Raw genomic sequence first — 72089 nt, 5'->3', positions numbered from 1 at the left:
ATTGTCCAAAAACCGTTTTAAAGAACCGGGTCAGTGTGATCTTGACCTGACCGCAATATCATTAGGGGTCACCTGCTGGTCATAATAAACCTCCTAACAATTTTCATGATCCTAGGCTCAAGCATTCTCAAGTTATAATCCGAAGACCGTTTCACTGTTTTGCGTTATTGTGACCTTGACCTTTGACCGTCTAACCTCAAAGTCGAACTTGACCTGTATTTCATGATGTTACACCTGTGTACAAAATTTATCATCCTAGGCCAAATCGTTCACAAGTTATCATCCGGAAACCGTTTAACTGTGCAGGGTTACTGTGACCTTGACCTTTGACCTACTGACCTCAAAGTCGAACTTGACCTGTATTTCATAATGTTACACCTGTGTACCAAACTTTATCATCCTATGCTCAAGGTCTCAAGTTATCATCCGGAAACGGTTCAACTGTTCAGGGTCACTGTGACCTTGACCTTTGATCTACCGACCTCAAAGTCAAACGACCTGTATTTTATCATGTTACACCTGTGTTACAAAAGCTATGATCCTAGGCCAAAGCGTTCTCAAGTTATCATCCGGAAACCATTTAACTGTTCAGGGTCACTTGACCTTTGACCTACTGACCCCAAAGTCGAACTTGACCTGTATTTTCTGATGTTACACCTGTGTACCAAAAAATATTTAAATCGGTCAAGCTTTTCATGAGTTATCATCCGGAAACCATGAAAACCAACGGGCTGAAAGACAGACAAGCTTACTACCCAAAAACTTTGTTTTGTGGGGGTATAACAAAACATTTTCTTTAAAATTTCATGGAAAATATTACTTAAATATAACTATGTTAATTTGTAGACAACTTTTGCAAGCAAAATAAACCAGAAAACAATTATCTAAAATAAGATTAATTAATATTTAGTATGTTTTATGAGCACAACAAAACCAATGTGATAATAGTACTTTATCTCTTAAAGTAACAGAGCTTAGTCAATCACTGCTGTTCTCAAAATAAATTTAGTTTCCAAGTATATCCTGAATTTCTATCTTTAAAAGTTTTTTTTTTTTTATTCAAGTTCCCTTGTTCTTGTCTTTTCATATTTTCTGGTGTTTCTTTCTTACTTTTCAAGTATACTGGTTTTGTTGACCTTCCATTTTGTAGCTGCCTACTCCCAAGAAGTAAGCCTGTAAAACACAAATCGAACATTGTAAATTGATAAAAAGAGACTCTAACAAAAAAGACATGTTTTCATACTCAAAGTTTTCAGACAGCAGGCAAACTAAAACAAATAAATATAAAATTTCTATTACAAATTGGATATTATTCTGAACAATATGAAATATTTTCAGCTGTTTCAATACAGAGTTGGCCAAAGTTTTTCCTAAATAAGTCTATGTAAACCATATGACCAAAGGGCAGGGCCATATTTGACCCAAGGGGGATAATCTGAACTAACTTGGTAGAGGAACTTGTTTTTAACCGAAACAGAATGGCTAAGGCAATTTTGGGAGAGGGTCACCTAGAGATCATTTCCATAAAATATTTTTGAAATCCGGCTAACAATTTCTGACAAGAAATCATTTTCAAAGTTTTTCTTTTTCTACATGGAATTAAATTCTTTGGGCAATTTTTAAAGGACCATCCAATGATCATTCCTTGAAGTTTGGTGTAAATCTGCCCAGTGGTTCTGAAGAAGAAGATTTTTTACAAAATTGTTGACACACGACGGACATAAAGCGGTCACAAAAGCTCACCTTATCACTCTGTGACAGGTGAGCTAATAATTATTTAAATTTGCATAAATGTATAAAATTTTATGGTTTTGTCCAGAAATTTCATTCAGATATGATATCATGGATTTTCACGTCAAGAAAATGAAATGGAGACTTGTTCCTTGAGATTTGATTCTGTGCAATGACGCAACCACAACAATCTATCCACACAAACACTAATGATTTTACAGTATACAGTGCTTTTTGAATAATTGAAACTGCTTCCAATAACCATAACTATAAAGAAAAAGAAAGATGGAAATACATACCTTATGAACTGCATGCAAGTGGTTTCAGTCCGTCAACAAGCACACTGGAGCAGTTCAACAATACTCTGTATAATAGACCTTATCTATAACCCCAGTGTTCATTTTAGGCAAAAAGCATTCTGTGACCGAGATGCCTGAAAATAGTGAAAAGTGAGCAAATTAAGAAAACATGGACAACCAACTGTTTTTCCAATTTTTATGCGAATGAGATGACCCCATTTATATCGTTAATTGGCATGGCTGGGATATTTGTCAAAATAAAACTTTTTTAATACAAATAAAAATGTATAATGAAACAATGTAAATGCGGTAAAAAATTTCAGTTTTGAAAAAAATACGGTAATCAATGTATGGGTTTGTTTACACGACTGACCAGTCAGAACGGCCAAACATAACTTTATTCCAGTGAATTGTTTATTGGTATCTGATGGCCATGATTCATAAACGTATAATGTAAGTGGAGTATGAGTATGCGATGCGTGCAGTGTACAAAATTCAGATTTCAACTAGCCCGTTCTGGCAACCAAGCCCGACACCAATTTCACTTGCCTAAACTTAAGCACCATAAAATATCTAAAGTTTGCACCATAAATTAACCGGTTTCATACCCTCAAAATACTTCAAGAAATTCATCATATTGTTTAAGGCATGCTCGACTGCGGATTCCTAGGGGAACAGGAATCGAATGCATCGGAACAGTCTTCCAACAAGTAATGTGAGCGGCTTCGGTTTGCATTTGCAGATCTCAAATTTACCTTTTTTGACCATTTGCAAATTTTAGAAAGTAGCTTTTTTCCTTTCTTGCTAAATCTGAAAATCTACTTGCAAATTTATACTTTCAATTAAAAATGTTAAAATATCCTTAGAAATCATGCTAGAACATGAATACTGTTCGCAGGGTTTTCCTTCACATACAACTTTGTGCGTTAAATTTTAGCTCAAAATGACCCTCAAAGTAATTCGGAACGCATCATTGATGGCGCAACTTTACTACTGGCTAAATCTACAGCGATGCGAATTTTCTTACCCAATATTATTAGTAAGTACCTATTCAACTGTATGTACGAAGTAGTAAGGTAGACTGCGTTCTAGATTTAATTAACAGACAGACCTTTACAACTCTTTATTCAGTAAACCATTCAACAAATCAAAGCCTTGAGATGTCTGGTGGTTGCGGGTTTTGCTAGATTTATTTTCACTTTAAATGCCAATCTATAAATATACATATATAAGAAACAAATACTAACGTGCCTCATATCTAAGATAAACTCTGACCTTAGATGAACAGCTGGAAGTCAGTGATGTAACCACTGGCTGGAATACCTAATCATTGACAGATCTTATATAATCTAAATGGCCAGTGTGCATGGATAGAGGATGAATAAGAACTGCTTGATAATTGATAATTCATCCGCATTGTTCATGAATGGGACTACTTTGTGTAGCACATGAACATCCTTTGTATGTGATTTGGAATCAAATAAAGATGCTACATGATTGTCAGAAATACACTTAACTTTGGTAGCGGGATAAACCCGCAACCAAAAACGGCTAACCAACAAAAGATGACATGTTTTCTGTCATCTGCGAGGAAAACCCTGTCACTGCCTTGTCCTCAAATGAAACCAAAGCAAACATTAACAAAGAACGCAGCAATTTCGAATATTATTTGTATTCGCAATATAAATTGTGTGACATTTGTATACTCGCATTCTGTGAAATCGACTCACATTTAGCGAGTACAAAATTTGAGCCCTGTGATTTGTGAAATAACATCTTCTGCATGGTTGTGGTTCTGACTTACTCTTAATCTCTTGTTAAAAGCATTTATGGAACAATTTGAATTCTGAGTCTGACTAACTAATCGAGCATGCTATGATACAGTTTCAATAAAATCAATAAGCGTTCCTCAACCTGTACATTGTATGATGCATTCTTGAAAAAAAAAATTATTAATGGAGACCATATGAAATCACTATGATTTAGGCATTTAATTAGCATGTTTTTTTTTAAATCACATTAGGAAAACAATGGTAGCCTAGCCGGGGTTGTATCTGCGGCAAATCAGTATTTCGAGCTGAAATAATGTAGTCACAGGCTATTGAACTACCACTAATGTCGAACACTGTGCATTCACGGCAAAAGCATGTATACCTTGGACTCACTGACATATTTTTAAATTAGATGTGCGACATTACTGATTTAAATTATTTCTTGTAAAAAAGCTGATTAACAAGCTCAAATTTGTGTCGTCATGAAAAATAATGCAGTACATGCGAACCTGTGAGAACATGAAAACAACTTTAAAATCTGTATTTTTTTCTGTGTTATGTGCATGTTTTGCGTACATATATACATAAATGGGAACACTGCAAAACATTGAAGTGTCACACGTGCTGCCCCACCCGCAACTGTTAGTAACAGCTTCAGTTTCTTTTTTTGCATATTTCCTCATCAGTCCAAAATTAGCTAAAATATTTCAGCTGTCACGGATCTCTGAGCTGAAACAAATCTCGTATTGAAACTTAACCAAAAATCGTGGCAGATTTAATCTGTCATGTTAAAATTATTTAAAACTAAATGCTACGGACTCGCCTTTTACTTTAAAATACTTCTTGTCCATTTTTCTTTTGATCCGACATAAAATAAACCATACAACAAATTCTGAACACAAATTAGGCACACAAGTTTCAAATGGGTTCCACTGTCTGCTATATTTTGGCTGCCATTACAGTTGTGACTTTAAATTACCTGGGCAGGCTTCATTTTCGAAAACAATTCGGCTGAAAAGAATTGTTATTTATTGATCTGCTCAGTGAATTAAAAACCTTCTAATGTGTTACATGAACTTTGTTGAAAACAGTAATATTTATAATTCAATAAAATCCAAGAATATGCAAAATACTGCAGTATTGATCTTGATTTAGAAAAACAAAACAAAAAAGAAACATGCAATAAACTTTGCATGACATCATCAGTTTCTCACGATAGCTGGTGCAAGATGTTGTGGTTCAGAACTGGTTAGGTATCCAAATGGGGTTACACCGTTACTTAACGGACACAACCATCAGAAAATCTAAAAATAATATGAATTAAGGCACTGCCTAGCATAGGGATTTATCTTTTATATATCAACTTACGCAGAAATATTCAACACTCAAAAGAAAGTGAAACTTCGCTCTAAACAGTTTACATTTAGTGTCAACATACCTCCTACAGCGAATATCATACTTTGCAAAATTTACGGGAAGCCGTGACGGTGACGTCATTCACCGCGTTCTCGCACGTTAGCGTAAAAATCCAAAGAGAATTTCACGGAAAGTGTCCAAAGAGTTTTCAATTGAAAGACCTGAAAAAAATGCTCTGGATTTTTAAGGCGACCCGAACATATACTGACTAAAGGTTAGGGTTAGGTTAACCTAGACCTCTAAAACTATGCCTATACAAGAAAATATTTGGACTCTTTGGGCACCTCTTTGGACATTTTCCGTGAAATACTCTTTGGATTTTTAAGGCGATCGTTCTCACACTGGCTTTAGGATTTTATTGTTTGTTTGCACTCCATGCAGAAACTTGACGGCTTTTACACTTCCTTACTGTTTTAAAAGTGTTTTTCAGTTGCATGTACATTTTTCAGTCTGCGTTGTGTACATAAACCGTAACAGGAAAACATCGAAAAAATTGCCTCAATATATGCAGACAACAAAGACGAATAACTATATACGGACGTTACCGTCTCGGGGATTTTCATCCGCTATCATCAGCCATAAGTACACCAAAATCTGCAAGACGTCGATTCCTATATACACAGCACAGCTCATTGGCAACTTAATTACTGTGTATGCAGTGAGCCATAAGAAATAGTAATCTAAAGAGCCCATCTCGAATTTATAAATAAACTAGAAATGTGTCCATGGGACACAGATGCCCACACTACATGACAAAGGGAACATATCAACTTTGGGAAAACAGTATGTTGCTATTTAAAAAAAAATGCAAAAAATAACCATATATAATGTACATATAAACATATATGCTTTCTTGGGACGCGAAACCCCAGGTGCACAACTGCACATGCTGACCAACATTCTTGTAAACTTTGGTGACTCTAGGTCAAATACTTTTGGAGCTACGCGCGACACAACATTAAAATGACCAATTTTTAACTAAGTCAGGGGCCATAACTCCTACACGTCTGAATAAATCCGGACGCGAAACCCCAGGTGCACAACTACACATGCTGACCAACATTCCTGTAAAGTTTTGTGACTCTAGGTCAAATATTTTTGGAGCTAGGTGCGACACAACACTAAAATGACCAATTTTTACAACGTCAGGGGCCATACTCCTACACGACTGAATGAATCCGGACGCGAAACCCCAGATGCACAACTACACATGCTGACCAACATTCCTGTAAAGTTTTGTGACTCTACGTCAAATATTTTTGGAGCTAGGCGCGACACAACATTCTCGGAAGGACGGACGGAAGGATGGACGGACAAGCGCAAATCTATATGCCCCCACCCCACCCCCTCGTATAATACAGAATTTCTATCCTTTTACGGGTGGGGTATTTGTTTACATAGGGAAATTATTTACTCACGTTTCTAAAAATGTCAGCTGATACAACCATGCACATGCTGTACTGGAGTGCCGTCCATATTCTATATAAAAGTAGAATAATTCCATCAATCTGACAGTCAATGCGTTGATGGACGAAATGTTGTCTCTACTAATTGTGGACGACCAAATATTTGTGATCGAAAGATAGAAGTAAGACAAAAGCGTATGTGGCGAGTTTGAAAATGTCATTTACGCATTATACTTATAGAACAGAATCACAATAGCAAAACGATTTAGTATTTACTTTTAACGACCTGCATGTACATTTTATTTTTTCAGATATATTTTATGGAAGGACATTATCATTTGACGGAAACATCTCTTCTTCGGAGAAAGCGGCCACGAACATGTTTTATATTAAAATAAATATAATGTCTTACGTAAAGTAACTTTCAATTGTAATTATAAATAAACTCACTGTTTGACCCATGTTTTCTCCTGGTTTCATAAGCAAATACTCTAAATAATTCAAAGGTTTAAACAAGTCTTGATTTTTAAATAAAGAGTTCAAATCGACTCCGATAGGGTATTTTTTTCCATTCTGAATTTCCGAAATTACAACGAAGGTTTATATTTTGATATTGATTTTAGTTGTCGATTGATTGTCATGTATACCTCTTGCATATAAAATATGAGAAAAATATTTCTACCATAGACATTGATATTATTAAAGACTTACTGAAATTCAAAATGGCCCAATTTCCAGTCCACCCAAAGATTTTTAACTTAGATCTTGCAAACTAAAGCTGCAATTAACATTATTCATGTTATGTCTTTATTATGTTAAATTCAAAAACGTTCCAAATAATTCCTTTCCTTTACTATTACATGTTATATTCAAAATTTCCAAATAATTCATTTCTTTTACTAAAACATGTTATATTCAAAATTTCCAAACAATTCATTTCCTTTATTAAAACATGTTATATTCAAACATTTCAAATAATATTACAAACAATTGAATTTTATGTATGATATCATGTAATTAAATGTATGGATTAATATGGTAATGTAGTCATAGTAAACATAAACTTATATTAATTGTGTTTCTTTGAGATTTTATCTAGAGAAACTGGCTGAAACTTTCATTTATAATTCGGCAGTCCTAGTTGTTTTGCATACCTGCTATATGATGGCATACATAAACCTGTGATTTCTATATGCGTTCCCTGAGTCTGTTGTTATTACATTAACCTTTAAATGGGTTTAATCGTTTTCAGGAAAACATATTGAGCATCTGAAATAAACGTCGGAGCTAAAATGATTGTAGAACCCTTTGTCCAAATCAATGGCTGTCACATGGGCATGATGACATAATTTAATTGTTCTTGTTTTTTATTTACACAATACCATATATGAACTCGAATAAATAACAACTTTAGTTGTCTCTGCACGTTCGGATCCATTTTTTCTAGTAACCCTGATTTCAAAATTGCGGAATAAGTATTAGGAAAATAAAAACATAGAGCTTGATCTTTTGCTAGATTGATTTGAAAAATTTTGATCATAATGTGAGTCCACGGGAAAATCACACTTTGATGACATTTTCGCGAAGAGGATTTGCAATGTAGACTACTCACAGTTATAAACTAACACAGTTATGGTCAATAATATGGTAAAATAAAATGTATAGATCCGTGTGCTTGTGTTTAAGATATTTGACTATGATTAAAGAGATCCGCACATACATATTTTATAGGAAAATCACATTTTTGATAAGGAAACTATTTTCAGTGTAGGTTTTAAGGAAACTTCTCACAGTCGTTATTTAACGTATAGTTTATAATAATGGTGTAATAAAATATACACGTCCGTGTGCTTGTTTTTTAGGCATTTGTCAATGATAAAACTGACCCACTCATTACATGCTGATTTTGTGACATTATCTGGCTTTATTTAACGTGTCAAACTTTTTGATATCATATTAATCTCTAGAAAGATAGTAACGTTGCCGTTTTAATACTTTTAATCACTGGTTCCCATTAATTCTTACAATTATGCTGAGTCCAGGATTTATTTTACACCATCCTGATAAATGACGTTACTCTATTCCTTCAAGTCTACCAAACGTGCAGGTTTAGCTTAATAAGTAAACACTAACTTTTAATTAAAATGTAGAAACAAATAATCACATTGGATAAAAATCTTTTTTGATTATTCTAACTGAGTAGATAGTTGTTATATTTTGGGATTTTCTTATCAGACAACGTCATTTTTATAACTGAAAAATTGTTGAAAAAAGCGTTAAACTCGAACACACACACACACACACACACACACACACACACGAACACACATGCACGCACGCACACACACATGCACGAAAGCACACAAACACATTCTAATAAAGAAACTTACTCCTTTATAAAACTTTCTCCAACACAGGTAATATGTGGTCACAGGTAATAGAACAAATTTGATATATTCTGAATATTTTCAAAGTAAACAATAGGTGTGTTAAATGTGTAGCCATCATGTTTTATGATTAAACTTGATCCATTGAATATCTGTTTGTATGTAACCTTCGTTTGTTTTCACGAATAACAATTTAAAATCAAAGTCGCAAGGGCGTCGAGCAACTGTTTACATACATGTATCTAAACAGATAAAAGCAAAGTAAGGAGGAAGAAGTGTGAATGATTAATATGTTTGAAAAGACGACTGCACGTTATGATGTTATACCATCGTTTCTCATTTCATCATATCGAACGGTTTAGATTAGACAAACGTTGATATTAGTGATGTGCATTATTACCTACGTTTAAACTTTTGGCGCGGTTCATTCCTATTCACTTCTGCACTGTATTGTTGCCACTGAAGCTGTGGTGCTGTTCCAGCATGAACTCGATATGTTATTCCCCCGCTGGGGTATTTTTTTTTGTTCTGATATATAATGCTGTATTTTTTATCGCTTCTCATGAACAGATATTAACTCTCATTAACAGACCTTGTTTATATGTGCCGGTTTATTTCATGCTTTTATATCAAGATAAAATATATAAAACTAGAGCTATCACTAAAGGTGATAAATGTACCTCCCGCATGCACTGATGACACAGTACATTGCAATTTCACGCACACAAGATTGCATAATTATGTGGACTGTATGTATATAGACTGTATGTATACAGAATAGTAACAAAAAACAAAGTCCCATAACTATGCAGAATATTTATCTAAAAGAACCTAACATGCCCCATGCACAACTACTGTTGTTACTGATCACTTGTGTGAAGTTTCATTAAATTGTGTCCAGGGGATGAGGAGAGATGGTGCGCACAAAATTGTGTCTACGGACAGACAGACAGACAGACAGACAGACAACCTGAAACCAGTATACACCCCCCACCCCGCCCCACCTTACAGCTTTGTTGTCGGGAGGTACAATGAATCGTAATTTAGGTCTTTAGCACTTGTTTAACCTGTACTGCTGAATATTAAGATATTTTTATATCTATTCATTCGCTATCTTTTATCAGAAAGACTACCTTAGATTATTAACAAAGTTAATGTATAACCGCTTACATTTAGCAAGTAGATAATCAATATATGAATAGAACAAAGGTTGTAAACAATTTTTGTCTTCACTGGAATAGAAAATGAAACTGGAACTTAATATCTTCACAAAATTATAATCATTATAATCTGTAAAGAGAAAAATGGCGTCCATCAAAAGCAGTGACATGGAAAAACAGTCAGACGAAACATTTCAATTGTTATCTTCACCTTGTAAACGTAAGGAGAGGAATGAAGAAGCGGACAAATATTGCACGGACTGTAACAACTGTTATTGTTCAGATTGTGTTAATTTTCATGAAGATATTCCTTTCCTATCTGGACATAAAATCATAGACAAAGGTCAATCCGGAGAGGAGAAATGTAAGAGTTTGCTTATAGATCCAACGGAACGATGTGAGAGGCAGAGATTTTCCGGTATCACGATCTACCCTAAATTTTTGGCCCGACCCTAAATGTTTTTATGGCTTTGGAGATGTTTTTTTTTCAACTTTTTAAGAAAAAATGCAAAACTGCACTTTTTATGCTTTAAACATGGTCAGTGATGCTAGAAATCAACTTACTGTTGCTACAAAGGCATAACCCCCTTATTTGTATTCATTTTTGACATAAAATGACATAAAAATAATTTCCGAAAAGTCTTACTTAATAAAAAAAAAATCCAAAATATTTTTTTTTCCGACCTACCTACCCTAATTTATTTGAGCACGTTACCGGAAGTTTTTAGGCCTTAGGAAATCGAGCTAAGGTTATCTACACAATGCCTCACGTTATAGATTTTTTCTCGTTATTCAATGTATTCATTTAACAGTGATTGCATGTGATAAAACCACTTTACCTTTGTTGAACGTTTTGTGTATAAAAACAGACGTAATTTCATTTTAACTGGTATTGCATTTTTCATTATCATGGTATTGCCAATTATTTTTAAAGTAAAACCAAATTATCGAGTTCTCACTATACATTATTGTTTTTGAGGTGGTATGCTTACTACATTGTACTTATAGATACCCTAGATCATACAATGACTATTCAATAATCAGCTTAATTCTTACATAAACATGTTATAAATATGATTTCAATGTTTTCAAGATAATCATTAAAGTCACTAGAATCGACGCCTACCGTCCACACAAATGTTATGTACAGCTGAATTATATGTTATTGTCATCTGTAGGTCTTGCAAAGACATTTTTGATATACCAGAGTTCGTTCAAAACAATAAAGCACATGCAGACTCGAAGGAAATTCAAGAAGAACTAATGACGGCAAAAAGAGATCTGAAAGAAACGCTTGGTATATGCAAAGGAGAAAGAGACCGGTTACTTAAGGGTAAAGAAGAAGCATTGCATAAGGTACATGACTTTAGAAAGGAAATTGACGAAATACTAGACATATTAGAACAAAACAGTATAGATTCAATCGAGAAGAAATACAAAGTCCTTATCGGCAAAATCAACGACGAAATACAGTTCCTCGAACATTCGCAAACTAAAGTTGCATGTGCCGAAAACAAACTGATAAGATCTGGAAGCAATATTTCACAGGTTTTTGTAACTTCTAAACTCAGGAAAAGAGCCGCGGAAAGTGCTGCAACATGTAAAGAAGAAATATCTAAAGAGAAAAAAGAACTCAATATAAAATTCACAAAAGATGAACAATTGTTGACTTTCTTAGCACATATGGATACTTTTGAAAGAATACGACAGTTGAATGACCTCTACAAAGTCAAGGAAAAGAAGACGTACTACATCAGGCATCAATTTGACAAACGAGCATGCACTATCAGTAGCATATGTATTCTCGAGGATGGCTCTACAATACTTGCTGACAGTAGTAACAAGAATCTGAAACGTACTGATAGCATGTACACGAATATAGATGTTTGCGATCTACTAGAAGCGCCATTTCAAATTTGCGCCATCTGTAAACAGGATGTTGCTGCTAAAGCTTATGGCGGAGAAACTATTTATTTAATTTTTGTTATAAATGAAATGAAGAAAACAAAAGAAATTAAAACAGATAATACATGTTGTTGTATCGCATATGCAAATGATACTTTGTATGTTGCGGATTCAAATACTAGTGTTTTCATCTACAGCATGACTGGTATAAAGCTTAAACAATACACCAGAGATCAGATAGGGCAAGCATTGTTTGATAATATCTGCAGCATTGCTGTTAGTACTGTCGGTAGAAGTATCTGCGTGGCTGACAATATCTATGTGGTTGTTGTTCTTAGATGGCACGCTGCAAAAAAATGTCTGTTCCGAACTTAAAAATGTACGACGTGTCCGTTTTGCGGAAAATGGAAGTTTTTTGGAGAGTGGTTATAGTAACAACTATATTTTACAGTTTACATCAGATGGTGAAACTCTGGGGAATGTGTTGTCTTCTGATGCCAGGAATGGAGGATGCCAGGCCATTTGTTTTGACCATAGGAATTGTACGCTTCTTGTTGGTCGAGAGAACAAGGACGAAATCGACATTTACAATTTGATTTAAAGAAATCAATTCTAAATGTATAAAATAGCGCATTTATACATTAGAATTTAAAAACATGTTTTATATAATTAAATGAAAAAAAATTGAGCGTACCAAAATTTAAGCTAACTTTAGTCGTTTTGAATTTTGCCAGTCTCAGATGCAATAAATCTATTTGAAGTAATTTATTTTACTTCTGAGATTCACCGAAAAATTACAAGTTTGCTTTAGAATGTAGCAAAAATTGCAAATATCTGAAGTTTATCACAAAAAAATGCACTTACTGACCTTTGACCTTGTGCTGTGACCTTACTATGACCCTTAGAAGGCGACAGCCCCCTTGAAAAGTTTCCAATTTTTATAAAGTTAACATTGAACTTGGCTGTCTATGCCTCTTTTTTGGATATGTAGGCAGATTACTATAACTATACGGGAAAAAAGCACTGTATTACGCTGTGTATGCTAGTCTGTGGTTAATAGTGTAGATGTTTCATTTATTTTGGCTGTATTGGCAACACGTTTTCTCTGTGATGTTTAAATGTACATTCCTAGCCTATGGCTTTACCTGCAGTTGATAACTGACGCAAACTGTAATAAAGCTTCTCGGCAAAGAACAAATATAAACCTTAAAGATGTAAAATATACATTTGCCTGTATTGTAACAAATGTTACAATGCAAAGATCTGTTTTCTTTTTAATTTTTGAAAATTATCATATAGAAAAAATGGAAACTTCACAGGTCGCTCAACACGACAAATGTTGCAGGCTTGGTTTGATTGAGCTTGTTCATGGACGGTAGTGGAAATGCATGCTACCGTCCACGCCCTTTAACCCCGGGTTGAGCAGAACTCAACATTTACACATGCTAAAAGCACAAAAAGCAATTTAGAGACATCCACAGATGAAGCGGTGAACATGGAACCTTTAATGATACACGGGTTGTAGCGTGTAATTCCATGAAAGGCGGCGTTTGGTCCCCAGATATAATAATGGGTTTGCGCCAAACGAGAAAACAATGGGCAGAACTAAAACAACTGGAATTTAGAAAGGGGATCTAACGTTTAGAAGTTTAGAAAGGGGATCTGGGGTTTTGGAATTTAGAAAGGGGATCTAAGGGGATCATGTCCGCCTTACTCATTTGCTACATATTCGCTATTGTGACTGTTAAAATATAACATTTATACTGAACAGGACTCCTGCAAATTAACATATTGCTATATAAACTCTCTTTTTTCGTTTTCATACATGTAAAACACAATAATGCTTTGCATTAAAGGTGATTAAATTGGACATAACTTGAACCAGTCTTTCAAAGATCAAATGATGTTTCAATCAACATTAGCATTCTCTTATATCAGATATCCATTTCAATTCACTACTTTTGTTTTTCACATTTGTTTGACTGGTCTTCGGAAATCATTCAGGGTGAGAAAATGATAGGGTTATTATATCAACAGCGTGGTCCGGAATGCTGTACTCGGTTTGAGTGGATTTTGCCAGGCCGGATCCAAACACGAGAGCCGAACACAAGCTGCTGTATTTGAATACCCTTTTAATGTATACCTCAACGTTTTTGTTTTGTTATTTTGTTTTAGACCAGTGAACTCCAAACGAATTCAGTCCTCATAAATGTTGAGATAGATCTTAGGATATTTCAAGTGTGCACTATTTATGGAACTTGGTCAGGTCATGAATATCAATATATGTAAGTAGTCCGGCAACTGCCTGTTTGTATATTCTTGTGAAAACAAGCCATACGACTGTCCTTTGACTTTTTACCCTGTCTTGTGACTTGTTCTTTACACTGTCCTGTGAATTGTTTTATACGGTCCTTTAACGTTTCTACACTGACCTGTGATTTTTTACACTGTCATTTGACATTTCATACAAAGAGACATTTGTACGCTGCCCAGTGGGTTTGTACACAGTTCCGTGACCATTCTAATATGTGACATTTCTACACTGTCCTGTGACTTTTTACACTGTCCTGTGACTTTTTACACTGTCCTGTGACTGTTTTTCACTGTTACATGCCTTTTGTACAATTTTATACCTTCCCATGGCTTCTTTACATTGTCCAGTGACGTTTCTGCCACTTTCCTGTGATTTTTGTACAATGTCATGTGACTGGTGTACACTGTCATGTGACATCTTACACTACCTTGTGACGTTTTCTTGACACTGTCTCGTGAATTGTTTCATACTCTCCTGCAACATTTTCATAATGTCATCTGACTCTTATAAATAGAATGTCCTGTAATATTTTTTATACTGTACTCTGACTTTTTAACTCTTTCCTCTAACATTTTTTGTCACTGTCCTGTGCCTTTTTCGCACTGTCCTGTGATTTTTGTCTGTTTCGATGTACTTTATTCAATGAAATGAATGTAAGTCTTAAAGAAGACTTACAAAATTTTACATTTTAATCGTTCAAATAGACCATTTTTAATAATTTTCTTTTACTTTCTGATTTGTTTTACTGGAAGAGCTGCCGGTTAAGTAAATACAAATGCAAAATAGAAATAATGAAATGTTTCACGAATCGAATCTGAGTAGATTACATAAATCATTTTCTGTCATTCTAGTAAAGGCCATTTATGAAAAAGGGGAAAAAACTCGCAAAGAATTGATTTATGGTGAAAGCATTACACAAGATGTATGTAACAGCATACTAAAAGTATAGAATGTTATCATGGTGCAAAATGCATTTTTGGGGGGTAAAAAGTTAAAAAATATAATTGAAACTGTGAATTTCTGGAATCGGCCCATAATGACTGTTTAAGTATTTCACAAAGTTTATATAGTGTAAAAAATGGTCAGCATCATAAAAGATACACACATTTTATATCAAAACACACATACTTCAGTCTTAAACAAATCCAAAATGGCTTCTCAATTCCAAAATGACCACCACTGGGTCATTTAGACAATACAGACTCTGAATAAGAACATGGCGCTAAAAATGGTTTGAACTGAAAATATTTTTCTTGCATCAAACATGACCCCTATTCTTTTCTGATTTTTATTCAGCACTGATAATATTCGTCAAGAGAATGTAAGATACAGACATTTAAAGTAGGTCCTGGTGTGTGCTGCAGCAATTGGAAATATGACAATTTTATATAGAATAACGAAGAACAGCTATTTAGTGTGCTGTAACATACAAGGGAACATTCGTAAAAATGGAAATCTGGCCAGATGAGGATGGGAAAGGTCTACTTTGACTAGAATTTGACATAAGATGACAAATTTATTGAATTTTGCTTTATATATTGATAAACACAAAAAGACCACATTGTCAAATGTCAATGTATTTGTGTGTATACACAGTATTTTTTCTCAGAACTGCATTTTGGTATGCTAACGATTGTTAATTTCTAGTAGTTAGAGGTACAGTTGAACATATTTTACAGTTAAAATGTGTAATTTTAATTGCCCTGACAGTGTAACAGATCACAGTAGAAAATGACAAAACAGGGCAAAAGTAGGCTACAATTATGATAACTGAGTGCAAAATTATGTTGTGACAGCTTTTTTTGTCAAAATTTGACGACTTGTCACACGTTACTGAAATTGCCATAAAACCGTAGAAATTGTTGGTAAAAACTAAAACCTTGTATTTAGGTTGTTTGTACATTTCAAATGAAACTGGCACAATCTAAGAGAAAAAATGTTTTTCTTATAGGCATACAGACACATACTGTGAAATCATTTAATTTCGTGGTTTTGGTCAAAACGGCAATTTTGTGGGGATATGAATTCGTGGATTTCAACTTTTGAACATAAAATGAATGTGAATTTTACTTGTTCGTTGGGATTAAATTTCGAGGATTTTCTCAACCACGAAATCCACGAAAATTAGTCCCCCACGAATAATAATGATTTCACAGTAATAGGAAAATGGTCAAAAAATCGCATAATGACGGATTCACATAGTCCTCATTTTTTTGCCTTTTAGAGCTATTTCCCTTATTTTCTTTGCAATATTTGCTAAAATCAAATAATAGATCTGCTTGACATGTAGGTAGCATTTTCATAATAAAATAATAACACTACAGAATGTGTCATGTTGACTTAGATCGTACACTAGCACTATAGTTTGGGATCTCATTGTTTAGCTAATTTTGCAGTGTGTGTGTTTGACCGAAAATATTTTTTCTGCATCAAGCATGACCCCTGCTTTCCTTTTTCATTTTATTCAGTATTAATATTTTGCAAGAAAATATAAGTTACAGACATTTAAAATAGGTCCAGATGTGCGCTGCAGTCATGGGAATATGTGCATTTTAAAGAATAAAAAAGAACAGCTATTAAGTGTGTCATTACCTTTAACAGAAACATTAATTGAATACATTTTACTAAAGTACGATTCGCAATAGCATAGAAATCTATATCAAAACAACACTTCCACATAGCATTTGTAAATATCAGGATACTAGTTATATGACACAGAAAAATGCTTACGCCTTTAGTATCTTGAACAATGTAATGGGTCCAATCGCTGTGGTGACTGTCCTATGTTAAAATGTAGAGCTGGTGAGACCATATACAGTACCATATAAATCTGTTTTTCCTCTGGCTACCTCGCCTAAATGATTCATGACTGTAATGTTTTCAGGGATCAGGCGAATCTCTCATTTTTTCAAACTAACAACCTTCAACTAATGATTATAAGCTCAAACACCTATAGGCTGGGAATTCTGTGTTTGACCTTTTTACGAGTTCCTGTCAGCCAATGTCTTTGAATCGACAACATACAAGAGTCCTTTCGCATAGATGTTATAGATGTTCAGCCAGTGTTCTCTTACATGAAGCTGCAACTTAGTATGATTGCCCTAACACCTTGATGCTCAACGTTTATATAAATATTCTATAAAATATAGCATTAAATGACCTCAATGCCTTGGCTGTACATCGCCGATAACGTTGAACCTTGTTCTCTCTGTTACTGACTCAGTGGATTACCAAACTAAATGTCTCTGGCTCAGATTTCCGATATTCAGCCTGTATTTGCTATGGTCTAACCCGTAAAGGTTTAATTTTCTATGCGCAGGCCTTAACGCTCGAAACCTAGTTACAATACTACAACTCTTCTTTAGTCTCAAATGTCTTTTTAATATAATTTATCTGCCCTGAGAGTGTACCTGCGACAGCCCTTTTTTCAAGGTACTTGGATAAATAATAAGTTGAACCCTTGATGTGAGGATACAGAAATACTTCATTGTAATTCATCTACTTATCTATATCCGAGCAGAGATGTGCTTTGATTGGTGCTATTTCTGGAACTTCTTTCTGATTGGTCCAAATTCGAACATATTTTACATTGAATACACGAGTACATGATCTAACAAATAGTTACTATACGATTGTATTTAACATAATGTGTGATGCTGAGCTCCGGCTATGACTGTTATTAACCAAAGTCATATATAAGGTTATAACACACTAAATAGCTCTTTGTCTTTATACTATATAAAATTGACATAATTATTTCCAGTGGCTGCAGCACACATCAGGGCCAATTTAGAATGTCTGTAACTTAAATTTTCTTGAAGAAAATTATATTATCAGTGCTGAATAAAAATCAAAAGAAAAGCAGGGGTTATGTTTGATGCAAGAAAAATATTTTCAGTCAAACACAAATTGCAAAATCTGCTGAAAATGTAGTGGTGGTGTATGATATAAGTTTCCATGATAAATTCTGTCATTTAATAATTTCAGTGTGAAAATGCTACCTACATGTCAAGCATAGATCTTTCATATATATCATTTCAAAAAAATAATTGCAAAATATAAGGAAAATAGCTCTACAGAGCAAATAAAAAAGGAAGAAAAAGGCTGAGGACTATTTGAATCTACCATATTTTTCGTGCCATTTTCCTATTTTATGAAAAAGAAATTAAACCAAAAACACCTTTTAATATAATTTAGCCTCAAAACCATGATTATCATATGGGAAATGATCTTACTAAGAAGGAAAAGTACCCATTCTCATATATTTTGATAATAGATAAGGGAGTTATCACTGCTTTACAACAATTTCTACTGCCGAATGACTCGGCAATTTTGTCTGTGTACTTCACTATTGCCCCGTATTGAATCTGCTGGCAGTATGTTTTCCATCTTAGGTAAACTGTATACTGTTACTAACAATAACCAACTTATTATATGTAAAAGCAATGATATGAGACAATTTGACATAAAGTCGACGACAATTTTGGTTTAAATGTCGTTTTCATGGCGGCCATATTGGATTTAGGACGCCATTTTGATTTCTTCTACATTTCTAATTAGTTTACATTTTGCACAATATAGTAATCTAATGTCCTGCCAAAGTTGGACCTCGTTAGATGTATAAATCTGTTGTTATGAGCCGATTCCAGAAATCCGCAGTTTCATTATTGTAAACATTTTACCCACCAAAATAAACATTTTGCATCATAATACTTTTCTATACTTTTTATATGTTGTTGCATACATCTTGTATAATACTTACACAAAAAAATCAATTCTTTGCGAGTTTTTTTCCATTATTTGGCATTTTGGCCATAAATGGCCTTTACTATTCTATGTACATGAAAGTATCATACTAACTGTGTTTTCAAGAAGTCTGAAGGAAGATCATATCAAGATATAAAAAATGCATATCATCACGTGAAAGTTTGATATTACGTTATAAAAATAATTTTATCATTTCGTATCATGATTTTCTGTTGTCTTCAGTTGCGATATGATACAGGTTTGAGATCTGATTTGGATACTTTTGTCAGTCACATCTGATACGCTACGACAGCCACTTCTTGTCTTGATAAGTTTCCTATCGTTGAAAATCAAATCAAAGCGTGAAAGCGCGAATGTAAGAGACAAGAACACCAAAATCTGTTACGCTACGATAGCATCTTCTTGTGTTGATAGGTTTCCATTCGTTGAAAATCTAATCAAAACACAAAAGCGCGAAAAGTAAGATAAGAACACCAAATTCTGATATGAAAGTGTAACATACCATATACATATTTTGAATACGGTCTACAAATAAGCAATCTAAACAAGAGATGAAAGATAAACTTTATCTTACATTTGCAAAAATGTAATTTAAGCAAAAGATGAATGATAAACGTTATCTAACGTCGCCTACTCTGTTCATAAGTTCAACGCTCAAACTTGTGCTACTAACTAAGAATCTACTTACCGATACTTCCTCTCTGGTTACATGTAAGGAGCACTGTCACAAGCATGTGTGGATACCTGGGTAGAACTACCGACCTTCCGTAAGCCTAATGGATAGCTCCCTGAAATGAAGAATTCTACACCATATTCGATGTGTCGCACCAGTATCTATGAGGGGCAAGCGGCCAAAACCACTCCTACATGCATATCTTTGCCCTTCATAGATTTACTACCAAACAAAGAGTTTGATTCTTGAAGACATTCTTGTATTTTGATTATAGCAAGTACGGGATTTCGTTTGATTAGAGTAATATAGAAATGTATCCAGACTTAGGGGGGAAAGGTCGAAACACATTACGCAATATTTGAAAAAAAAATAAAACCTGTTTCAGATGGCTTTTAACTTAATTTTGGCTTTGTTATTTGCTTCAACATTTTATGTAAATAGAAACCGGCAAAACATCAATACAAAATTTAGATATGTCGTGATCTTGACCGACACATATAATATTTTTGTTGCTAAAGATCACACATTTCCATAATAAATCTAAATCTATAGTTCTCCTAATCTGCCATTGTGCGAAGAAATTCTTATTTTTTTTGTTTGCTATAAACATCATTTAGTATATACTCAAAGTAACACTGACTTCCTAAACAATATATAGGGTTTACAATAGCTGAAAATTCTTCAGCTTTTTATGTTTTGATTATCTTTGTCATTTACTTCTCATAGCATTTACAAAATACATGTACATAAAATAACGATGAATAATACTATTTTCAGTCCCTCTCACTGCCTTTTGCCTATAACTGCAAAAACTTATCGTTTAAAATATCGTCTCCGTCCTGACAAGACTGCCGACCTAACACGTTCGCGCGTAGTCTTACAAGTATTTATTCCTAAACACATATGTGTTTTCTTAAGGAACGAATAGCAAAGACCAAAAGTGTTTGACATGTTTCACGAATGAACATTGATTCTTAACTTATGACGTTTACTAACATCGTTTGGTGTGCGGATGATACATCTAAAATTTCAAACTCTTCACTATAAAGTTTTTCATGTACTACATCCAGGTGTAATGTTGATAAATATTGTTAATAATGGTTTGCGACAGACACTCAAAGAATTATGGTTATAAAATACATTATTACCGAAACAAACATCACCTTTTCTGTCCAAAATACCGGAATCTACATGTATTTTTACGTCATAAAAAGGGTGTGGAAACTTGGTTGATTATAAAGAAGACGACTAGTTATTTGCTGTAAGAAATTACTAGCCAAACTGAAAACAGCTTGTACAATTATTTGTTAGTTTAAAATCCTTCGCTGAACATCATCGGAAACCTAATGTCTAATATAAGCTAAAGAAACAACCTGACTATGCTGATAATGCAACATTTGTTTATCTTCGTAAGATTCCATTGTTATAAATTTCCGTTTGCCTATCTAAATATCTAAATATGATCCGATCAATAAATGAGATAAAAAAACATATCTTCAGTTTTGCAGATAAGGTTTGTACAAGGTATAAAAGAAGCTCTTGTATCAGACATTATTCTACAGAGGTGTACACATACAGACAGATCTTAAATACACTTAGGTAAGTCAGTTTTACTTTTACTCGAATAGTACGTAAACTGGTAGTATATTGGCAGATTTTAGGAAAAGTGTAATTTGCTAAAATTGTAATTCTTTTTAGTACATAAATGAAATCACAATGAAGAAAGATTCAACATCAGTAAGGGGAAAGAGTTTACGGTATTTCTTAACTCGTGTAATTTGTCTATTCATGCAAACAACATCATTAATATACACATAAACGTATTAAGCGAATTTCACTATAGAACAGAAAAAAATAGAAACTGCACTGAAGGACTAAACCTTGTGTTGTTTCTCTATATTTTACTTAAATAATAAGTCAATGCAGATAATTACTACATCAATGAATAAATTATGTAGGTTTGTGTAATTGAAAAATGCACCAATAAACAACTGTGTACGTGTACGAATGATGTACATTTGTCAGGGATTAATGTGTATTAATGGTGAAAATATTCCAATGATGTATGTATATCAAGGATGAACTTGTACAAATAATATACGTGTGCCAATAATTTCTTGAAATTGCTTTTATGTACTGCAATGCTGATGTAGAAAAGAGCATAATGTTATTTCTACATTAAACTATATAAAACATACAAAGCAAACATCTGGGTAACACTTCTAGAGTTTCATAGCCAAACAAATGGGAAAAATCAAAATACAGGAAATAGAACTTAATTAAGTTAATATATATATATATAATATTTAAGATATAGAAAATAGAACTTTTAAAATATGTAAATGAACTAAATTAAAACTGAATCATACTAAAAGTTAATGCAATATGTCATTTAGATATTGCATGATCTCATTCAGGTATTACATTGCGTAACGGTTTCCCACACAACTGCTTTTAAAAGAATACGCTTCAAGATCAAAGTATCTTATAGCTGAGATTGTGAAACTGTACTTTGAAAACACCATTGAATGTTTCTTTGGCACTGTCTTGAAATCGACAATTGGCGACGTTTCTGTGACTGGTCTCCCTTCTCATTTCTATAAGCTTGGTGTTCGGAGGATATTGTACAAAACTGTGACTAAAACATACCTGGAGTGCCTGTGATAAATTATAGACTCCGGTATATGCCAGATTCAAGAATTTGGATGATAAGCATCTTTCATGTTCGTAGTTTTCTAAACATACAAATAAATTATCTCCCTTACTTATAGGTAGAGATTTCTAAAGTAGAAGGGAAGCAACTCCTGCATACAAATTGACTTTTCTTAAAACGACTGCCAAAGTCAAATAAGAAAAGTCATATTTCGAAAGTTATTATTTTGTACTGGTAACAAGAAGCGTTAGGTATGTTGCGTTAAAAGCTATAATTTCCTCCACCCTTTTTACACAGACATCTAGTTGAGCTGGATTTTTTATTTGAAAAATGCGTATAATTCCCCTTTAATAAATAATAAAATGTAATATTTAATGACAATAATAATGTAACGTAGTAGCAGACTAGTCTTCATGATAGAAAATGAAATGTGCACACGTAACACTGGCTAAATCAACATAAAAATCCATATGGAACCATATAAATGATAATCAACAAGACATTTGTATACGTTATAAGCCACATTTTGTGGCCAAGCGTTATTATAAAGGAGGTCAATAACATTTAAGAAAAATTTTATGGCAATTTTCAGTTTGTATATATTCTGTTAGAGATTTGTTTCGTTGACAAAAGAGCCACTGCACATAGATAGACCCGGATTGAAAATGTAAATTTCATCCTATTTTCAGTCAGTCTTGGTTTCGCAACAAAGATAAAACAAAGGGCTGTAAACAGAATCTTATAAAACTGCATTTCTAATTAATTTCGTCAAAATATATGTTTGTCAATGCAAATCTTCGACAGCTTTAATGCAACAGAGCGTAGATTTATAAAATTTGCTTGGTAAAATGTATTTATTTTCTTTACACATATGCTGAAATAATGCTACCTTAGTTAGAATAGAAATCGAATTTAAAACAAGAAATATCTTTAAAAAAGATGGTCGGCGTGATGTAACTGAAGCATAAGTTATATATCGGCAGAAACCTGTATTTTAAATTTTTGGCAATGTGGAAAGGGGCCTCTGTGAAGTTTTGTATACTAAATGAGGACAGTAGTTCTGAAGAAGACTGTCATTAGAAATTGTGGAGGGACACACGACAGACACCAAACAATCATAAAAGCTCACTTTGAGCCTTTGGTGCTTAAAAAATGGTAACAGTAAGCAAACAATACTGAAAAACGTTCTATACTTTATTTCTGGAATTGTTGGAAGCAACATGAACCCTTACCCTACTCCAGCTTATTATCAAATTTGTCTATCATTCAGAATATGTACAGTACTGTTTTCACCGGAAAGATTAATTCAAAATTTAGAGTCTAAAATTTAACAGTATCGACATGTTGCAGGTTAGTAATGATTTGCACTGGTTAGAAATTGTTGCTGTAATGCAGGGTAAGAGTTAATGACAAGTAAGGAAAACATAAGGAAAGGAAACTTAACAACACAGAAATAACTTACCAAGAAAATGTAACAAAACAGGACTATGTCCGGATGAGCAGATGAATATTTGGTTACGTACACCTGTTCAAGTGGTACGCATACAACCCGATGGTGCTGTACTTAAAGAGGTTATAGATGACGAACGCGTTGTCATTTCACTCAGTGTCACAAATGACTCAGAGTGAAGCATTTTCAGCCTTTCCTCCAATCAGCGCCACTCTTACTAAATCTCTCATTATGGCTAAAAATACCGAGAATACCTTACTAAGCAATCCGACTGGTATATTATTCAGGCGGCATTAGGTCATACGAGGTCATAAAACCGTGCTTAATACGGCACGCCGTAAAAAACTTCCAGTGAATAACTGACGTTTAATAAGAACTCGGTGAACACAAAGAAGTTTCAATGATCATTTGGCCAAGTTACAGAATGCATTAGTTGACAAAAATCGGATTATCCACTTCTAAGGTTGTTTTTGAATTATCAGTGTGATGATCAGTGTGATGATCATATTAAACTGCAGCTGCATTATAATTATTAATATACTAGTGTTTTCCATTTTCGATAATATAGTTTCTGTTTACATATAATAATGATTTGGCAACCCATGTTCCTTACTTATGTTGCAGCTTTCACGATATTTAGTGCTGTTGGTGCACACTTGATATGTAATAACTAATTAAGCTTACTAGTTTTCATAACATCATGAACATAGCCTTCATAGGTACAATGTAACGTCATAGACTCAAATTTCGCTAGAGCTTTTATTTTTCAGGCCCGATTTTTCTAATCCGCAAGACATTGTTCTTTTATAATATGTATAGAAACAGATTATAGTATGACCGGACAGGTAAATCCATTTTTTTTCATGCCTCGGCTCCTCCACGGCTATTATGTCTGCCAAATTAATTAATTAAGCGATGTTGGAAATGCACCTGCAGTTCCTGAGAGACAGGTGTATTATTTTCCTTTTTCTGAGCAGTGGTGTCAAAGAAGCGAAATCTTAACTCATAAATTTTTATCCATGCTGTTCGCTTTCAAAGCCTTTTCCAATAAGAGAAACCGTGAGCGAACAACATGGATCCTGACCAGACTGCGCGGAGGCGCAGGGTGGTCTGGATCCATGCTGGTCGCAATTTTAAAGCCACTATGTTGGTTTTCCCATGGCGCGGCTCATATATTTGCAACTTGCCTCGTCCGAGCAAAGGCTTCTATTGAAAATTCGTTTTATTTAAAGTGATCAAAACCAGACACTACTCTCTATCAAAATTCAGTACACTGTTAGATACTTCTGTATTGAATCAATTTTATAAATGATTCATTCAAGTCATTCGCTTTTTCTCGTTATGATATTATCGCTCTTCGAAAGTGGTTGTTTGTGTGCAACTTATTTAAGAGGGTTAATTAATAAATTAACACAGCAGTTCACACTTAAACAGATGTTATCTGTGTTGTAATTGGTTAACGGTTTAACTGTGTCAAATCTGCATGATCTCTGGTTTTGGCAAAACTGTCTTATTTTAATAATTAGTAGTGCTTAAAGGAAAAATGCCGTTGCACAATAGTATATCAGTTTAAGTATGTTTATGCTTGAATGATATTGATATTGGTAAGGAAACATTACTCTACATAAACATAGAAGTAAGGCAACATACCGGCAACAAGAAATATTAAAAGTATTTCTATTTCTGTTTCCAGATAAAGGTGTAAAGTCTCCGACAAATAAAAAAAAATGCATGCTCTGTACGTGCTGCTCAGCAGCATGATACTACTCCTAGGTGACACTCGTGCTGACTGTCCTCATCTACGCCCTGGCCTACTGAAATGGTCTTCAAGTGAAACTTGGGGAAGTGAAGGAGAGGCAAGTTTAAAATATGTATCTTATATTTGTTGTAATGTTTAGGTTATTTTATACGAGGCTGGTAAGGCTAAGACCACTGAAGAAAGTAATTTCGCTTGTCGTCTGCTAATTACTGTAATCTCCATCCACTCAAATCTAACTGTCTTTAACTGTAGACCACTGTTAGAGCTTGGTAATTCCATGGCAGATATCTTATAAAGTTTTGGAAAAGCTGAAACTATTAAAGTAACGATAAACTACACAATGAAGTTATTAAGTGAACGATTTTAATGATTTGGTGTAAAGTACGGTGTTTCCTTTAGACCATGCAGATTTCAATTCCTAAACCCCATACCTCAAGGCCGATATCACGAAACGATGATGTTGAAAGTCGAACTTACAATAACAAAAGTCGTAAGCACGATGATTTTGACTTTCAGCATCGCAGTTTCGAGTTTCCACCATTGTGATTGCGACATTCACCACCGTGTTTTCGACTTTCGAGATAAAGGGTTCAGAAATAAAAAGTATCGTAGGTCGAAACGGGACACCATAGTGAAGTGAAGTGCTTTTGAAACTGTTTTTTTTTTCAGCCGATGGACGGAGAGAACGTCGTCATATCGCAGAATATATTACTAGACAAGTCGCCAGCATCTTTGTACAATATCACTATTCTTGCGGGTGGAAGTTTGATATTTAACCCGGAAGTGAAAATGGAACTGCGCGCGAGAAATATTTTCGTACAGGGAACCATGGAGATTGGCAGTGAAGACTGTCCATATAATGGGACACTTACTATCACACTTACCGGTATTGTCATCATTCAACGAAACTAATGTCAAATAATGTAAATCGCCCATAGATCGAGGAACGGATAGTTGGCCTTAAAGTTCAACAAAACTTATGTCAAATAATGTAAATCGCCCATAGGGGAACGAATAGTTGGCCTTAAAGTTTCCAAATTTACAAATTAAGTTCTTTTAATAGGTCAGTCTAACGGAGACCTATCATCGATCTGCAGTTGGAGATTCGGAAACCTTGTTTCTTACTTGGATTACTTATTGTTGTTTTTTATTTGTCATACTAGTATTAGAACTGAAATAGTATACACCATATGCATGTTTAATGGCATCCCTCCAAAATAATGTTTTCCTTAAACAGTCCTGAAGTTAACTGAACAATTATGGGATTAAGAGTGATGTCTAATTGATCATATCCCGGTTTTTTCTCCAAGAGTTACTTTTGCTACCAACTATCTAATGTAGAACCCAAACATGGTTATCCATTTCTTTGTTTTGGCAATATTGTTATTCAAGAAAAAAGAAGTGTTTTATAGTAAAAATATGTATGCAATAAAAATTCTGATTATCTACACATCCATACTTACATTTTTGTATTCATTTTATAATTATGAATCAAATTCCCAGCTTTTTATGGAACTGATGACCCTGGGGGCCCCTAATTGCATTATTTCATCACAATCTGGCCCGGGTAGTACTAACCATTTTCTATAAACCATGTGGATAGCTTATGAAAGAATTCTTCAGCCACAGCGAATAGGAATAAGTGATTCCAAGTCAGTGGCCTTAATCATTTAGCGACGGCGGCCCAAAGGTTATTTTTTAATTGCTGCGTGCTTGGAACATGTCTTTTCCCATTCTATCTTGTCTTCATTTTGATAAATATAACACTTACAATCGGATACATGTATCAGCATTATTCATTCGGACTACGCCCTCTCGTAATTCGTCCGTCATTTTTCAAGTTATTAAAAAGCTATTCTGCATTCTTAGTTATTTTTACTGATGGTTTTCTTTTTATACTGAACATAACATTAAAAACTGATACATTTTTTTAAAAGGGAAAAATTAATAATAAGGCGCATTTCAAACACATGGTATACTCTTTTGAAGGAAACCGCCAGGATCATCTTTACGAGAAAAATGCTAAAGTAATATTGGTTGAAGCTGGTGGAACATTGGAAATACACGGCGAGCCTCGGCTTTCCTGGACCAAACTTAACAAGACGCTCCTTCCACCAAAACAAACAAATGATGTATATTTTGATCATAAGGTATAAAACTGTTTTTGTTTACTTATAGATTCTCTACATGAAAATGAACACCCCACCAAACTTTTCTGTGCAAGTGTCAATCATTTAAACATCAATATTTGCTCTGCTTTCGAGCGTTTCTTGAACTCGGCTCTCTATGACTTTGATCACGGCTCTCGTCACCCTAATAACGTTTAGCATCTTAAACTGAACTGAGTGAAGGTTGAGAACATAGCCATTTCAGAATTTCTTGTCCCGTAACATAAAGGGAACTGTTGGTAAACAGTGCATTTTCAAACATGCTAAAATGGTAAATACAGCATGGCCTTCGCCTATACTAAGTTTGTTTTAAAATACCAAACGCTATTGGATAACAGTTTGCAAGGACAGTGAAGGGACTTCTGTCCCTGAGTGTCTTTGAATGTTGCTGTTGTATTTTTTAACCTTTTGCTTAACTAAACTAACTAATCAGACATCAAATAAGGCATTTATATCTGTTCGCAGAGTAAGCCTTACGTTTCCAATTCCGGAATGAGGACCTTTAAATGTGTCTCTCTTCTGCCAAATACACTTTCGATCATCTTCATTCGTTTTAACTCATTTGCATGAATGTCTTTTGGGGGATTTCCAGCTAAGCTAGATGTATTCTATATTTGATTTTGCCAAATGATCCACATGAAATGATAGGGAACACTAAAGATGTCTTATGTTCGATGTATCGTTGCTCTATTATTATGTTGACTTGAAATGTTATGAAGTCATAAGTACGTACTATTTTGTCAGAGTGATGTATCATTTTGTTAAACGAACGTTCTGTTTTCTCAAAATAACATGTAATCACGTCCAGTGTATATAACATTTTGTCAGAATGAACTATTATTTTGTTAAACGACCATCCTATTTTCTTAAAGTAACTTGCTATCATGTCCACTGTGTATACTATTTTGTCAGAATGACCTACTATTTAGTTAAACGACCATCCTATGTTCTCAAAATATCATGCTGTCATGCCCAGTAAATATACTGTTTTGAAAGTGACGTGCTATTTGGTTCAACGTCCATCCTATTTTCTCAAAGTAACTTGCAATCATGTCCAGTAGGTATACTATTTTGTCAGAATGACGTAATATTTAGTTAAACGACTCTCTTATTCTCTCAAAGTAACATGTCTAGAGTATATGCGATTTTGTCAGAGTTACTTGCTTTTTTGTTAAAAGACCATCCTATTTTCTCAAAGTAACATGCTATTATGTCTAGTGTATATGCGATCTTGTCAGAGTTGCTAGCTTTTTTGTTAAACGACCATCTTATTTTCTCAAAGTTGCATGCTATCATGTCTAGTGTATATGCGATCTTGTCAGAGTTACTTGCTATTTTGTTAAACGACCATCCTATTTTTCTCAAAGTAACACGCTATCATGTCTAGTGTATATGCGATCTTGTCAGACTTACTTGCTTTTTTGTTAAACGACCATCCTATTTTCTGAAAGTAGCATGCTATCATGTCTAGTGTATATGCGATCTTGTCAGAATTACTTGCTTTTTTGTTAAACGACCATCTTATTTTCTCAAAGTAACATGCTATTATGTCTAGTGTATATGCGATCTTGTCAGAGTTGCTAGCTTTTTTGTTAAACGACCATCATATTTTCTCAAAGTTGCATGCTATCATGTCTAGTGTATATGCGATCTTGTCAGAGTTACTTGCTATTTTGTTAAACGACCATCCTATTTTTCTCAAAGTAACACGCTATCATGTCTAGTGTATATGCGATCTTGTCAGACTTACTTGCTTTTTTGTTAAACGACCATCCTATTTTCTGAAAGTAGCATGCTATCATGTCTAGTGTATATGCGATCTTGTCAGAATTACTTGCTTTTTTGTTAAACGACCATCCTATTTTCTCAAAGTAACATGCTATCATGTCTAGTGTATATGCGATCTTGTCAGAGTTACTTGCTTTTTGTTAAATGACCACCCTATTTGTCTTAATGTACAGTGAACATACTGAATAGGATGTTCGTTTAACTAAATATAAATTCCTTTGACAAGATAGTAAAGGACATACTTCCACATTTTGCTAACACCTGACATACACTGTTTCTGGTGACGGCATTTATATTCAGGGGTACTATTTTAAACTGGTAATAAACATGGTTTAAATAGTTCGGAAATCTTGAGGGTTGACAGGTACATAGCCTATTAAACTAAGATCATTCTAATATGTTTCACTCATGTTTATCAAAAACGCAAGAAAATTATCCCAATCGATATCTATATTGGGAAGATGGCCTAGTAGCAATATTTTCATCACAGATGTATGCTATATATGATGGCAATTTCTATACATGTCTCTGATGTTTACATCGCAGAAAAACACTCTTGTTAAACAATATACATGGTAAACCTTAAAAACCATGTCAACCAAGAAAAGCTTTAGGAAGCCGCTCTGAAGACAAATTTAAAAACACCTTAGACCCAGACATCATTAAACTTAAGGACGAAAGCAAAATGCCAAACTGTGAAAGCGGTGAACACCAGTTTTGAGATAGTCGTCAGGGTAACCTGCATTACCTCGTTTTTAAACAAACTCTGTATAATTAAAAAGGCACAGAATTGAAAAACGTTATTATCATAATGTGAGAAAGTACTAATTTCTAAAAAGTATTAAAGGCATTTTATTGAAATTTTACATAATTATAGTGGCCATTGAGACAAAGAGCATTGTCAAAGAACCATAACTCTACCTTAACAAGCTTTTGAATTATCTTCCTTTATTATATAAAATAAGGCTTATCAGGAGCATTACTTGAATAGTATTAATGACATTTTATCGAACCTTTACAAAATGATAGTAACCATTAACGGAAAGTTCAGTGTCAAACAAAAACAAAAAGAAAACATATCTCTACCTAGTTTTTGAATCATCTCCCTTTCTATACAAATAAGGATTGTTCGGAGCATTACTTTCACAAAGCATTTCATTGACACTTGACAAAATGGTAGAGGCCAATAATGGAAATTGCAGTGTCAAAGAACCATAACTCTACCTTACCTGGTTTTCCCTCAAGCACAAGCACATACATACGGGTTTACCAGTTCCTTGTTGCGACTGAAATACTGTTAATTTAAGGTAGTTATACGTGATACAAGCACTACCGAATTATTATGGTTGATTTGTACTGTATTAATTATTTAAGTTTCAAAGTTAATGCAAGCAGCAGATAACAGTTTTGTTAGATATAGAGGACGTTAGACTGTATGACTAGTAGGCCCTCCCTCGTCTCGAAATCCAGCCTTTTACTACAGTACAGCCTGAAAGAACTATCATGATTGGTCTTATGAAACTGTTTTTCAGCAGAAAGGAATAAATTCATGCAAAATTTTTAAAACTGGAAACGTAAACAATATTGATGTAACTGTTTCTCTAGCATGTTGTCGTTTAGTGAGCAAAACTACGTCGATGCATGCAAAAAATTGTATAAAGTTAATTTTAAAATTTTGCGATTTTGTTCATATTTATTAGGCATCTATACATAAAACTTAGTTTTGATATTAATTTTCCTTTTTATTATTAGTATCGTGTTATAATATTTGCTTTCATTTGGTTACACTATTTTTATAATGAATTCACTATTGCTAAATATTGGACTTCACGAGTAAACTGTATATTTATCGTTTTTTCGTGCAGTCCAATATTAAATAAACTCCGCGTGGGAAATACTGTACTGATTCCCATTGAAAGCAGTCCAATATAAAAAAATACAGTACTGCGAGTACAAAGGAGTGATGGCATAACAATGTTTTAAACATTATTATGTAAGCAGAGAGAATTTATGTGAAATAAATAACTACCACAATATAACAGACCATTTTGTTTGTGAATGTTCGCGCGCGTACGTGCGTGCGTGTGGGCGTGCGTAAAAAGGTATTCTAAAATTTAATTCTGATTTCAGTTGATGGAGGAATATAAGAATTACACCGACCATGGAGTTATTGCCTACACTCTCAATGTTACTGGTACTGAGGTAACAGTAGTGAAGTTCGGTCTTTACGGCCTCCGACTAGATAGCGAAAAGCTCGCCGACCAAATTAACAGTATGTTTACATGTATTTATATGTTTAAGTGTACATACATTGTCGTTAGTTCAGAATATGAATCAATTTGGATGGAGACGAAGGACTTTCTTATAAGATATGTACTTGATTAAAGAGCGATTCAATTGCTTGTCTAAGTAAGGAAGTAAGGAAGTAAATAAGTAACTAACGACTTTATTTCTAGAGGCTACAAATTTGGTTTCCCCATCTACAGTGTGGGCGTCAAAACGAACATGATGTTTAAACGAAATATGATGTGAAGCCCGCATTGTAGCATGATTTAAAGTGATACACGGGTAAAATTACACAAGTAAAAACTCCTCTAAATCATATTGAAGTGATTTTCTCACATTGTACTTGCATGCTTAGTTAAAATAGATTGTTATTTACGTTGATAATTCCATTGCACAATTTTTATGCTTTTGCTGACTTGGCCTGCGTAATACTATGCAATGTAGCATTCCATTTTTATTTGTTTGATGTTACCCAGTTTTCAACGGATGAAGTAATTGACTTGAATCTGATTGTCAACTTCTTTACTGGGCGTTTTGTAATATGTTTTCGAAACTTTGCATATGGTCGTAAAGCAACTTCCACAGCAAGATTTAATTCAACAAAACAATCTTATTAGATACAGTACAACCTCTACAGAGCAGCCCTCTCTTAAGCAAAAACACTCTTTATAACTGCATCATCAAAATTTCTTGAGCCGAAATATACTTTAAAATTTACCTCTCCAGAACAACAACCTGTACATAACAATATTTGTATCTCCCAAAAGTGTCGGTCTTCAGAGGTTGCACTGTCTATTTTAGTTAATTGAAGTAAATAGAATGAAGAAAGCATTGGTTTATTGCTTGCAAAAATACTACAGTATCCCTTTAAAAGGGAAGCGACAATTTTAATTGACTGAAGTACATAACCCACTATCATTTTTCCTCGTTTTGTTTTGTTGTAGACTAAAATCTAATTTAGAGTTTCATAAATCTCTGACATTTAAACAGACTATGATATATATCGAGCCAAGTAATTTTGCCAGAGATTTTAATGATGTCTTTAGATATATATTTACCAGTAAAGAGAGATACACGAACGTCTTCACAAAAAAGTTTCATACCAGCAAGTACCAAAATTGATTATTACAAAACTATTATTGTCAACTATTTGTAAGTTTCTCTATGAAATTGTCCCCAGGAGGTATAGACTGATCACGGGAGGTTTTGAAAATTGTTTCACAACCTACCGATATTGGTACCGCTTACGTATATCAGAAATGTTAAATGGGCATAAATGGACACAATGATCCCTAGGAACTAATAAAACATTCCCAACAAAGTCCAAGTAACCGCTAGATAAAGCCTAAGGTTTGATATTTTAGAAGAACTGCAGATAATTTTTCAGTTCAGAACTTAAAAGCTTTGCTATTACTCAAGTATTTTGAGGATACATCATTGAGGATGAGTTAATTACGTTCTGATAAAAATGTTTTTGAAAACTTTAATTCATCTAAAATTCATTCATCGATAGCATTTTCAATAACGTTTGTTTGTTTTGCTGGGTTATACTTTGCACCAACACAGAGATAGGTCATATGGCCACTTTCCAGCTTTGATGGTGGAGGAAGACCCAAGATGCATCTCGTGTTATATATCATCACAAGCGGACACCTGGAAAGATATACTGACGTTCCGTACGCCCCGGGCGAGGTTCGAAACCAAATCGATGAGGGGCAAGTAATTTGAAGTCAGCGACTTTAACCACTCGGCAACGGAGGTATCATTTCCAATTTAGCAATACAAGTTTCTGTTCCTTTTTTCAATTATAGATGTTCTAGATGGCCAGGTTTTAATGATGGCGGGGCAGGAAAAGATAATCAGGAAAGAAGGCGATAAACAAAATCCAGCTGCCTACGAAGCAATTGAGACGCTTGTGAATGGAAATGTTACTGGCACAGGCATATTACGATCGGTATTACCTGATGGAGATACTTGGGCATTCATTTATAAGAAAGGTATGGCATTGTTAGAATACTCAAATGATTCAGTGATAAGACTCTGAACGTCAGTAGTACGGGTAGTGAGTTCGATGTTCCCTGTCTTTACAATATATGTTTTAAATAATGTATTGTCTTACAGTTTTCCTGTTGTGAACATAAATTGGTTTATTTAACTAAAGGGTTATAATGCCTTTTTTATAATGTGGCTGTCATATTTTTTGTTACGAATATGAAATGTATCAAAATCCTTTTTTTCAGTTATTGTTTTTCTAATATATATGTCACAAGGTTTGAATATTGATTAGCATAGTAGAGCTTTTATAGGATCGATAGCTTTTCGATCATCTTCCTCTATGGATCTAACGGTATAAGTTTATGTGCAATTTTGAAAGATTTGTTTTATAACCATAATTGTTATACGTAACACCATTTCGGTCAGTTTCATCTTTTTCTCACATAAAATTTAAAATATAATGGAAGTTTAAGCCTTCATTGAAAATATAATGCGTATACGTTAAAAAAAAGGCTTAATTGCTTTGTACTACCGTTTTTAAAAGGTACACCTGACAGTTACAGAGAACTTACTATGCCTTTCGGAACTACCTCATCTGTACAGTATATCGAAAGCGATAATTTGATATTCACTGCTGAGTCTGTGGGTGCTGCTACCACAAACAAACAAACGGTTTCCTTCCAGGTAGCCAATATCAATGCTTTTAACCCGTTTATTCATCTGATAGATGACGTCACTACGTGGCGTCCAGGTATGTGTTTATGTTTTTTAGACTTAAGTCTGTGTCATATCTTAAAAGGGAAAACTCCAAAACTCAGAATAATCATCAGCCTTTAACGGTGAAAAATTAGTTTCATACTGTTGTAACTGACGCTTATGTTTTTTGTGTCATCAACGAACCGACCGCTATTTCTTGTAGCTTCACATAAACGTTTACAGTCCACTGTAATTTTATACGTCCTTATTTGACCTTTGATATTTGTTTTTTTTGTGTAAATGTATCTTTGTTGTTGTATAAAAGTATATCATCGACACATAAATAACTACATTGTTGTGGGACTTTGTTTTAAGAAGGAGAGTGAAATCGTGGAATTTAGTTACTCCTTCAGGATATTTTTCATTGTTTTTTAACTGCTGTTGGACAACCTGTCAATAGTTATGAACAAACACAACAGTAATGTAAATTTATTTTTAAAGGTCCTTTAAAAGATCAGACTGTCTCGGGTTTTATTATTTCTTCGAAACATCCTCGCGAAAATTCTCCAAAAAAGGAAAAGGGGTAATTTGCGAAACGTCTTTGAAATTACATATAACGATCATATACCTAAAGTCGATGAAAAGACGTAAGGAATTTAAAGAAAGATGGCTAAAATTCCATGATTAATTAAGACACTTGAACTAAGAATGAAACTTTAAGTAGGCACTGCCTTCTATAGTTATTTACATCAAAAGTCACAACCCATGAATACTTAAAAAGGTCATTTTCTGACAATGAATTATAACTGCCGAAAACAACAACCCTGAGTAAAATAGTAGGGATAAATGGAGAAAACATAATGACTTTATTTTAGGCTTTGGTGAACTTGCAATTTCTGAACTTACAAGTACAAGTTTCTGTGTCATGAAAGCTTTCTAATAGACGTTAGGTTATTTGGAGAATATACATATACTTCAGTTAATGTTAGGAATAAAAAATATATTCTTAAGGCAGCAAATATGACAAATCCCACTTCCGGTAGAATTTTTTTATGGTTGGGCAATAAACTTGTTTTCTAACATGGAAACCTGACGATAGTCATCTGATGTATTGCTTTGGCTGTTAATGAGTAACGAGTGACATTTACAACGCTGAGTTCTTAAAACATGGCAACTGCTATCTTATATTTATTTTATATTATATTTAGATCGTTACCCTGTTTTTTTTTTCTTTAGGAGACAAGATAGTGATAGCGTCTACCGATTATGCTTGGGAGCAAGCAGAGGTGAGGAAAGTAATATTCTGTCCAACATGCAACAACTATCAAATCAGGATCGACAGTAAGTGAAAGAAAACTTCCAGTAAGCATAGATATTTCAATGCTACCAGATTCAAAGAACGCAACCGTAGAAAAAGATACTTTAATGGAAAGATTTAACGGTCTGACAGTACCTTTAGTGCTGGAAAATAAGAGTTAAATCGCGTTTGATACACTCATTTGATATTCACAAGATGAAATGTTTTAAAGGAGCTATTTCCTGCTGAGCATAATTTAAACGACAGTTTTAAAAGTGTAGGCTGTTCAATCCTAGGACCGTGGGTTTGAGCCTGCTGGGGTCACGGTCATACCTTTTTGTATGTCACCATTACTGGAGCTAACTCGAAAGTTAATAAATAAGCTTTAAACTTTCACAGTCAAACTAAAATGGATTAGTATCAACTAAACACCAGCGATCAAATATCAAGTTTAAAAACAAATCATTAAAATAAGCATTATTAGAAATAAGAATAGTGGGGTCCTTATGAAAAAGAATATATTGTAATCAAATGTGTATAGTTTTCATAATAAAATCTCGTTTCAAAACAGAACCTTTGAACTTCATGCATTATGGGAAGGTTTTACACAACGCCCTAGATATGCGAGCTGAAGTTGCCTTGTTGTCGCGAAAAGTGGTGATACGCGGAGAAATGGAACCAGAATGTCCAGCATTTAACGAAAACTGCGACCATAAAGAAATTTTCGGTGACACATTTGGAGCAAATACAATGGTATTTTTTTTATTTTGTTTCTACATTACAGTAGTTTTTATACATCTAAGACCAATTAAATATTTAAAGCTATGTTTCAAAATAGATTGCCAAATAGTTTTTTATGAAATTTGAATTGTCAACATAACATGAAATCTGTGTAATACTTGTTTCCGGCTTTGCGGAAAACAGATATATTTGGTTTTTGCAGTGTCCGTATTTCTGCCCGTCCGGACGTCCATCTGCAGCCTTGATTTAAAAACAAAAACAAACTAACTCCTGCAAAACTCATTGAAAGTCAGCGTAGTATTACCAAGAATATTCAGCTTGACTTGAGTCAAATTTACATTTTGGATGTCTGCATCAAAGTTTACAAACTTAAGTATATATTACGGTATTGAATGCATTTATCGACTATGTTGGTTTTCCCACGGCGCGGCTCAAATGATTTTGATGCAATTTAACAGCTCTTTGTGAAAAGATGAATCTGACTAATGTTTCAGTTTGTGAAGAATTTTAAAGATGTTCATATAGAAAACATAGAAATTTACAATGCTGGACAACAGACGGATCTAGGACGGTATCCTTTTCATTTTCACATGTGCTTTGGAAGAGAACCAGGTGCCTCTGCACCATATATCAAAGGTTGCAGTATACACGACACGTTTGCTAGATGTGTAACCATTCACGGAACACACGGTGTCTTGGTAAAATTGTTAATTTACAGCTACATAAATGTGTCTTGGGTGATCCGTTAATACGGTTGATTATTCTGATTAGCAAAACAACATGGAAACCAGAAGTAAAAAATAGATAAAAGCTTTAACCAATACCTCCCTCTTTATAAGAAGTTACTAGGCTAAATGCTTTCAAACTAACATATTTCTTTAGTTATATTTGGTCTGGGTTTTACTGCACACCCTCATGGCTAAGGTTATATTGCGTTAAACACGACTACATCTTTCGGTACTAGATATCATATACGCCGAAATAAAACTATGAGTTATAAAATCAAAACGTTTATGCATTCTGGAATCATAGTGATATAGCAAACCAAAGTTCTTAGACTTTTTAAATCGCCTGTCACGATCTTATAGCTTAGTTTATGATAGTTTATTTAAGCTCGTTATTGATGAAATCTTCTTGCTGACTTGAATATATCTCGGGTCTGCTTCCTGGAAAAGCCACTACTGGTGTCATATGAGAAGGCATGGCCGTGACTCCAATGGGGCTCGAACCTATGACCCCCAGGTTTAGCGGCCGACATCTTAACCACTAGACTGTTGCTCCCCTTACGACCCTTTTCGCAAGTTGTCAAAGAAACACGTAGAACTTCTCATGTCTTTTGAAATAATAAGATAACATCACATGGCGAGTTAGATAACTGTAGATGTTTTTTTGACGTAAACTAGTATTAGTTGGAATTGGACAGCTTTGTTTTGCATCCATATGTGACTGAATTAGGCCACAGTTACATTTACTCTTGCTGAATATGAGCTAAAACTAAACGTAGTCGTGTATTACCGTGTGAAAAACTTTCAGAATCCTAAATTAGCATTGTAATCATTCTTACCAGACAGTATGCTCTTTTGTATTTGAACAATGTGTAGACATTTAGTTTGAAAAATTTGTGAGGTTGCGTCTTGAATTTGAATGTGATCCCCAGTATGCACCTTCCTCTGGGAAATGAACCTCTGACTAAAGGACTTTTATCTTTTTTGGAAAGCGATAAGAATGATAACAAAACCAAATAAACATAATCTTAGATCTATTGGAATATTACATAGTTGCAATATATGAAGTTGAATGTCAGATGATTCTTTACAGGTTATGGACAATACATGTTATAACCATATGGGTCATGGTTATTATTTGGAGGACGGCGGTGAGCAGAACAACACTTTGGATGGTAATCTAGCATTACATACCATGAGGGGAACTGGTAAACTTGAACCGAGTGATGCTGAGTAAGTGTCTTCGCATGTTAATCAATAACTTAAAGGTAGATTAATCAATGTTATTCCATTTTTTCAAATTATACAGTCCGTTTATAACTTACATTAGGGGTGTTCACTGAAAATTTACTGGCTGAATAGCAAAGAGTGCAGGCTGATCTTGGTCTGCACTGGTCGCAAAGGCAGAATCACTTGGTGCCAGCAGGCTAAAGGTTAACACTAAACAAGTATTAAGTAAGTACGTAAATTGAATTATGTGCGATTTTTTTAAAAACTATTGTTGGTTGTTCTCTTCTCCATGAAGGGCGTGTGGTCAGTTCTTGTGTTTTCACAAGCAAATAGCATGTCAACGAATTCACATACGTGCTGTTTTAGAATAGTGCTGGATATCTACTTTCCTATATTTATTCAATATTATTGGAAAGTAGACTTTCTAAGCGTCACACATATTACCCAGCCTGTTTAAAAACTGGCCAAATTGGTAGATTTGAAAGTATTATACACATCTAATACAGATTACGTAATTAAAACGAGCGAAGAAAACTTATTATTCGTTTAAAGATCTAAAAGTGCTTCTATCCACCTAGAAGATTCAAATTAAAAACTAGTTTGAAAATGAAATAAGTAAAATATATTCGCATTTAATCTGAATATTTCAATCACATTTCATAGTTTGCCAGCGGGATTTTGGATCACTAATCCTCTTAACTCTATCCGGAACAACAATGCCGCCGGTGGAAAAGGATTTGGTTTATGGTTTATTTTTCCTCAGGAACCATTCCCTCCATCGCGAGAGTACAATCTCATGGGACCATTTGAAGCAAGAAGAACACCACTCCGCGAGTTCACTAATAACGTCGGACATTCAAATGACTTTGTAAGTTGAATAAAACAATACACTAGTTAAACAAAACCTTGATGATTGCAAAATCGTTTTAAAACATGTTATACTTCAGTTTTGTTAAATGAAGAGCCTTGGTGGAGCATATTACGTGATAAACATTCCCTTTCATTGCTTACAAGTTTGTTTAACGTCAAATTTGAATACATAGTTTGAATTAATTTATGTTTGAGTTAATCCGAAAATGTTGAAACACTACATTAGCTTTAAAATGTTCTTTTTTTTTACAAAACTTGATATAAGAATTACTGCTGCGTTTGTCTATGAATCCTCTGTATCAAGAAACAGATAAATAAATCAAATTTCTACAATATATATACTTATTTTGATATCTTTCAGTTTGGTATGAAAATCGGTGGCAGACTTTTGGAAGGACGGATAGTTAATTGTTGTAATATGTGGAAACCCCGCAGTGATCCAAAAGACAATGCTTCGGAAATCATAGTGTCACACTTCTCACACTTAACCGGTACTCGTTAAAAAGTGATGAATTTTCTCATTCTAGTTATTTATAGAGACCCCTCATCCGTTCATAAAAAAACGTCGAGCCCAACGGCTGTGTACTCCTCTTATTTTGCAGGTGTATGTTGAAATGTGTTACATGCCGTGTGGCTACCGTAAAGTATTCCCGTACTTGGACTTGTTATATATTGCCGGATTCTCTTGAATCATGGAGTGTATTCAGTATATACCTTATAAAGAGTTCGAAGTTTATGTCGAAGTCGGTGCTAATAGGCATAAGTGTGTGTGTGTGTGTGTGTGTGCGTGTGCGTGTGCGTGTGCGTGTGCGTGTGCGTGTGCGTGTGCTATTTCCAAAGGAAATTCTTGCATATATTGTAATATTTTGAGTGGCTTACATAATTTCTTGTTATTTAGACAGAATATTCGGAAACTCAATAATAATAATTACATTATGATCATTACTTTTATTATTATGAATACATCTAATATTGTGATATATTCTTTAGGTTACAAGAACACCAAATTCAATATTTGGCTTGAAGGCGCTCTACTCAACTGCACAAGACTTTCGTAAGTACACGATTTTATTTGTTACTGTTGAAATTTTAGCTGCCTTTTTGTTGATAAATTTGTTGTTTCCTAAGAACAATCGGATATTTCATTTGAGGAGAAAGGAATAAGGTGCCTGAATTTAAAAACAAAAAGCCTATTGCCGCGGATTTAGATACAGATATACCTCCAGAACAATTCCAAATTGCCAACCGGTAATCTATGATGGAGAAGACCAAATTTGTACTTGTACAGAAACTGTTAAAAGGGATTTTAAACCATAAAACATATGTATACTAGTATGATTACAATGTTCAAAATGTGTTTTATTTCTGTAAAAACTTAAAAACACTATCGATGCAAATAAAACGCATATACGTTTACCATTCACTGTACATGTTGTATACAAGTTTCCTAAACTGAGGCTAAAAGTGTTATTACGTGATCATGTTTTAACATAAATGTCTTGGGGATTTTTTTATGTTACTATTGATGTTTTTATTTTCTTTTTCAGTATGTCAGACAGTCTCAATGGAGTTATCAATTCAAAGTAAGAGTTCTTTCATTTCTCACTTTGCATGACATTTCCGTATGACAAGAGTAAACTCATTTGAAGCAAATTAATTTAAATTAATTTAAATATGCATTGTTTGCTAAAGTACTTTTAGTCAATATAAGTCATATCTGAATATGAACGAGAGTGAAAGTACATTGAATTGATGCATAACCTATGAAACGGTTTGCATTTCTGACATATCATTATACAAATTTTGTTTAATTGTAAATTTTCAAAATTATCTCAACGATAACAACAAGGAACAAAATTATAAAATGATGATAAAGAATACTTTCTAATAAACGTTAATTTTCGATTGAAATCGCTTCGTAGCTCTGTAGCAGTTTAAATCCTAACTGTATGTGCGGTACTTTGTATCATAAATACATCCATTTTCCTAATGGAAGTGGCATGTTGCAAATTTTGGCACTTAAATAATCTGAGCTTATTATAATGTTAATGTTGATTGATGAAACATTTTGCGGTATCCTCTGTTGTAAAAACGAAGCTTTTATGTCATTTATAAAACCACTTTTAATACAGCGAAAGACTACTTAAACTTGCCGGCTGGGTAAGCCATTCTGTTGTTATTGGTGACAGCGAGAATGTTGGGTTGCCAGCAGAAGGATTCGACAGAAGTATGCCTAAAACAAGAACGTAAGTTCTCTTTTAGATGAAATATACATAATTGAAAACAAACCTTAATACTAACTAATGAAGTTCTCGAATATTGAATCGCTATACATCCGTAACCGTCCATATGGATAAGCGAGTGTATTTTAATAGAAAAAATAGGGAAAATTCCAATACTAACAGCGTTCAAAAAGTGAAGTCCTTTTAATGTTATGGATATTTCAACACGTCTCATGTGCAGACTCAGTTAAACTGAGTCTGCTATTGTTTGTGTTTTGCGCTTCCAAAGAACCTTTTATAATTTGCATAAGAAATTTATTTATCTTCTAGATCAAACCAATGAAGGTTAAAGAAAGTTATTTCGTCAATGCTGCTTATGTGTTTCGTTTTTAAATGATCAAAGTTAAGAATAGTGTTATTTACACTGTCAAACTAGTCATTGTTGTACCTGAGAAGGAGCCTCTGTGGTCGAGTAGTTAATGTGACTTAAAATCATTTGCCGTCACTGTTGTGTGTTCGAAATCTCGCAGGTGGTGCAAAATAAGTCGTTCGTATCAGGGAGTCATCCATCTTACTTATGGAATGAACGATGGTTCCAAAAAGATGTATGTGCATGCTTAAAATGTTTATGACATAACTGTATCGGTGTGACGTAAAACCCAACACACTAGATTAACTGACCTATTTCCATGGTCAAATGTATTGCAGGCTTGTGAAAGTAAGTTTTACGTACACGGGACCCTTGTCGTCACTGTTACTGTATATTATATACAACAGACCATTCAAGTTGTACACATCCTAACATAAATTTTAATGGCTTTACTTCAGGACAAAACCTCATTCTGGAATAACCATGTGGAGAGGCCCGGTACAGTACTCTGATATCTGGTTTGACGGATTCAAGTCGAACCAGGAGTACGATATGGGGGCTATTGCAAAGAAGAGGGGTGATCGGTACTACTTCTCAATAACAAATTCGTACAGAGACATACTGTTTGGATTTGATGACGCGGTAGGCGATTCAATCTGTTTAAACGGTGGTTAATGGAAACATTTGGGAAACAGTGCTTGTCTTTACATAGACAACTTACAGAATTTCCTTTGTCAGTTACATTACAAAAGCAATTACCTCATACAAAATACATTTTACTCTATTTTATACGTTTCTCCTTTCAACAAGAAGGCGTGAACATCTCCATATAATTAATATAAGCATATAACCAAAACCCTTTATAAAACAAATCACAGAATTTGCTAAACTGGTATTGATCTTCTAAGTGAAACTGACATATTGTTAACGAAAGTGGCATAATAATAATAATAATAATAATATACGAAATAAGAGCCAACATATTTTGAACAACTGTAATTAATAGCTAAACATTTTATCATTAAAAGTAAATCGAGAATATGATTTGCATTTAACCATTTAACGTTACCATTGACATGAACGATACCGTGCGGGAAAAAACTCTTATGATTTGTTAATTAGTAGAGTGATTTTTTCATCATGTACAGCAAGAGAAATAGTTTTTATATTTGACAAGCCTTTACATGAAGGGTCAATTTTCTTTTAACTACACTGTAGAAAAAAATCTGAAAATCTTTTGGCGTTTCCGACAGACTGTGATAAATACAGATAAACCTATGAAACTTCGCAGTTATTTCGAATTGTAGTTATACTTACATTAGAATATACACACTTTTGCAATGAGTAATAATTTAGGAGTAATGAAAGACACAATCGTACATCAAGAAGGAACACAGTAGGACACCGCTTTGGAACAACCAGTGGCTAAAAACACCACTCAGGAGTTTTAACCACTTAGCTGGCACCGAACCTGACTATCTAACCCCAAATATGTTCCTATATCACAGGACAGAGCAAATAATCTCTCGAAGGCAAGTGAATTCCATCTAAACGTAATAGTAAATACATGGAAACCTTCTTAAACACAAATATATTCATGTAAAGATACCCCATTGCAATTATTAGAATAAAGTTTTTCTAATGAATTTGCACTCTCCAGGGAAATTGACATGGACTTTATTATAATATGTGTGAATAAAAAGGAAATCAAAATCACTTGCACCAGACCAGAAAGAAAATAGCTTTGTACATTTTATACCCTACCCCTAGGTATTCTATAAGAATCATGGTCATGAACGGGAAAATATACTAACCCATGTCAATCGCGCATTTCATACCTGAAACGCGCAGTTCGGTAAATGTGTACTATGGATATTGAACAAGTGGTCATTTATCTTCCATTGTGTACCAGTCACATTATTTCAATATTTCTTATCTTAGAGAAACAACGCGTATTTTAAAGTCTTTTTCAACTTTACACAAAAACTTGATCGAAATGCCCTTGTGAAGTTTCGGTCTGGATTACAAAACCATGTCAGTCGTCGTTTAACTATACGTGTACGCTAAATTGTGTATATGCAGCATAAATGTGCAATATGAATTAAATAAACAGTACAGATCATGTATACTAATGTATGACTTCAAATTCAAAACCATATCTAAGATGAAGTTCATTCTCATCATTCATTTCGAGTTTTATTGTAAAACTGTAAATATTTTTCATTCTGTTTTTGCTAAAATGTGCACACTGCTGTGACCTCTAGACCGGATGTTCATAAGGTAAGTTCACGCAAGATTTTTCTTTAACGTTGACGAAAGCATAAGATATGTAGAGTATCTCTGCAATATGAAATATTGAGACAATGTGATTGGTGCACGATGAAAGATAAATTACCACTTGTTCAATATGCTGGGTACTCATTAACAGAACTGCGCGTTTAACGTGCGAAAACTGCGACTGAAATAAGCACTTTCCCGTTCATGACCATGGTTCTTATAGTAAACATAGGGGTAGCGTATAACATGTACAGAGGTATTTTCTTTCATGTCTGGTGCCAGTGATCAAAATAAAAAAAAATAGGTACATTTTGTAGATTTAATTTTGTACAATTTTAGGTCTCCGGTGAGGAATTGTTAGCCCATTGATCACTTGCTGTGACCATTGATATGCAATGAATATGCAATGAATATGTAAAATGCAATGCATATCTGTCTATATTTTTGTAGGAAGGCGAAGGCAATTATGCAATTACCGGTACACCAAATGATCGCGGTTGGGAAGGCAGTGCCGATGGTGAACAAGTTGCTGGTTTTACCTGGTTCCGTGATACGCCGAATGGGAAAGAGAAGTGGTACGTGGTTAGACCTGATCCCTTATCCTCGGCAGGCGCAGACTGTCGTTTGAGACCACACTGGAGACTGGCACTCTGTAAAACAAAATATGGAAATGTAAGCTTTTATTGCAAATTTTAGTAAGTCACGCTTTATCTAAAAGACCTTTCTCAACAGCCTGGTTGCTTCACGGTTAGACTACTGTAATGCCTTGTTAAGTGGTATTCCAAACAGCACACTTAACAAGTTGCAACACGTCCAGAACACGGCAGCTCGCGTCATCACCAAGACGCCCCGTCGCAGTCATATAACACCGGTTCTGAAGGAGCCCATTGGTTGCCAGTACAAGGTTCTGACCCACACCTTTAAGGCTTTACACAATCAGTCCCCTTATGATAGAAGTGTATAAACCGGTCAAAAACCTAAGATCACAAGACACGCTGTCACTGGTTAAAAAAAACTAAAATCATGATGTATCGCAGCTTTTCGTGCACTGCTCCCGTCTAGATCAGGGAAGCTGACACGCTAGCTGCTTTCAAAAGCCTGCTAAAAACCCACTTCTTTGTACAATATTTTGTTAACTGACCGATACATTGATGCTTTCTTTTCTTTTTCTTCAGAAAACTGCGTAGAACAGTATTTTATCCTAGGGTAACTTAACTAATTTTATATATGTATGTCTGTTTGTCTTGTTTAATCTATACGTTTTACATTTATGAATTTTGTTAATTTGGAATGCATTATTTTTGTATGCGTATTTGTTAGTATTTTTGCATTTTTCCTGTGAAGTACTTTTGAACGTGTACATGTGCATGAAAAGAGTGCTATATAAATGTGGTATAATAATAATATAATAATAAATAATATTATTATCAATTTTCACTATTAACACAACAGAAAGTTATAAAAAAAAACTTTCAAAAAGAGTGCAGGATGCTTCAGCAGTATCTTTTTAAAGACTCGTGGAGTTTAGCTGAAAATGAACCATAGTTACTTGGGATCAAGATTCTTTTACAAACTATTAACAATCTTACTAGTCTAATATATTTATTATTGAAAACGAATTGAACACCGGGTCAGTCAGATAATTCTTTGGCAACGGAGAGTTCTTAGCTACCATGGTAGTGTTCAATATACAGTCGAATACCGTTACCTCGATATTCAAGGGACTGTAAAAATTGCATCGACGTATCCGAAGTTCGACGTAACGATATCGACTGTCTGGGACTACTTTGTAGGTTAAAGGTCAGTAATTTAAATCCTTCTTTGTTTCATATAAAAAACGACAACTTCAGATCGTCTTTACGTATCTTTAGAGAACATCACTTTTCCCTACACCTATTTTTCATGGAAGTTCTATCACAAATTAACGAAAAAATGAAAAAAAAAATAGGGGGTTATGTAGTTCCTAGTGAAATGCCAGTCAGTTGTGGTCTGCTACCCTAAAAATGGCGCATATTTGCTCTCGTCCGCGCAATAAACACCTACTTCCGGTTTCGATCTGCAAAACATGCCATGTGGGGTGTATGAACATGAAAACCGTCTCATTTCATGCAGAATGTATTCTAGTAGTGAAAAATGGTGATTAAAGCACTCGTTCTACACGAATTTCCGCGAAAAATGGGAAAATTAGGATCTATTTATTATGGACTTCTTTCGATACACCACGGAAGCACATTTTCGACCGAATTACTGACCTTATTCCTATAAGAAATGTTTCTTATCAAATTTCACACCATTTTCTTATCTATTTTCAAGAAAGATGTAATACCAAACATATTACCAAGTTTCATTGTGAAATTTCGCGATTTTAGAGAAATATAGACTTTTAATAGAAGCCACCCCCTACCCATTTACTGGGCTAAATTTTGGCCCTATGGTCCTTTTATTGTATATTTTGGTAAAAGTTTCACTTGTTTGCATTATTTTTCACCGGGATTCTGAAATATCATTCATTCCGTCATGAATAAGACCAAGAAGGATGCATTTTGTGCTTTTTCTGACATTCTGGAGACAAAATATTTGCTTTTTTAATCCCAGAAATCGCTGCTGAAATAGGCGCATCTACTCAAAATATGGTCAAAATTCAAAAATTTTCAAATTTCACTATTATTTTGCATTGAAAACACCCTTTTATATCATATACAACCGATCTATAACTATTAAGACTAATTGCGATGTGTTTCGAGAAAAGTGTTATATCAGCTCTTATACATGTAGGTTAAAGGTCAGTAATTCAAATCCTTCTTTGTTTCATATAAAAAACGACAACTTCTGATCGTCTTTACGTATCTTTAGAGAACATCACTTTTTCCTACACCTATTTTTCATGGAAGTTCTATCACAAATTAACGAAAAAATGAAAAAAAAAATAGGGGGTTATGTAGTTCCTAGTGAAATGCCAGTCAGTTGTGGTCTGCTACCCTAACAATGGCGCATATTTGCTCTCGTCCGCGCAATAAACACCTACTTCCGGTTTCGATCTGCAAAACATGCCATGTGGGGTGTATAAACATGAAACCCGTCTCATTTCATGCAGAATGTACTCTAGTAGTGAAAAATGGTGATTAAAGCACTCGTTCTACACGAATTTGCGCGAAAAATGGGAAAATTAGGATCTATTTATTATGGACTTCTTTCGACTACACTACGGAATTACATTTTCGACCGAATTACTGACCTTATTCCTGTACTTGTGTCGGACGTCTATATTATCATTATATCCAATGCGTTTTTCAGAGGGTTTGAAAGGAGAAAGAAATAATATAAAACGTAAATACGATTTTAATTTTACTGACAAATAAAACATCTTAATTAAATAGTTCATACATACATGTAATACATACAACTTTTTAATTTTTCAAAATATACGTGTAAACATTAGCATTTTTATTCCTTCCCTAAACAAGTCTGAATGCAGCGGTAATGTCCCTAGTTGAGTAATCATTTTGACTGTGCTTCGATAACGAAAATTTGCCAGTTAAATACGCATATTGTTACTCAGTCCTAAATGGCAGATTTTTACTCCGTCAAACAGAAAAAAAAAAGTCATCCAAATTAGTTGTTATATTGGAAAACAGCTTGCTCGCTTGCACGATGTTTTATAAGACTAATTATTGGGAATTAATTTTAAAATGCAAACTTCCTGACATTTAAAATGGATTAAAGATTAAATAACAAACAAAACAAACACACAAACTAGCTTGAATATGATGAATACATCGCCAAACAACAAAAGGTTGATTTTCACACCTTACAAATAACATGGATATTTTTTTACAAGCTGTGATATCGACGAAACCAGGTGTAAAAACAGTACAGTTAAGTTGATGGGACTGAAAAATCTCATCGAGCTAAACAAAATGTCGAGCTAATCATATCGAGGTAATGATAAATAATTACATTAAAATATATAGGAAAAAATCGGGACCGACTAAAACACATCGTGCTAACCGGAGTATCGAGCTAACCGATATCGAGGTAACGATATTCAACTGTACTTAACTAGAAAGAGATGACTGGATTTATTTGTCTTGTTTAACTAGGCATAAAAATAATATTCACTTTTTTGTTTTCTTAGTTCCGAGTTAACGGGAATTTCTTCCCCACGGGTGCTCGTGGAATATATGTGCGTGATGAATATCCTGGAGCTCAGCTTGAATTTGTACTGGAGAAAAGTGGAGGACCACAAGTTCCAATGGACGGGAGTCAAACGTACACGTTTCATACAGTAGGCTTGGTTCCAAAGTGGCTGCACTTTATAGCGGAAGGAATAGAAGTGTAAGAGTAAATTGTTATGATATATTATTTAAATTAAAAAAGACAATTAGTTGAAAGATTTGAACTTGACATAAATGTGGCAGTAAAGTTTTTATCTAACTTTTAAATGCATTATCAAATAAGTAATGACTAATTCTCTATGTACTAAAAAGATGAATGTCATATAGCTAGCAGTTAAAACTACCGACGCATTAGAGTAAACTAATTTATGTTAGCTAAATTGTGACGACACCTTAAAGCTGATTTGAATGAATGTCGAGTCCGCTTCCTAGATAAAAACAGTACTTTTGACATATGAGACAACACGGTCGTGAACCCAGTAGGACTGAAACCATCTTCACCACTAAACCACAACTCTCCTCAACACATTCACATGACTTCATACTAAATGCAAATGTTCATGTATAAAGTCTAAAGAATGTTGTGTTGGAACTATTCAAAGGAAACAAAACAAAACAAAACAGGTATAAAAAGTTATATGCTATAAAATATGTATCGGGAAGATATTGTATGACCCAAAAGATTGCTACGCGAATAGAAAAAATATTTTAACATTATACCAATTCAAACTCGTGGATAATCATTCAGTTTCATTATTACGCGACGGTTCATACGTATCAAAAAACGAAATGGAGTTTAGCTGATAATGAGAAAAGTAATGACGTTTCTATTTCCAACTGTAAGTAACTTTTCTTAGAACAGATACGTGATAATTGAGCCGTGCCATGGGAAAACCAACATAGTGGGTTTGCGACCAGCATGGATCCAGACCAGCCTGCGCATCCGCGCAGTCTGGTCTGGATCCATGCTGTTCGCTAACGGTTTCTCTAATTACTATAGGCTTTGAAAGCGAACAGCACGGATCCTGACCAGACTGCGCGGATGCGCAGGCTGGTCTGGATCCATGCTGGTCGCAAACCCACTATGTTGGTTTTTACATGGCACGGCATAATTATTGATTATAATCTTTATCATCGAAAAATGTGCACGGCTTCTGCATCGGATATGTTTCTTAATTTTAAGGAAGCAGTACAGTCTTTCTTAAATGCTTATAGTATTATCAAATAGCTTCTTTTATAAATCGTCGGTCCATATTTCATGCTAAATGACCGGCTTATACGCAACAAATATTTACTAAGCTAGTACATGTAAGTTGCAACTTTAAAACAATATCACAAAACATATACTTATTTTCATGTGATATAGACAAACTGTTTTAGATTGTCACACAGACTTTGCTTTTAAGGAAATAGGCCCATAATAGAGTACCTCCTCTTTGAATAGTATTCAATTTCTACCATAAACCTACTTTGACTGTAATTTTCAGTGGGGGAGGGGGGCGTAGGTTCAAGCCCCAGTGAGACCAAAATTGTTTTTCCTTATTTTCCTTTTTTTCAAGTAAGATTTTACTTCTTTCAAGACTTGTTATTGATTTATTTTACAAAAGTGGAAAAAAAAATCATTTGATAAGCGATTTCTTGCTGTTCAAAGTGAACATTCCTCTGAAACAGAAGGGGTAGAGTTAGACATTTTTAAAAATACTGAGTTACGTGCGGTGAAAGTTCCCTATTTTGCTTTCATTCTTTAGATTACGTATTGTGAAAGAAATGTAGGTAGGTTTTACTTCTGCCCCAAGGTTGTTTTTGAATGAAGTGAGCAAAATTCAGAACAGACCCGCAGTATTCGGCCTTAATATTTTGATGTTGGAGTTAGAATTCTGTCTCATTAAATCCATTCACTTGAGGCACCCTAGAAAAAATTATATTGGCAGTTTTATTTTTAGTTTATAATTTTTTACCAATAGTTTGATGTTTCTTTCATAAAAAATAATGGTATATTGAATTATCTGCAAACGTTTTTGATAAAGGCCGCCACTTTGAAATTTGTCTCTACTTCAGCTTGAGGAAATACCATAAATTACACAAAATTTATAAAAAACGGCACGGTAAAAGTTTTTAAAAATTTGCAATACAGTGTGAAGCACGATCAACTGTAAGAATATACCAAGCAAATGCCATTTCTTAAACATCAGTATTAGGGGCCTAATACCTTAACTATTCATATGTCCAATAATCGAAGACATATTTGATACATTACTGTATATATGCGTTCAGTAATCAAAGACATATTTCATAAGTCATGGAGAGGACTTCAATAAGCCTACTGGCTTCCAGTCCAATCCAGAATTTATGTATGTAAATAATCATTTGATATGTACATATTGGGAAATAAAATATGTTTAAACCAACTAAACGCATATGTGTCCGATTATTGAACATAATATGAAAATCGAACATAGACACAAATCTACTGCGATATGTTAATACAAAATGAAAAGACGTCAAACGTGATCCGGATTGTTTTCGGGAATTTGTTTCGTTATGTATATTTCAGAATCGATTCTTAGTCAAAATCTTTCTTGATAAAAAGACGAGAACCCAAACTGGAAGTGAAGTTGTTTATGAGGCAATACCCGGGTTTTGATGTTTATGATGTTTAAATATTTCATTAAAGGGGTGACATACTGAGATTTGGAGTCTGTATACCACCCGGAGCAGAATGGAAACTTCGCAGCAAGTTCCCATTCCAGGAGTTAAAAGAACATGAAAATTTCATAGAAGTTGATTCACTGGATGAACTCGACAAGAAAGATCCGGAGAAGGACGGAAAGAAGTTCTTCTTTGACAACAGCACTGGGTATTACTTTGCTAATCTCGTTAACTTTACAAATAAAATGTTGTGTCTATTCAAAATCTCCTATTTTTGAAACGTCATGTTTCCAGAAAATAAATTAAGCCTTCCTTTTTATAGGAAGTTGTACATTTCAATATAAAGCGACGTACGTGTATTTTCATATTGCATAATAAATTTATGCATATTTTTATGCTTTAATTTAAAGTTTTGTTACTCTGTTCTAAGAAATTGAGATAGTATTCGCTTTGTACATTCAAAAGTAATTCAACTCTCTGTAAACAGTAAGACATGTCACTGTTGATGAAATTTATTTCATCGAGTGAGCACTACACGCTGTCAAGAGTGACTAATACAGCAGTGTTTTTACCAGAAGACACAACTTTAGGTATTTCACCCCAAACAAAAACATTTGCCTTTAATTTTGTGCAGTTGATTTCATGTTCCTCTAAAAATGAATTAGATAACTTATCATTTCAGCATACAATGCGGTGCTACACGTAATTGATTTAATACGGGTATGATAACATTATTAAATAAAACAAAGAAAAAACATAGATAAAGCTCTTTCGGGAACCCAGATACACCAATGCAGCAATAAAGATTTTTATAAAGTGTATATACAATGTATCCTTACAAGTGATTTATACATTACAACACGTGTAGATTTCCAAATTCGTTTTATTTCTTTGTTGTTTTGAAAATGCGCAGAGCTTCCGGGTACGTTCCTTACCTTAGTACAACATCCGTACCGTATTATAGACATTATTGTATAAAATGATATATTTCAAAATAGGTCATGGCTGATCTCTTTCCTTAACTGATGCTTGAAAGGGGGCGCTCATTAATTGCATCTTGACATGTTATCTCTAATAATTTACAGACTATGATCTAACCATGTCCAGTAAGGACGATGATTGTAATTGACAATGTGTGTACGCAATTTATAAACGGTACAGGCAACCCTGACAATATCTGAATAAGATACTGCAGCTGATGTTAATGCTTTATTGATTACTGTGTGCAAGTATTATGATATATTTTGATATTGAAACTGAAGTCTAAACGATAATATGGCGGCTTCCCTGGCCGAGCGGTGGTTGCTGACCCAAAATGACCTGCCCCTCCTCCTGTGTATAGCTTCTACGAAGGCAGGCTGATCTGCCTGACGTAATGCACTGAGTTACATCTGAGGTCTTCGTCCACAATCAAAAGCTGAGAAGCCATATGACCTATAATTCTTGCAATTTCCCTTCGATTTCCCTGCCGTAAGCCCACTCCACCAATTGTTTTCTTTTGATCAGAAATTATAGTAAACACATGATAAATAGTATGGCGAACAAGGAAAATAGACTCGCTTAACAAATCCGTAGGCATTGCTTAGTACAATATGGTATCATACCTAAAATAACGTTTCTTGTTGTCTCTTCTTTTCAGCCGGGGTGAATACAAATCTCAAAAGTCTAGATGAGGCCTAAAAAGGGACAATTAGGTTTTTCTTCAGTTTAAACGTTTTCCTTCCTATCACTATTTGATGAAATGTGTATCTGTTTTTTGATAAGATTTATTGAAATATGCATAACCATGTTCATCACATTATTAGTTTTGAAAATTGAGGCCCCTATAGAGTTTTTACGCTATCTATACAATCTCCATGATACTAAATTTGGCCATACAAGGTTCAGGTGAGTAGCAGACATTCTAATTTACATTTTAGTAAATAAAGCATTAATATGGGGATACTTCACCGAAAGAAAAGATAAAAGAGTTTTATAGTCCATCGAAAATGCTTGGTAAATTACCTTCATATTTTATATGTAGTAAACCATTATAAATACATGTAGATATAAATATATATTTAAACAAGATAAAATAATGGGTTTGTCTTGAACGAGAAACGAATTGGTAGAACTAAACAAACCGGAAATTAGACAGGGGATCTGAGGCTATGGAGCCTGCATATTACAGGATCTGCCAAGACAAAATTAAAAAGCAGGCACCATATCCAAGAGGTGATTATACAATACCCAAATCTATGAAAGCGGGAGTATTAGAACCATTAGGCAAAAATGTTCAAGCTGATAAACTAAACAGAGCCAACCTTTCCTTAATTCTATTTAACGATAATTTAAATTACTTTTTCTGATAACAAATTGAAGAATACGGTAAACAAGGAAACAATGGCTATATTTACGGATATGAATACTGGGCAGAACCTCGTTGCAGCTTAAACATTCACCCTCAACTTAGGGATATTTCAATCGGCATTTTCAAGAGAAATGTCCTTATAGTCTGATTTTTATTACCTCCGGCTCATTATAATAACAGTATTCACAATGGTAAAAGTTACCTCTCAAGTGATAGCGCATCATGTCTTGAAGAAAATTGTTTTCATGTACATTGTCCACGTGCACCAAGTGGGATTCGTGTTGTTGGCAAAATCGCTGTACACAATGTGAAAATATTTCTTAATTTAGACTTTCGTTTATGTTTGTAATAACGTAAACTGTTTACAAATATGCAATACATTAAATGTTTTAGCCACAATGTCCTTTAGTTTATTACCAATTTTATTTCTCTGAAAGTTAATATTAACAACATGTGCTAAATCAGTAGCTTAAGAAGCGTTATCTTATTTCATAGATCACAAAACAGGATCGTTATATTTCTCATAAATTGTCACCAGAAGATTTTTTAATAATTAATGGGATCTATGTGATATGAAAATATCTCAATCCAACAAAGGGCTTCTAGGTTCTGACATACGAGACGAAATCTTATGTTCAAATATCGAAGTCAGTAGTTTAATCTACTTCGAAAAGGGCATTTAGTTTAAAAAGTATTCAAATTATATAAGAAAGAATTATCCTTACTTGATCACACATATGGTGCGTACGGATGCCTGATGTATTATGATTTATTATGTGAACACTGCAAATGGTGCATTCCTGTTGCATTCGGACTAAATATGGAAAATCACGATCTTGAACAATAAAACCAAGAAAGGCATTACCTCTGCTTCCGAATAAATAACACTTTGATTTGCGAAGAGGTAACATGATCCTTGGAAAGGCACCCACATATCTGGACACGTTGTATCACTAGACTCTGTACCTGAAATATGCAAAGTAACTCGCTGACAATTAAATACAATAGACTGTTATTTAAATTTAATTCCTATAAGGAAGGAGTACAAAACAAGTAAGTAGATTTTAAATGTTACTTTACCTTCAATGCCATCTTTAGTAGTGGATATTGCATCCATAAACTCGACTAGTTTTCTTAGCACGTGACGCTCATAATCAAAAGCACTTTGACAAGACGGGCGAGAAAATGCGGAATTGAAAATCCCACTAGCTACAAGAATGATCACAACGAGCATTGTTCAGAACTTCTTCTTCCCGGAACTTAAGCAAGTCAAAAAGTTCGTTCTTGTACTTGTAGTAGAGCGCACCACTTAAATTTTAGATGTGTCTACGAATCCGTATTATCTAAAAACGACAAAACCATTGAAACACTTTTTGTCTTAACATGAAAAATGAAATACTGAAACTCATAAAAGGAACGTCTCAAAAATTAAATCTTTGTTGTAAGTGTATGGCCTGTGTATAAGAGACATTTTTTCACAATTAACACAATACAAAGGCTCAACCTACATTCATTGTTTTGTATTATTTGTTTCCTTGTTTAGAAATCTAGTTATGAATAGAGACAAGGAAGATTCGTCACGCAACATCAAGGACCTTAATGCAAACTTGATGTGGCGTATTGAAAGACACAAACTATATCAATAATCTCTATGCTTTGTTTTTACAACCACACCCATACAGTTACAACCATTTGCCTTGGTGTGTGTAACATTATCAAATGATTGATTTGTTGGGTATTCAAGAGGTACAATACGACGAAATTTTATAACTGAGACTGTTAGGTTAAAACCATACTTATATGGAACAATGTAATGTTTGATATTAAAAATTAAATTATGGGTTATATAGTAATTAGTATTGGGGCCTGAAAATATTTATATTTTTAAGCGACGCCGCGATCTAAAATCTATGATGTAATAAAGCAATATTAAAGGCTGTCAATGGCAAAAATGTTCTGAAATGATTAAGAGAATAGCAGTGTTTGTTCAATATTTACTTAAAACATAGATATTAATTTGCGTAATATATTTTTGAATGGTAAAAGGGAGAATACTCACTTTGTTCCAATATGTACAATGGATTAAACCTAAAAGAGTTGCTTTTCTTTAAAATGCTAGGTACACAACGGTATGTGTTTATTTGTATGTATGTGTATTCTGGGCTGGTGGCCTTTCTTTGCAAAATAAAATTGTTGAGTTGAGTTGAGTTGAGTTGTCAAGACAAACAAAACCAAAAATTCTCCAAACACCTGAAGGCAATGCGAGTAAAAATCCAAATAGCTGTAAAAGACGAGGTAGAAAATTGGCATTGTATTCCGATGCCCCTTGTTCAGGTCCCTGTTTGGCAGGATTTATGTTTCAACAGATGACGTTGATTTAGGAATTAATTTAGGAATTAATTTATGCTATTGCTCATAGTCATCGGCATGAATTGTATAATATAATTCTAAATATTGTCAAACGGTGTATTGTTCGCTTTTCGGTAAATCTTTTTCTATTCTGTCATTGCTTAACAAGTATTTTATCCAATAAAGTGCAAACGAAATATCTATAACATATACATTTACTTCAATAGTATCCGAAATGTTTTATCTAACTGGAGTGTAAGTATCGAAATAGCTTACATAAAAATTCTAAGTTTTATTAAGCTTTCTATAAAACTGAAAAAATGCCCGAGGACTAAAGATTGATGACTCGTTGTTTGACAGACACAATATCGAGTTTGTTAGAAGTTTATCTGGTTTTATAATATTATATGGCTGACACGATTGGTATATGTGGTTTTCTAATAATAATATAATTGATGCATCATTCCGCATACTGCGTGCAATGACCGAAACCACTTCGCTTCGCTAGTGTGGTAATTAATTCGTATCACCCATGTGGTCCTCTCTTATAGTTTCACTGATATGTTCAGTGTACATATCTTTATAGTACACTTGTTACACGATTACAAATCTCTGATAAGGAAGCTAAAAAGTTACTGGATAGAAAAGAGCGCCCCAAAAAAAGGTATGCCGTTGATTAAATTGAAAGCGAAAGATGTATGTGACATCTATAAGGAGATGGACTCTTTAACGATTATCAGTTCAAGCGGGGCAACAGCAGCTGGAGTTGAAGAAGTGTTCCTTATTAAAGTCGTCACGACATGTCTACAACTACATTATTTTTGCTGTTGGCAAAATTCGAAATATCCTATAATTGAACGCTGGGTTTGAAAACAGACGGTAAGTTTGTCATGGACTATGAATCTTTCCTGAGTACCAGTTCATGTCATTTTGCAAGTGCAACAATCTATGCAAGCAGATTACTCATAACTTGATGTTTGACCAAAAAGATGCAAGGGTATCAATTAAAATAGTATTTTGTACCAGCGGTGAAAAGCGAATTATTCTGAACCTTAAATATTTCAGTTTTGACTGAGGAATAAACCTTTTCAGAACTATTTGCATGCATGCTTTACTCGTCACCAATAATGATCCGGCTAAGGTGGTAGAAGGTAGAGTTCGTAAATTTAAAGCAGATAACCTACTATATGACAATGCGACTAGTCACTGGATACGTATCGTGACGACGTTATGCAAAAAGAAATATTAACATTTCTTTCCCTGCACTGCCTTCTCAAGGTCTAACATCTGAGACTATCTATTAATTTCATACCAGAATTTTACAAATTTCGCTAGAAAAATTGTTCTAGGTCTGCTCTGTAGTCCGCCTTTCACCAGTTCCAGATAGGTGTTCAACTTCAAGAATACGCGAAATAGAATTGCAATGCATGACTAAATAGGTGGCTAAACAGGAGTCTGTTAATTTCTATTTGATGGGAATCGAAAAGAATACATTTACATATCTCACATGTGGTGACAGTACTTATCTTTCCGATCAGTCTGGATATCAATGTCGCTATTGTATTCGTAAACTGTTAATTTTCAAGGTAGATGCTGAAAGAAAACACAGAAACCCCCCCCCCCCCCCAAAAAAAAAACCGCGCCCCAACCCCTCATTGCTTGATAACGCGTAAATATTTACAATTGTTTGACAGGTGGTTCAGTACAGCAAATTTCAAACTGAATGCTTTTAAATCAATTCCGTTCATTGTTAAGAATATAAATTAATGGCTCAATATGAATTAATGTTAACATGACGATTGGTATATTTGTATCTGAAACTTGATGATGATCATATTTCTGTGGTTACAATAGAATGAAATATAACCAAATGTCTCGATATTCAACAGAACATTTAGAATATTTATGAACGTACAGAAAAATTTACAAAAAAATCATGTTTATATTTGTAGAATGCAAGTATATGTTTACATTCCGGTCAGTATAAATACATATTAGTATAGTCGGGAAGTGTATACCGCTAAAATATCATCAGATAAGTGGCCGGATTGTATAGGATACACACTCCAAGTTCCATATCGCAACAGCTCTGTAAAGATATATTTAATGAAATGTTATATTACATCGCTTTCTCGGTGGGTGTATGTTCCCATCTAAGACTAATAATCAACACAATAAAAACACCATTAATAGTTGCTCGTTTTAATATAAATAACATAGAGTCTATTCAAAGATTCTGCATGACAGTGTTCTGAGAGTATTTCCACACTTAGTTACTTGTCATAAACAGACTCAATTAAACCGGGTCTTTTATCATTTTGCTCTGCTTCTATGCTTTAAAAGGATCTCTTTATTGATAACATCAATGTTTGAGTGCCACGTGTCGGTCGCACTGTACTTGGACTCATTTGTTGGCATCAGTTTTGAGCTTATGGTGTCACGGAGTCCATTCAATGGTTCTGTAGAGTTCCCCTTTATCCGGTGCTTGTGGTGTTCGTTAAATGTTGGGAGAAACGAAGTTTAATTTAGTAATTCAATCACTTTGATAAAAGAAAACTGAATGTGTTAACAGTCTTACATAGTACGCCTATTGATTATTAGAAAAGGTTTCGGTGGGGTTCAGAAGTAAATATGGACACATCTGAAAATAAAACAGTAAAGAATTATTTGAAAAGAAAATAAAAATGTTTGTTTTTCAGGCTTGTCTAAAACCTATAAAAGACCAATTTAAAGGCCCATGTTTCTTTTTGTTTATAGCACTAAGTTTTGTTAGCAAAACATTCATGCAATCATGCAAGTTTTTTTTTTCTTTTAAAGTTTTTTTCATAAAAAATTCTTGGCAAACTTATTGGCACAACTTTAATTGATGAAAAGGATATCATCTACAACATTTTTATTTAAATATTTAGAATACTCTTAAATGTTAAATACTGAATTCTGCCTTGTGTTCTAGCACAGTGAATTGCAGGAGCCCGCTATTATAAAGTCATTGTAATTAGATGTAATACATCATAAAAGTATATCTAATTTAACTATATTTGCTGAATATTCGTTGTGTCTTTGTCTCGTTCTCTTGTCCCCGTTATAACGACAGAACACTATTTGCTGTTTAGTTTTCCGTCCTGTTAACCACCGTCAAAACGAGAATTGAAACGCAACAAAAACCTAAACAATGAAACTTACTGCTGCGTTTTCAGGCCGTCGTTGTGGAGGAAGTGACAAATGAGACTCACAACAAAACAAAGAGACAACAGTGAAAAAGCGTTTCTTTGCCATCTATATAAAGATATTTTCTAATTTATTGTTGTCTCGTTCTTTTGTCCCCACCACAGCTACAGACCAAAAGGGTGATTATTTATATTTTGTAAGCTATCGTTCTGTTGTTGTAGTGGGGGTAAAAAATGACACAATGATACAACAATACATCAGAAAATATCGTTTTGGCGGCAGTATATTACTGTTTTTCCGTTGATTCGTTATCACTTTCTGTCTTCTCCTGACGTTCGCACTATTAGCAGATTGTACTTTTATTTAACGTGTCATCCCAGTCGACATGTATGTCACTTAGAATCACTTGCACACCAGTGTGGGCTCGAATAGTCGCTTGTGGTGTAGAATTGATCTTGGGAGGAAGCAATCCAACTGACTTATGGAAGGTCGGTAATTCTATCCAGGTGCCCGCACATGCCTGAAACAATGCCCTTAGTGGCACCTGGAGTCTTACTCTGCCATTAAAAGTTGAAAATTCATAATTACAATGTATCGGTGGGACTCTAAACAAAATCTTCCTCAGATACTATTTTAATACTTAGTTTCGTTTTCAATTTTCAAAAAAGTATTTTCCCATTTATGCATTACATCAAAGCCTTCATGCCCGAGTGGTTAATGTAGCTGATGGTTTTGAAACCTTGTTTGAGGTGTGAAATTTTCTCTGTTAGGAAACGTTCAAGCTGCCTTACGGAAGTTCGGGTGTTCAACCCAGGTGCTCGCCAATGCCTAAATAATGGATACTTCCTGCACAATCAAAAGCTGTAATAGTCGCTACGTAAGACTTAAATTGTTTCGGTGTGAGTGAAAACCCAAAAACGTTATATGCATAATTAATTTTTAGCCTGGAAATAGAAGGTAATATATCATTTAAAATTCGTCGGTCAACTTGTTTAATATTGTTATCATTTCTTTTATTTGTCATGTCCACCGGGTGTTAAGTAAAGGGTAATGTTTGCAATAAAATTTATTCACTATTTTGTGATATATTCAATTTAGATTGTGGTCTTATTTATTCATTTTATGAGTTTTACTACATCATTTGTGGATTTGATGGTATGACATATTATTTTTATATAATATATTTTTATATGAACAACACATTTCTTTCAAATGGAGTTTTTCTCGAAATGTTGACAATATTATTATAATATCATACAAAAAAAGAATGTGCTAAAAGTTTTATTATACCAAGATAAACTGAAAGAATTTTAGGAAAAAACTTGCAGCCTGTTATAGCGCGATTTGTAGTTGCCATTTCGAGATTATCTTAATACCACAGTCAGAAAACAATAGACTGATGTCCTAGTTTTGATATAGAACAATGCCTGTCTAGACTAGATGTACTGTTTTGATCGAACACTATATTTTAGCCAAATACGATATGAATCAATATTTGATTTTAGTTCCTTTGTTGATCATTCGAATCTCACTCTTTATTTTTTATGAGTCACAATCCTAAGTCATAAAACCTGCAGCAAAAGAATCATAACTATCATAAGTTTCTCACGATCATTGTCACGCTGGTACGCCACAAGACCAGTTGACATAAAGTTATTTTTGAAATGATGGAGTCACCGGAAGTATGCCGAACAGACTGTGATATAGGAAAACTTGCGGTACATCAACAAATCGACATTTATAATTACGTCAGCGTTATACACAAATGTGTTTTGCAACTTAAAAAACTCGCTTATTACCACTGAATATCACGGTCAATTTCTTAATCATTTAACAGTGTCGAGACTTTTACGGAAGATCGGTATCCGTTACCGACAATTGAATTTCTGTATACTGGAATGTAATTAATCCGAAAACATTCTAACGGGTGGTAGTTAGATGAATTACATGGGCGCAACATGCACATGTGACAAAGGTCATGAATCGGGTATCGTCGCACTTTCACTATTCTTGAGTGTATTTTTATAGCATGAGGTTAGACATGAAAACCTCTAGGACGAATATCTATTAAGAAAAGTCAAGTTCGAAGAATGCACCACCCCCCTCAAACAGTAACCCCATATCAGTGTATGTATGGATTAAAATTTCACAAAGATACATAGACAAAGTAAAAAATATATGGCCAGCTTTTCAACTGTTAAGTGGTGACTTAACCTGTGAGTTAAGCAGTGTCTTATATACTTCCAACGACTTAGTCAGTACGTAAATATCAGGGCATGGGAAAAATTAAAACTTCGTTTAGATTTTTCAAATTTAAGCGCTGTAAGCAATGACTTTAAGTTATTTTTCTGTTGATGTTTAAAACCTGAGGGTAGGTTAGTTTAAGAAAAAAACTGAGGCTACATATTTATTGATGAAAATGTTTAACAGTAGGTCACTAGATTGTTGTTTTGAAAATAGGGAGATTGGGTTTGCCAATGTCGCATGTAACAAATTAACCTTATTTTTTTATTAAGTCGCCTTGGATAAGCCGAGATGAATACACAGGTGCGTCGTGATCTGCGCTTGGAATATTTTAGTTTTAGTCACACCAAAGACCTAAGTTTTCATAGCATTTCATTGTTGGCATATCTTTGAACTGTTTCCCTAGAAAGTTGCATATGGTGAAGTAGAATCAGCACACTAATATAATGATGATATGCAATGTTTTTCGGCGAAGCTGTGTAAGCCAGTTTTTGACCTACTTAGAAAACAATAAATTTTAAAGTTGTAAATCTATAATTCTTCAACCAATAAAAACAGGGGGACTGGACAGAAATGAATACATGCATACTTTTAATTGGCTGTAATAAATATACTGTTTCACAAAAGGTTTCGTTACTTTTCAACAGAGTATTTCATAAATACAGCAGATACTGTCGTTTACTGGAGAAGCAGAAAGGATTACTGTAGACAGGAGGTATTTATACACGTAATATTGTTACGCTCCTGCCCCTTGGAGGAGCCTTCTGAATTATTTCTGTGTCTAATATATAGCCTATATGCTATGACAGTGGCCAATCACTGCCTAGCACATGTGCTAGTAAGGGCTACCGGACTGCAGCCCTTGGGGTGTGATTCTGGACTACACTGGACTGCGTCGGATTGAACCTTAGGGTCGGGTATTGAGCATGTATAATTGGTAGACGTGTCTGTGACCGTTCGACCGCCCAGTTTGACTTGACCACTGCTGCTTAACATGTCTGCACCTCTGTAGACTGCTAAGACCAGACACCTGTAGGCTGCTTGACGTGACCGGGCTATATTGTCTGCTCGACGTGACTGCACTTCTGTAGACTGCTAGGTGTGACGGGACTTCAGTTGACTGCTCAACGTGACCGCACTACTGTAGACTGCTAGGTGTGACGGGACTTCAGTTGACTGCTCAACGTGACCGCCCTTCGGTAGACCGCTAGGTGTGACAGGACTTCAGTTGACTGCTCAACGTTACTGGTACTAAGATCGCTTCTGGTCAGCCTTCGCAGATCGATGTTCTCTGGTTGAACTCCAACATTTAAGTTTAGGGCAAATATATCTACTTTAGACGTAACAAAAAAATCTAAGACTTAAACTATTTAAAATACCACAAACGACTATCAAAGTTTCTATTTTCTATTTAACAAATCATTTAATATTTGTTTCTCATAAATAAATCATCAAACATTGAATAAAATCTAAAACGGAATAGTCGCAAAGTTTGATTTCTGAAAAATAAGTTAAATAAGTCTTCCTTTTCCAAAAAAAAAAAAAAAGCTTAAGAATGCCAAAATAAAACTACTAAAAATGGTGCACACCCTTATAATTTCGATTTCAAGCCAAAATATTGCAAATTTCGAAGAACGGTCAAATACGGTGTGCAGCCGGAATTTTGATGTTGGAGCTCCAGAATGACGGTGAACAGCCCTTATATACTGTCACCGAACACCCCACAGAACAAATGGTGAAGTGGTGAATTCACTGAAAGAATGGTGAATTCACACAAATAACGGTGAATTCACTGAAAACACGGTGAATTCACCATGAACGTTCCACAGAAAAACTGTGCCCACAGAAAAATTGTGGTGAAGACTTAAAATGGCTCTAGCGGACTGAAAAATACACAAATACATAAAATATTGAAGAGACATAGAGAAAATTACAATATAAACCTCAAACAAGTGCTATCTGGAAAAGATTTAGTGTAACTAGCCGTAATTTTAGTATAAAAATATTCACTACCTTTGCAACTATTCACCGTGTAAACAAACATGGCGGATAAGATTCTAGGCAACAGGTGTACTGGATAAAACATTAAAATGCAGTGTTTTACATCAAAATTCATAGAATTACCCAGCAGAATTACTTTATAAAGGCTGCTACATAGTATGAAATTGGAATTTAACATCTGGAAATTAAAATGAAGGAATAAGGAATTGCTGACATGATTCGTGAAAACTGGATACACATACAAACTTTGACAAAGTTCTGTCATGGAAAACGGCTTCAAAAGTGAAGGATAGATCAAAATGCTGGTACAATACGTAATGTCTGGTTGTTGTCTTGTGAATATAACCTAAGAACGCCAGCTTCATGCGTTGTCGCCAGCAAAAGCTGCAAAACGAAAGTAAACAACCCGAGTGAAAGAACGAAGGATAAATGAAAGGTAAAATTTCTAGAGCATTTCATTATTGAACTTTTATCTGACGAGTGGGCCTACTTTGCGATGTGTTTAGGGTGCTCTATGCTTCCGGGAAATCTAGCCGTACCTTTTAACATCTATTAAAACTTAATTTTAATTCACATGGTTAAAAAAAGACATTGCAAGAAAGCATGCGCAGTATGAAAGAATAACTTCTTTACCAATAATGCAATCCAACATTTTCAATATATTAAATCCCACCCAACACCGGATATCCTTTTTAAAGATAGCGCTTGTTACGAATGTTTTGACAGAATAATCTAAGAAATTAGGGTATAGCGGATAGGGATGTTGTATTTTTTGCATCAAAACTGTTTTAATTGTATAAATTACTTAGTTTTACAGTCTGGTAGAGTAACATTCTTGCGTAATTATGAGTTGTTAGTTTTGTTTCTGATTTTGTTCACAACATGTTTATTTTACGAGAACCGAAACGAGGTCAACGGAAGTCTCTGTTTCCTGGCAAAACGAAACCAACATGAAACATAGGCCTGAAATTCCAGTAAATTTAACAGGCGATTAGATCAAATTTTGGTATCAAATGATATATACACATGTCCACTGTAAGTGCAAATAAGTAACCTGATTGGAACTGTTGCATGTCACTTGTCATAGACTTAAATATACAGTGCCTGCTTTAGTGAGTAACGGATAGGTCACAACCAACATGTATACATTTTTGGTGGTCGTCTGAACATTAATCTGTGTATTTGGTTGAATAAAAAATGAGTCTTGAGTTGGTTTGGTCTTCATATTTGTAAACAGTTGATATTTTTTACGGCATTTAGAGAGCCAGAAAAGATAGATAATGACCCTGGTATAACATAATGTACAAATATAAAACAAAATAAATTTAATCAAAAATGGTTTGTTTCTGAAAACAGACACTTAATTTTGGCTTAATTTGTCAATCTTTTAGGTTTTCCACTTATTTAACATAAAACTAGTTTCTGACCTGTGTTACATTGACATTTTTGATGTCCTTTCTCCAAAAGTCATAGACCTGCTTATTCTTAATTCACTTAGGTACATATTTTAGGTCTGATTGTTTCAAATTATCAGTTTGTCAGCATCAACACAATAAAGACCGATTTTTAGTGAATCTTTTATTGTCTTTTAGTTTCAGATTTTGTCAGTATGGGCAGACCTCATAGGACTTCCACTTGTTAAAGCCCAAGTGTTAAACAGACGAGGTCAATAGAAAGAAGTGCTTCTCTACCAGGAAATAAGTCAAGTCGGCAAAGCATTGCTGGTAGTAGAGAATGACAATGTATCTTTAAAAAGGCAGCTCAACAGTTTGATTTATCATATCTGTATAGGAGGTGGGCTGGGGAAGTTCTAACAGACAAGCACAAGGGACCTTCCTAAGTATTTACACAGGCAGAGGAGGAAGAAATGGCGAAGTGGCTGAAATAAATTGCAGACAGGGGAATGGGACTGACACATTATGAGTTCATGGACTTTGTTTAAGGAATAGTACTAAAGGAAAATAGAAAAAAAAACTGTCTTTAAATGTGTACGCCCAGGGTGTGACTGGTTTTATACATTTATGAACGAAATGAACACCTAGTCCAGATGTGAAGTGAAACTCCTCTAGAAAGTTTCCGAGCCACATTAAGTAAGGAAAAACTGACAAGTGGTAAATCAGTTCCTAGAGTTTTTGAACATGAAAGTTCTGCTTGACAAACATAGTAGAATATATAATGTAGAGGTGGTACCTAATCTTTTCAAACCATAGGTATGAAGTTAAAAAGCTTTGAAATGAAGGCAAATGTCCATATATTTCTCCAAAAATAGATATATTGACAATATTTTAACCAGAGGTGTGAAGTTATGAGCATTTAATATTTTCATATAAAAGAAAATTTTGTGATCAAGGAGATGTAACTATTTTTGAACATGGAGAGCAGAAACATCAAAGGGACATAATATACTTAATATTCTCTATTTGGGTGCATTTGATTAATAATATTCAGCTGTAATCTGGATTGCTAAATCCATGATACTGTTCGCCAAAATTATAGAACATCTGGAACAGTCTGATAACAGCATGAACGTGCTGTAGCAGAATGCAAATATTTAAGCTCTGTCTGAGACTCGAACTCAGAACCTCTCACACCTAAGGAGGCAGGCATTCTACCACTTCCCTGTAACAGCAGAAGCTATAGCTAGGCAGTGTAAGTGCACCCATATTCTCTTCCCAACTGCATTACGTGAACTGGAACAATAATTTGACAATAACATGTTCGATGTACTCTAGATTATCGACGTATTCGCTTTGAATTTTCATGTAAAGAAAAAATATAATCTACTTCTGCTAACGTCTTAATCGGTCAAAACTGCCCTAATTTCTCTGACGTGTTTCTTAGAGTATGAACGTACTAACTGATAGTACCAGTGAAATATAACTTACACTGAATCTTTTATATTTGCCCTTTTAACGGCAAAGACAGCAAGTTTTGTCCAAATTTAAGCAATCATTTTACAAGTTTCGAGAGGATTACAATTGATAGGAAATTACAGTTACAAACTAAATACCTTTCTACAACACACGAAGTCATTAGCGGTCACTGTCAATCAGTATTACGACTAAGATCGACTGTCTTTCATTCATTCCAATAACTCATAGACAGAGTCCGTTGTTTACATTTTTAATCGTAACCGGTGCACTTGTAAAAACCACTACATTTTGAAAAATCAAAGTATGCGATCTGGTACTGTCTCTATATAATGCCGATGAAACAGTGTTTTCTATGGAAGCAATGCGGAACGTGTAATAGGGTCATGAAAGACAAGTGTCTTGGTTTACACAGATACCACATGTGCCTGGGGTCAAAATAAACAAATAATAACTGTTATGTTCTGTGCTTCAGCTAATGGAATAATGCTGCCGCCATTCTTTATTTTTCTGGAGCCGAAAACTAGAGCATATTATCCATTAACAGGTTCAGTAAAAGGAAGTGATATAACTTGCACGAAAAAATGTTTGGATGGATGGACCTACATTTGAAATGTTCATAGACCATTTCGACAAGCATGCAGTGAAAGAGAGACTAGTCCTTCTAATTGACAGTGTAAGTAGTCATATAAACATGACAGTATTTGAAAATGCAAAAAGAGGGGAATACCGAATTGTTTCTTATGCAACTCACCTGATGCAACCGTTGGACAAGAGAGATTTTGGACCATTTAAACAGAAGTGTCAGCATGACAGATCAAATCCAGGTCAGCCAATTGGAAAAGAAAACTTTACTGAGAAACTGAGAAAGATGCCTACCTGTTATTCTACAAGCCACTTACAATTATCGACGCCTTTAAAGCATCAGGAATATATCCTGTGGGTGGTACCGTTATCACAAAGAAACAGTAAGTGAGTGAGTGAGTTTGGTTTTACGGCGAATCGACACAAAATGGTCATATATCGCCGAAGTTAAAGCCTGATAGAAGAGGTAAAACAAATCATACAAAAATCTCCAAACAAATCCTGTGAACTTGACCCTTTACCAACATGGCTTTTGAAGAAATGTCTTGATGAGCTCTTGCCGTTGATAACAAACATCATAAATACATCAATGGAATTAGGCTATGTACCAAAAGAGTTTCAAAGTGCTAGGATAAGACCCCTGCTTAAGAAACCATGTCTTGAACCAAACATTCTCAAAAACTACAGGCCTGTGTCTAACCTCCCTTTCATTTCAAAAATCTTAGAAAAGATAGTAGATGCGCGTCTTGAGCGGCACTTGAGTGAAAATAAGCTACATGAGGGACTGCAGTCTGCTTACAGAAAGTTTCATTCAACTGAGTCGGCTTTGATAAAGGTACAGAATGACATCCTCACATCTCTCGACCCAAAATTCTGTAACAGTCCTCGTGCTACTCGATCTGTCTGCAGCTTTCGACACGATTGGCCACCAAACACTGTTACACCGACTCGAACACCATTTTGGAGTCACAGACAAAGCACTTGCATGGATGTCATCATATCTTAGTGACCGCTATCAAACTGTGTGCGTTGATGGTGAGTTGTCGACGCCTATGTTGATGAAATACAGTGTGCCCCAGGGATTAGTGCTTGGTCCAAAGAAATATATCATATACACTAAACCAGTGGGTGCCATATGCAGACGTCATGGACTTCTTCATCATTTCTACGCCGATGACTCTCAATTATACCTATCCTTTAAGCCGATAGAGGCTGTGGCTAGAAGTGAGTCTTTGCGCCGCATTGAGAGCTGTCTGGCTGAAATTGTCTCGTGGATGCATTGCAACATGATGAAGCTCAATGCTGATAAAACGGAGGTAATCCATTCACATGAAAGCGTAACTCCAAGTTCATTGATGACGTCTCTGTGAAGGTCGGTGTCTCTGTGATAAAATCCACAAAATGTGTTAGGAATCTTGGTGCAGTATTTGACAACAGTATGGATATGGAACAACAATTTAACTCTGTGTGCCGGGCTGCATATGCACAACTACGCAGAATAGGTCACATCAGACGGTATCTTACCAGTGATGCCACAAAGACTCTTATCAATAGCCTGGTTAATTCATGGTTAGACTACTGTAATGCCTTGTTAAGTGGTATTTGAAACAGCACACATAAAAAGTTGCAAACTGTCCAGAACACGGCAGCTCGCGTCATCACTAAGACGTCGCAATAATATAACACCGGTTCTGAAGGAGCTTCATTGGTTGCCAGTGAAATACATGGTGCAGTACAAGGTTCTGAACCACACCTTTAAGGCTTTGCACAGTCAGTCCCCTGCCTATATTAGGGATATTATAGAAGTGTATAAACCGGTCAGAAACCTAAGATCACAAGACACGCTGTCACTGGTTATGCCAAAAACTAAAACAATGATGTATGGCAATCGCAGCTTTTCGTTCACTGCTCCAAAGCTTTTGAACTCCCTTCCTGTCAAGATCAGGGAAGCTAACACGCTAGCTGCTTTCAAAAGCCTGCTAAAAACCCACTTCTTTGTACAATATTTTGTTATCTGACCGATACATTGATGTTTTTGTCTTCTTCATAAAACAGCGTAGAACAGTATTTTATCCTAGGGCCACTTAAATACTTTTAAATATGTATGTATGTTTGTCTTGTTTTATCTATATGTTTTACATTCATGATTTTTGTTAATGTGGAATGCATTATTTTTGTATGCGTATTTGTTTGTATTGTTTGCAATTTATTCTGTAAAGCACTTTTGAACGTGTACATGTGCATGAAAAGAGTGCTATATAAATGTGGTATAATAATAATAATAATAATAATAATAATAACATTCAGCAGTACAGATCTAGCTTCATTACCACCACTTGATAGTGGTGCAACATCAGCAGTAAAAGTTCTTGAAAGTGCCCTCAGTACTCCAGTTAGAGATAAATACAAGAAACGTAAACACAAGGGATATGGCGTCGAAGGCCAATCTCCTTGCTTTGATGTGAATAAGAGATAAGGTAGACAAACAACACATGTAACACTGAAATGTCTTCTGTGAAAAATGTTGCAACGGCTAAAATTGGTGTGACAACGGGTGTTGTATCTCCAGCTGCAGTTTGGTCTGGAACTAGATTTATTAGCTGATGCATCTTCACCGCATAGGTCTTCATCTTCTCCACCTTGCTTACCCACAGATATAATAGTTTCCTATGTCCACAAGGAACATTTGTTTTATCCAAATGATGTTTCAGTTAATTTATCAAAACCAAAGAGAAAATCATAGCTAGGCAGACTAAGTTTGCCTGACAACCTAACGTCACCTGATTCCATGCGAGGAATGTCACTTAAAGAATTACAGAAAATAAAGCAGTTCGGTGGGAAAGAAAAAAAGCAAGAGAAAAAGTATTTCGTGGATAAAGCTAAAACAAATAATAGAACAAAGGAAAAAACAAAACAAGCCAAGTCTAAAGTTGCAGGTTCAACTATTAGAACCAGACGCAAGAAAATTCAGATATCATTAGAATCAGTTGATGGAGATGAACCGTGTCTTTGCTGCAAAATGTTCTGGAATTAGGAGCTATTTCTGGATCTTGATTCTGCTTGGGTGCAGTGCGATTGATGCAGGTCGTAGATCCATGCTGATTGTAGCTCGGTTGAAGTTCCTGAAGAAGATTATGCCCCTTACTATTGTCATAAATGTGTGTCTGTATTAATTCTATAATAACAAAAGAAAAAATCAACATCTATATAAAAATATATCCTGTTACATTGTTCAGAGAGTGATTCTTGTGAAAAAAAACTTTAAAGTAATGTATTGAAAACTTCAATTAAAAATTCATATAAAACGAAAAATGTATCAAAATATTTAAAATTAAGATATAACGTCAACAATTTAATTATTTAACTTAACTCTCTTTTTAATTTTAATTGTCTCCTCTCTTCTAACGTTCTCGTACTCAAGTATATTAAATACGTCCTTATACAATCCGAACATGGAACATCGTTCTTTTAATTTAAAGCGCAATAAGGCGTTGTTTTTCTTTTGCAAAAATGCCGGGATGATAAATAGCAGTGATCATTTCAAATGTTGTGTTGAACAACCCCGGTGAAATAAAGAAATTTCAGGTAAGAAAGGTATTAAATGCGACCACTACTATTTTCTATGTAAAAATAACAATTTATAATGTTTTTATCAGCATTTCTAGCCTTTCACTTCTTGGGAAACTACCCTTGTCTTCAATGTGTGTATTTGGGCAATCAAAAAATACCCCAAAATTATGGGGTTGACTATAATGCAATGACATCATAGTCACGTGACGTGGACCACGGAGGCATATACAGTGAATCATTACCTTCATACCTATAACAAATGTCAAAGTTTTCAAAATCATTCTGTTGCAATCAATTATTGTACATAAGTCAGCTGTCAACAATTGTTCTAATTTTCAGTTTGATAGAGTGAGTGAGTTGGGATTTACGGCGAATCGACACAAAATGGTCATATATCGCCGAACAGTTTGATAGAATGGATATTGTCGGAATTATGCCCCTTTAAGATAGGCCGTACATACCTGCAAGAAAACGTGTCAAATTAATAGAATGTGCCAACTTTTCATTAGTTAAGTATTATACGGCCTTACATTTTATATTTCTATCATTCGTGTGCAAGAAACAGCTAAAAGTACTCAAAAAGCATCAATTTCTGTCAGTCTTACTTAAAATGATGTCCCTGATATGAAACCAAGGTGTGGGGAATCAGCTTAAAAATCAGGAATTTGTCTACTTTCCGAAAATAATTTGCCCATAATATGCAAATGATATACCAGTTTTGTCTACAAATGGTGATTATTACACAATTCTGATCAATCAAAAAATACCAGTTTTACACCGGTTGAACCTCGAATTTTTAATTATAGGTGGGAAGGTATTAAATACCACCGCTACTATTGCTATTTATAATGTTTTTATCAGCATTTCTAGCCTTTCCCTATTGCGAGACTATCCTTGTCTTAAAGATCTGTCTTTAGGCAATCAAAAATACCAAAATATTATGGGGTTGACTATAATGCAATGAAACCATTGCCACGTGACTGAGACACGTGACGAAAACGCTAATATTGCGTATGTAGACATCAGGAAATACCTACTTTCACTTTCATTTTACCAAATAGCTTCGACACAATTTTTGAAGTATATAACCTAGCTTTAAATCATCAGCAGATATTCTCCTTTACAATCAAGCATAAATAAAGCTTATAACAGCCATGGCAATGGCCGTTACCAGGCGGGAATATTACATTTTATATTAATATGAACTTCATTCGAGGGGACCACGGAGGCATACCCGGCGTACTTTCAATATAGAAAAATTTAATTAGTTCTTATAACCTTTACTACGGTGATATGTTTTGCACACACTCCTATTTTTTAGATAAAATTATCTCGTGCTCTCGACATATTATTTCACAGAAGAGTTTATGACAGAAAATGATGGAATATCGTCGTGTCACTTCACACACGTTGAACAGTAAAAATCATCATAATCCGTATGATAATGTACCGCTTTTTTTATCGTGACTTTATGTTTATACAGTGAGCACAGGGAAGAAATATTTTCCCGTTCTCCTCCTTCATTTTAATGTGTTTACTAATCATAGTTGGTTTTCTACGGTGTTCCGTTGGGGCCATCGTAGTTTCGCGTTGTCGTCCTAAGGCCGAAATCGCGAAAGCACGATACTTTGACGCGAAAACACGATACAAGATCGCGAAAACACGAAATAAAAAATATCGCGTTTTCACGCTGTAAATTTCGTGTTTAGCGATAGTTTTGCATCGTGTTTTCGCGATCTTGTATCGTGTTTTAGCGTTTTCGCCCTCTCAA

General features: G+C 34.6%; 3 protein-coding genes across 3 annotated transcripts; 2 read left to right on the top strand and 1 right to left on the bottom strand.

Moving 5' to 3' along the window:
* The first annotated feature begins 25629 nt into the window (after positions 1-25629).
* Positions 25630-26604, top strand: LOC123530891 (cell surface hyaluronidase-like). Its single transcript, XM_053518280.1, has 2 exons — positions 25630-25789; positions 26362-26604. Exons 1-2 carry the CDS (start codon positions 25661-25663, stop codon positions 26602-26604), a joined length of 372 nt encoding a protein of 123 aa, XP_053374255.1. The 5' UTR covers positions 25630-25660.
* Positions 26605-27662: 1058 nt separating this feature from the next.
* On the top strand, positions 27663-51474 carry LOC123531729 (cell migration-inducing and hyaluronan-binding protein-like). Its single transcript, XM_053518052.1, has 17 exons — positions 27663-27842; positions 31779-31920; positions 33746-33931; positions 34474-34680; positions 35862-35966; positions 36494-36675; positions 37158-37361; positions 38482-38621; positions 39282-39486; positions 39850-39979; positions 40479-40542; positions 41036-41071; positions 41621-41734; positions 42539-42722; positions 44808-45029; positions 48493-48692; positions 51207-51474. The coding sequence occupies exons 1-17, from the start codon at positions 27663-27665 to the stop codon at positions 51457-51459; spliced, it is 2754 nt and encodes a 917-aa protein (XP_053374027.1). The 3' UTR covers positions 51460-51474.
* Positions 51475-53653: 2179 nt separating this feature from the next.
* Positions 53654-55003, bottom strand: LOC128546879 (asialoglycoprotein receptor 1-like). The gene is made up of 3 exons (XM_053518279.1): positions 54612-55003; positions 54397-54497; positions 53654-53827 (listed from the first exon to the last, which is right to left on the bottom strand). Exons 1-3 carry the CDS (start codon positions 54763-54765, stop codon positions 53669-53671), a joined length of 414 nt encoding a protein of 137 aa, XP_053374254.1. The 5' UTR covers positions 54766-55003; the 3' UTR covers positions 53654-53668.
* Between the last annotated feature and the right edge of the window lie 17086 nt (positions 55004-72089).

This window comes from Mercenaria mercenaria, chromosome 11 (genome assembly GCF_021730395.1).
Source record: "Mercenaria mercenaria strain notata chromosome 11, MADL_Memer_1, whole genome shotgun sequence".
Classification (NCBI taxonomy): Eukaryota; Metazoa; Mollusca; class Bivalvia; order Venerida; family Veneridae; genus Mercenaria; species Mercenaria mercenaria.
The sequence above is the reverse complement of the archived record's forward strand: the minus strand, read 5'-3'. Positions and strand labels throughout refer to the sequence as shown.

What these genes read in the sequence shown, in the direction of transcription:
- LOC123530891 (XM_053518280.1), top strand. Translation starts at nt 25,661, where the DNA reads ATGCATGCTCTGTACGTGCTGCTCAGCAGCATGATACTACTCCTAGGT. An exon ending in CTTGGGGAAGTGAAGGAGAG is followed by an intron (nt 25,790 to 26,361) that starts GCAAGTTTAAAA and finishes TTTTTTTTTCAG; the next exon opens with CCGATGGACGGAGAGAACGT.
- LOC123531729 (XM_053518052.1), top strand. Translation starts at nt 27,663, where the DNA reads ATGGTATACTCTTTTGAAGGAAACCGCCAGGATCATCTTTACGAGAAA. An exon ending in CATTTGGAGCAAATACAATG is followed by an intron (nt 36,676 to 37,157) that starts GTATTTTTTTTA and finishes CTAATGTTTCAG; the next exon opens with TTTGTGAAGAATTTTAAAGA. An exon ending in ACGGAACACACGGTGTCTTG is followed by an intron (nt 37,362 to 38,481) that starts GTAAAATTGTTA and finishes GATTCTTTACAG; the next exon opens with GTTATGGACAATACATGTTA.
- LOC128546879 (XM_053518279.1), bottom strand. Translation starts at nt 54,765, where the DNA reads ATGCTCGTTGTGATCATTCTTGTAGCTAGTGGGATTTTCAATTCCGCA. An exon ending in TACTAAAGATGGCATTGAAG is followed by an intron (nt 54,498 to 54,611) that starts GTAAAGTAACAT and finishes TGCATATTTCAG; the next exon opens with GTACAGAGTCTAGTGATACA. An exon ending in TTATTTATTCGGAAGCAGAG is followed by an intron (nt 53,828 to 54,396) that starts GTAATGCCTTTC and finishes CATTGTGTACAG; the next exon opens with CGATTTTGCCAACAACACGA.